The 72,089-nt window shown below is 43.3% G+C and overlaps 1 protein-coding gene across 1 annotated transcript; it reads left to right on the top strand.

Moving 5' to 3' along the window:
- The first annotated feature begins 35,508 nt into the window (after positions 1–35,508).
- LOC137456982 (spermatogenesis-associated protein 16-like) lies at positions 35,509–68,324 on the top strand. Its single transcript, XM_068168676.1, has 9 exons — positions 35,509–35,552; positions 36,985–37,074; positions 44,041–44,125; positions 46,322–46,469; positions 50,434–50,447; positions 52,188–52,229; positions 61,791–61,955; positions 64,993–65,073; positions 67,521–68,324. The coding sequence occupies exons 1-9, from the start codon at positions 35,509–35,511 to the stop codon at positions 67,641–67,643; spliced, it is 792 nt and encodes a 263-aa protein (XP_068024777.1). The 3' UTR covers positions 67,644–68,324.
- Positions 68,325–72,089: the final 3,765 nt, after the last annotated feature.

The raw sequence follows: 72,089 nt of genomic DNA, 5'->3' as shown, positions 1-72,089 counted from the left end.
TCTGGTTTCCAGAGGTATTGACCACTAACACCTATATTTAACTTCAGGTAGATTTGTGTTCAGCATGTCTGAAAATTGGGCTCTAAATTAGAGAAGTCTTTTAGCCTGGGTATCATCCCCTTAAGTACCACCCACAAATTACATAGTGATAGTTCTTCCCATAGGAAAATCTGCCTTTGGAATATTTGAAGATAGAAGCACAGGCCAATGTCAGCCCTCTTACAAGCTGCATACTAATGCAAGGAGGGGAAGGAAGGATTTCTTTGGAATCTTCTAATTGACCTCAGTGGAATTTGGCCTGGACCCCTTGAAACAGCTATGAAAAGTAGTTATGAAGCATGAATAGTACCCAATCTAAAACATTAATGTCTAGGTAATATTAAAAGTAACTTGTTTAAAAACAGCAGGAAGGGGAGGAGCAGGAGCCCAGCTGCAGTAAAGACTAAATTACTCCAAGTTTCTGTTGGTCTTTTTTGTCATTAGTCTTTAAACAGTTGCAGAAACAGAAACTGCTGTTTTTCATCAGACTTCTTCTTCCCCAGCACTGAGCTAAGCATTAGCAATACACTTAATTTTCATCTCAGTACCACACTACCCTCATTTTTAGACTAATGTGCCAGCATATCACAGCTTCATCCTTTCTCAGGAGTGACACAGGTAAGTAAAGACATTGCAAAAGTTAAAAAGAAAGCGTCTCAAATGAATGCATTTTGCAGGAAGCAAGCAGGAAGGTATCCAAAGCCAGAGGATGTGTTCAAAAGAAGGATTCAATCCCAAGATGTCACAAAATGTTCTCCATCAACACAGCATGGCAGAAACCTCTCCTTAATGCTACAACAGATGCTCTAAATACACCACTTAAGAGCTGGATCTGGGAACGTGCAAATCTACCCATAGTGCGAGAGCCCACACTGTGTGAAGGGCACAGCTGCCAGAGAAGTTAACAGCTTCTAAAAATCCTGTTTAATTTGTTACCAGTCAAATCCAAGGAAGATAATAAGAAGCTCAACCAAGTCTTAAAAACGCCTTCCTTCCACCCTTCCCAGACTTACCTTTACTCCAAACTTTTGTCTGCCTGCACCATTCCAACAGCACAACAGGACAGGGAATGGGGGGCTGCAGTCAGTTATCATTACAAGTTGCCTCTGCTGCTCCTGCCTCCTCAGGAGAAGAGCTCCTCAGACTCTCCCCCTGCTCAAACATAGCATCTCTTCCACAGCAGCCAGTCCTCCACAAACTGCTCCAGCCCCACCAGTATACCTGCTCCAGCACAACTCCTCTCTCTGAGTCCACAAGTCTCGCCAGGAGTCTGCTTCAGTGCAGACTTCCCTCAGAATCATGGCCTCCTGGTGTTCAGGCACCTGCTCCAACATTGCATTCCCCACAGGTGCTGCTGATTTTCCCACTCTTAAATAGATGGTGCTACCACCATCACTGATTGGCTCAGCCATGGTTAGAGGAGTTCAGACACGTGCTCCAACATTAAATTACTCACAGGTGCTCCTGGTTTTCTCCCTCTTAAATAGATGGTGCTACCACACACCCCCCACACCCCCCCCCCCCAAGTTTCTAGCAACTTCTCCCAGGGTCCACCTCTGCAGCCTTCTGCCTGCTACCAAAACCCCACCACACAAACTCAACACACACCTTTGAACAGGTGAATGTTGTATTAGATCCTTTCAAAGGTGGAGGAGTCATCTCAGAACTAGAAAAGCCACCTTTTCAATAGGTAATGTTGCAGCTCAGCTTTTGACCAGAAAAGATCCTGCAAGAGTACATGATGCCAATGCTGCCTTCCCTGACTTCGGCTACCTGCAGTTTTTCATGGATGCATTTAAGACAAGCCCTTTGGGAAGATGAAAAGCAAAGCATTTTGATCTGAGAATTTTGTTTCAGTGTCTCATGAAAGCTATACTCTCAATAGCTTGTGTCCTTGTATTGAATCTGCACTCCTTGCTTGGGTTATATCATACAGAGACCACTGCAACCTGTTGCTCACTCACATCAAGTGTTAATCAAACAGAACTGCTTTGCTTTCTTGTTTATTTTTCAGCAAAAGAAAGATTGTTTGGTTCCTTTTTTTGCAGGGGGAGATATTTGTCAGGAAAACACTAAGCCTCCACTAAAACATACCTCACAAACTTTTGTCAAGTAGACTGCTTTTTATTTTTTAAGGTTTGTGCCTAGTCAAGAATCTTTGATGTAGTCAGCAAGACTTATCTTCTGCTTAGAAGACCTACTGCTACATAGCCAAACACAGAGCAGAGGAAAAAAATCCTCTTCTGTCTGGCACTGGACTCTTAATCTATTTTATGAGCCTTAAACACTACAACTCTTTGCACAGTAGAAATTTCAGAAGATCTAGAAACTCCTTTTTTCCCTGCCTTAGGTGGCATTTCTAAACCTCATGCTTTGCCCTTCATGAATTATTTTTAACCAGCACAAACCTTTTTAGGCTTTTGCTTACATCTCTCCTTTGTCAAGGAAGAAGCAAACCTGTGAATCAGATCCCATGTGCATAATCACACACCTATACGAACTAATCACATCCATACAAAGCATTCAGTTCAAACATTGCTGTATAGGGAATGCTCAGCCTTAAACACTATGCCATTTGGACTAGCAACTTTGAATACATCTCATGAGCAATCCAGCTGCACCAGTACCATTTTGTTTACTTCTTTTTAACTCAAATCAGGGGACATGAACAACCTAACAGTGTCTGTAATAAGCCTGCTGTTTACTTCACCTTTTGTAACTACTTCTCATTTGGTTTCACATTTTTGTTCTAAGAAGATGTGTATTTTTTAAAGGTGTTTTTAAGAAATGGATCAAATCTTGGAAGTTTAGAGTAGTAGCCTCTCCCAAATTCGTTAGCCTGGACAGAGCCATCACCCATCCTAAATAATGACAGTTGGGTGGGCTGGACTTGCCACTGAGCCTGGAAGGCCCCATTTACAGCACAAATTGGCCACCTTTGATTTTAGCCGGAGTCATGGCCAAACCCGGGGGCTCACCATGGAAGTGGAAGGCTGGTGGCGAGGGGTGAGGGGTGACGGAGGTGCTAGGGACATGAGGGACACTGGGGTGTGGGGCTACACAGGGTGGGGAAGCTGCAGGGAGTGGCCGGCCAGCCGTTATGACCGATGCCCCGCGGGGCTGCCTAAGCGGCCGCGTTACTGTGGACACATCCAAACACTTGTGCCGACCACGGCAAGGGCCGCCGTCAGAGGGCGTCCGGATCGGTAAGGATGGAGCCGCCGCTCCGCTTCTCTCGGCACAGCTCTCCCCCTTGCGGGCTAACCAGGGTAATCTGCGTCTCCCGAGCTAGCGCTAGCCTCTGTCCTTCCAGGGGAGGTGGCCCTGGGAAGGAACGGAGGGCTCCTGCCCAATCCGTCTACCTCCATGTTTAACGGCTTGGGGAGTAACGACCGAGCAGCTTTTGCTTATCTTCACCCAAATTCACATCCCAGACACAGCACATTCTAGGGAAACCAATACATTTAGTCCAATCATCTCCTCTGCCACCTAGCCCAAATCCCCTCTTCCTGTCACCAAAATTCAACCTCTTTAGATGTCAGCCATACACTCAGCTGTCTCGTCTCCAACTGCAGATTCCCAGGTTCACAGATTGGCTTGGAAGGGACCCTCAAAGATCACCTTGTCCAGCCCACTGCAGCAAGCAGGGACACCTCCAAATAGCTCAGGCTGTCCCCTCCCTGCAGCTTCCCCACCCCATGGAACTGCACATCCCAGTACCCCCATGTCCCCAGCATCTTCCCCACCGTTTGTCCCTAGCAACCACTGCCTGCCACCGCCCCTCCACTTGCAATGTGCTCAGCGATTTAGTCTCGTGACAAATGAGTAAGGACCTTACCTAAAACCCTTTGCTAAACCTATTTTACAATTTTTATTTTATTTTTAAATCATGTGCATCAGGTTGTGTTTGGGTCCTGCTGAACAGCAGGGGTCCAAGGTGGGCAGAAATTACTCCTTGCAGAAATTACTCAGTGGTCTTAGATGCAAGTGGTAGAAGAAGGGTTATTAGGAATATGGACTTCCCTTCTGGTATTACATACAAGTAAGACACCTTCCAGCAGGTTCAGTTTCTTCTGTTTTGGAAATATTGAACTAAAAGTATTCTCAGGGAGGTGAGTAAGATCTGAGCTGGAATTACTAAGATGCTGTGAAACTCTGGAAGGGAGAAGCTGATCTGCCGTGGGCATCCTTTATGTCTCTGAGCGGGATGCATTTCTCTGTGCCTCATTTCCTCATCCACATTTTCATGCAAAGGATACTTCTGTCCTCTGCTTGGCCTATTTCAAAATGTCTTTGACAATGAACATGTAGAAGTATAATAGCAACCTGGTCTCAGACTGCATCATTTCATTCTATTGTAATAACAGTAATAAATGTGCTAAGCACAAACAATGTGCTCACTGTAGAAATAGATTTAATCTTCATTTACTAGCAAGTGAGCCTCAGAAGCAGATCAGGGAAAGTTTAAAGGTAGCCAACGTGATAGGATAGAATAGAATAAACCAGGTTGGAAGAGACCTTCAAGATCATCGCGTCCAACCTATCACCCAACACCACCCAATCAACTAACCCATGTAACCAAGCACCCTGTCAAGTCTCCTCCTGAACACCTCCAGTGACGGCGACTCCACCACCTCCCCAGGCAGCCCATTCCAATGGGCAATCACTCTCTCCATGTAAAACTTCCTCCTGACCTCCAGCCTGAACTTCCCCTGGCGCAGCCTGAGACTGTGCCCTCTTGTTCTGGTGCTGGCTGCCTGGGAGAAGAGACCAACCTCTGCCTGTTTACAACCCCCCTTCAGGTAGTTGTAGAGAGCAATAAGGTCACCCCTGAGTCTCCTCCTCTCCAGGCTAAGCAGCCCCAGCTCCCTCAGTCTCTCCTCATAGGGCTTGTGTTCCAAGCCCCTCACTAACTTCGTTGCCCTTCTCTGGACTCGTTCCAGCAAGACAACATCCTTCCTAAACTGAGAGGCCCAGAACTGGACACTGGGTTTTGAAATTGGTTCTCCATGGATGGACACCCATTCTTGTTTAGACCAGAAGTGGCAGCTCAGATGGTACTTTGGAAGATGATAGAATACCTGTCATCCTCCTACTAGGATAAAGTGGAGAAGGAACATTAGATTCCCACTCCAGGCCTGTGAAAAGAATATTCTTTGGTTTTTTTCAGGTACTTGAATTTTATTTCATTGTTTCCTTCTCTTAATTTAATTTAATAATACCTTCCAAATCTATTTATCCAAATGTGTCTGTTTTGTGCTCGGGGAAATACAATCTGAAAAGAAAATGTAACTTTGTTTTTTTCCTCCAGTAAAGTTAGAAGAATGAAAGGCAACTGATTGTAAAAAACTGCCACTCAATGTCATCTTGTTTCCTGATAAAATACCTGCTAAAGCATTCCCAGTAATCATTCCTTGAAACAAAGCAGAGCTTTCCTGGCTAATGAATAGAGATACATTTATTCATATATAGGATGTTCATCATTCTGATTCCTTTGTGGTTCACAAATATTAGTAAGCTGATCCGTGTGGCACTGAAAAGAAGTGAAGTCATATTAGCCCCAAGAGGCACAGAAATCGCATGATCTGCCCATTTTTACCAGACAGATCCATGTCAAGTGTCATTAGAATGAAAACAGTTCAGAAGTTGTTCTTATCACAGTACCTCACCGATAAAAACCTGCCTGTGTCACCCAATATTACTAACCTTAGACATGAAACATCCTCAGGCAGGCAACAGGAATATCTAACTAGATGAAAATGGTATCCTGTTCATTTACAAACACATTCTTTGACTTCTTTCCCTTTTATTTCCTGAGCCTTTATATGATACTTGAGTTATATTTCCAAGCACTTGCCTGCAGCCATGTTATTTTAAACTAACACTGAGGTTGTCATCTAATTGCATACCTTCAAGAACCTGAATTGTAAGCAGCCTGCTAAACAAGATGAGGGCTGCTGCATTTCAGGGTGGCCACACTGCTCATTTTGTCCCTGCACTGGTTTCAGGAACTAGAATACTGTAATACATTACATTAGAATCAATAAATGAAGTCATGACATTAGAATCAATACATGAAGTCTTTTATCAGGTATGTTCTCTTTATGGTGCCTAGGCCTTAAAAGGTCATTAGTGACATCTGTGCAAATTGGTGGCATTGCCAGGATATCCAAGCTTAAGCTTGCAAAACTATTTAGGAATCACAGATTAAATCCTGGGGTGACCGTATTCAGATGTGACCCCTGACAAACTTTGAGAGGCATTCTCTGGACACCAGTAAAAGTGAGGCCTTTAAAGTGTTTTGCATCAGCTTTTCTCTAACAAATTCATTAGGGCTTTTGCCAGCTGACTGAAATGCTAAGCATGGCCAACAATATGGAAACTCCCAATTTTTTTTGCTGTTTTGAAAGAATATGCAGAAAATTGAATGTAAAATATATGCTGCATTTGCATTTCCTCATCCTAACTCTAAGCTCCAGCTCTGTAACTGCTTGTTTGCATGGCTAATGTGACTCGGATACTACTCACTCCTATAAAATGCAGAGGCTGCATGTGTGTGTTTGCAGGACTGTGACCACGAGGAATACTCGCTCAATGTAGTAACTACCAGCTGAAAAACCAAATAAAAATCCACTCTAATTGTGCCCATTTAGAGTCAAAGATTGAAAAATAGCTTAAATATGGTATTTTGGAATGGAAATGTTATACAAAGTCTGCAGACTGTGGAATTCTGTTAGCTCTTCAGTCCCTCTGTAACGAGGCTATTACACAGCATCACACAGAATGAGGTTGAAAATAATGCAGCTGCTCTTGCAGCTGCAGCAAGAATTCAGAGAAGCCAGGATGCAAAGCAGGCCTTGCTCAAAGTCCCTGCCTTTGGCCTTCTCTTGTGGGCTTTTTCTTCCCCTTATTTATTAGCTTCATTCCAGCATCCTCTGAGATGATATCTTGCTGGAAATAACTGAGGGGTAAAGCTTTAATGGCTTTACTTAGCCTCACCAATGAAACACCTGAAATCTACTGCTTTCTGCAAACTCTGACAGCAGCAAGTGCTGGGTTTGTTGGTTTTTTTTTCCCAAATGAACTCATCAGGGTTGGTTCACAATAAGACAGTAATGGTCAAAACTAAAATACAGCCATAAAAAAGGCAGCAAGGTATTTGACAGTTAGGTATACAGGTATGCAAGAGCACCTTCCTGCTCCTGGGATTTAAAAAGACATTTATGCCCTTGGGCAGGAACTGATGAACTGTTGGGCTTCCACCTCAAAATGTTTGTCTGTCAGGTGGCTTGCAGGCAGGTTTGCAGAAAGGTACAAGTGCAGCACTCAGCCTTAGGCTTCCTTTTCCACAACATATGGAGGGTGACAGGAATGAATTGCAGCAGCAGATGGCTGAGCCCTGGCTAAACCCACTTTGGGATTTTGGTAACCCCAGAGAGATTTGCAACCATCCTCACCCCGTTCCTTAACTCTCAAGTTTGGGGTGAATAACTGACACCTTGGTTCTTGTTGGTTCTTTCATGGACAGGTTGATACTGGGTAAAACCAGTTTTAAATCATTTTGAAACAAAGCTTTGCACATAACTGAAAACCAAGGTGAATAAATGACGTCACCCAGCCTTTCACAGACACCTTGCAAGGCCTTCAGAAGCATAGCTCCCAGGGCAATTGACAACAGCAGATGATACAAAGAAGTAAAGCACCATCATTCACCTCCCAAATCTGGACGTACCATAGCCTGTTAATTCAATAGATCTGGTTAGTGGCCCAAAGTGACACATCCTCAGGATACAAAAGCAATGGTAAACCTTTCCTCCTGTTCAAATCTAAATTTCAGAGCTAAGAGAACACCTTGGAAGGTCTCTTCTAATGGCAAGGTTCCTAACGTGATGTTTGCATCCCAGATGGACCATACCAAACAATTCCCAAGTTTCTCCTGCCAAAATCAACTGGATCAAAGGAATTTGAGACAGTTTTCTTTCGAGTGATGTAACGTCTTCACCACCTTAATCCACATCAATATTCAGGTTGCAATACCTTGCATCCACTGGAGCTTTGCAGAATTTTCTCAGGGAGGTCATAAAAGCAAACATGAGAGTAGTGTAACTGAAAGGTTACAAAAGCATGGGCTACAGAATCAGCGTTGGTCTGTGGCAGCATTGGCTCCTGCCCCAATGCAGTTTACAGGAAATAAAGGTGAGAAGCAACCACACATTTCATCAAATGAACAAAAACATCTCAGAAGCAGCTGCTGGATCAGACTTTTTGTGGTTGTTTTTCCAGTGGCTCCAAACTGCCACTGGGTTTCCCTTAGCTGTCACTGCCCTTACAGATGTCTGCTGTCACATGTCAGCATGTCAAAGCCCACATTTGCTCACATGTCCTGAATGGGAGATTTGTACCCACAGCAATGGTGCTATGGACCTTTCTATTCATCAAGGGAAGGAAAAAATTTCCTTACTGTTCCTGTAGCACTCCAAGGTTAAATTTCATATAGACAAAAATAATGCAGCAGAGGTAAGAAACATTGCCAGAGATTACAATCATTGCACAAAGGGCAATTTCTTCACTGTAAAATGAAGACACCAAGCTGAAAGAAGAAATTAAAACCAGAAGCCATACTAAAAAACCAAAAGCTGCCAAAGAACTGCCTTGAATGTTCATCTTGAGCTATTTCAGCCAGTCCTTTTTCACAACCTTTTCTTTCCTGCTAACTTTTATGCTACAGCTCTACTGCCTGCACAAAGTTGCTGAATTGAAGCTCTGCCTGTCAGGAGCTCTCATCTGTGCGTGCTTTAGCTCTCAGTTGTTAGTGGATCTGCTTCAGCTTCCACTATTAAACCATTGCATGTCAAATTACAAAGCCATTAGGGTGAAATGCACAGTTGTAATACACAGCTTAAAAAAAACCCATCAGAAACCTCTCTCTACATTTTCTAGGTTTGGAATGATGACTTTGGAAAGGAGTAAAATATCTTTCCAATGAATATAACCCTCCAATTACTGACATGTGCTTCACCTGGTGTCACAAGTGTTTTATCTTCCCTCCTTTCTTTTTTCCCCCCTTCTCAGGCTGTTTTAGCCTAGGAATATTTAAAGTTCATCATTCTACATGGTGAGAAATGGAATAAGCTTGAGTATTTGCTAAAGCAGCTAGTGAAATAAGGAGGTGGAGAGATTAACTATCCAAATGACTTAGCATTTATTCTGAGCCCAAAGTTTGCCTCATTCTGTCTAGCAGTATGGCAGAAACACTGTATCTAAACTAAGCTCTTATTATGCCATTAATAGAAGGCAATCATAGTGGTGGTATGAAGAAGAGGAATGTAGCGGACAGGTCAATGAGAGCTGCCACCACTGTGCTCTGAGTCAGGAGCCAAAGAGGGACTGATGGACAGCCATGACTAACTCCTTTAATATCTCTGCTTAATATCTCTGTGTCCCAGTGGGACTCATAACATTTAATTACATATCTCATGGGAAATTCACCCTCACCCTGTGAGGTATTGTGCCTCCTCAATTTCTCTCACATTGTAGAAGCACAGCACTTCACAGAACTAGTCCCTGCCATGAAAATTAATTAGTTAATGCCTAAATAGGGCTTTCAACATACAGATCATTCTGTATGACAGAGTAGTATTAGATAACAAACCAAGTTATTCAACTGAATTATGGAGCCATAAGAAAATTATTGTCTCTTATTTTCAATCGAGCAGACTCCATGCCAGATGAGTCTCTGATGATGATGCTTAGGCGGTTTCAACAGGCTTTACTGCCACCAGAGAAGTTGATTTCTCTTTTTGCTCCTCTGCACTCTGCAGAGTTTTCACTGCTGTGCATGGATCTGCTCAATAAAGCCAGTTCCAGGTTTCAGGTTAGCCCTTACCTTTAGTGCACAGCAACTATTAAGACAGCTTACTGAAGGCAAATAGACAGCCTTGTTGGGTTTTGCACAAACATCTGCTTTAACCATCACTCACTGCAGAGATACCCAAGTCTAGAAACAGCTCTGAAAGTTTGAGAGAACTAAGCAGCAGCAGTTCTCCACTTTTTTCCCCTGGCATCAGAAAAATCTCAGGTTACAGATGTGTGTATGATTTCACAGACTGTGCATGATTTCACATGCCTGACTGCTTCAGTGCCCTCCCACCAGCTATCAGATTCTTTATTAGGCTCCATAACCCAAGCAGAAGAATTTCAATACTGTTTTTAAGGGTCACTTCAGCAGAAACTTCAAGACAAGTTGTTGGCATCACAGACATTCTGTAGCTAACTTGGCAAAAGAGAACTTGGTTTTGTTTCCTGAGGTATAGAGGTATATTGTTTGTGTGGTTTTCTTTGCAAAGATTAATTTCTGATCATAGGAACCTGTTTGTAGTCAAAAGCTTAGAAGAGAATCATTGAATGATTAAGGTTGGAAAATACCTAAGATCAACAGTGATCAGTTTCCACCTTTGCAGACTTGCTAAAATCTTGGGGACAGTGTAAATTTATATCAGTGGAAGATCTGGACTAGGCCTTCAAGATTCCTCAGTACTCATTTAGCTGTGGTCTCCACGGACCCCTGCTGCAAGAGCATCCTTATGACAAGAAGAGTGGGAGGTATTTGCCAGAAGCCGCTGTCTGCTCACTTGTTCTCTGCTCACTTGTTCCCTGCATTGTACTCTACCATTTCTACACTTCTTCTGCCATTTAGTGCTCTTACATTGGAAATCAGATACACCAATCAGAAAGAACAGCAACACCAAAGAAATAAAAGCCACAACAATAAAAGCCAAGAAAAAAGGATAGTTAATGGCATCTATCTAGGGTGCTTTCCCCTACAGGGAAGCAGAGCAATATGGAAGGACATTCTGAAGGAAGAGAGCCCCTTAGTCCACTACAATTCACTTTGCAGCTTGATATGATGGCCTCTTAAAACCTTTTCTTATCTCAGAGCCCTACTTGCTGACTTCTTTTTCTTCTTTCCATTCTCATGCCTTCCTTTTCTTGCTGTTACTGCTTTTGGTTGACTTTGATTTGTTTTCTCTGTCGTCACCAGAGCAAAGAATTAGTTAAATGAAGAAAGATGTTAGATTTTTTTTTATCAACTAAAATTAGTGACTTAGAAAGCTTGAGAACTGATTGGCCACATTTATGTACCACACACCTTCATTCTAGTTACACAGCTAGTGTAAATGAAAGGAAGGATTGCTACCAACGTTGTATTTGTTCAGCTGGAGTGGTCCTAATTAGGAGCTTGGAAGTGGCAGCTGATATTTTACTATAAAATTTTTACTGTTTACTATTTAATATATAAAACATCACAAGAGGTAGCAGTGGAATATTGCACAAGGGAAGCAGAAACATCAACAGCTACAATGGTAGCTCTCATCTAACACATCTCTTCTCGACTAACCTCAGCTAATGAGCAGAGCTTCAGGGACAGTAAGGTGACACCCACCACAGGTGGTGACCAGCAACTAGGGCTGGGTTAGATTGTGCTAACTGGTTTGTCTGATACAGCTAGAGCAAGAAGAGCATCTGTATCTTCAGACACATCTTCTTATGTGTTTCATCTACGTGCTGTGCAAGGTGTCAGGCACCTGCTTTGCTGTGGATCTGATGGCTGATCTATTTTGTGTACTGCATAAGAGGTAATAGAAGCCATGACAGCTCTGCTGATGCCTCCTTTAGGTTTGGGCTTTCCTACATTCTGGTCCCATAGGAGTGTGATTACTTTGTGAAGCGAAAGAGTGCTCTCTTCTGTACTGCAAGTTCTCATTCAATTCCTGCCTCATCCTGGAAGCAGGACTGCCCAGAGCTGTTCTGAGATGCAGACCTCTTCATAGCACATTGGCAGATCTAATCAAGCCCACAGCAGTCTGAGGTAACCCTCCTAAACCAAACTTTGCCCCTCTGCACTCCTCCTTCACAAGTACTTAGCTCCTACCATTTCAAAGCAATCTTTTCAGAAAATCAAGAGTTCTTCATCTCCTTCAGAACGAGAGCAAGTAGGGCACTTGGACATTTGCTTTGGAATCTCTTCCAAAATTGCCTTCTTGTCTTCCCAACAGCATTAGGAAATATTGCAGTTTCCCCCTAAAGAATCTCTCAAGCCTTTGCAGCACACCTCGGCTGCAGGACCGACCTCTGCACTCCTTGTCATTTAGGGATGACCCTAAACTCACTGCTCTGTTTCTGCCTTAGGCACACACACGCACCCTTGTTCCTCACACGGAGGAATTATTTGTTCCCACAACTCCAAGTTTCAGGAGCCTTCTGTAGCAACCTTTGCCATTTAAAAATCTCCAGGTTAGCTCCCTCTCTCCTCTCAGCGGCCCTTCCGCGATGAAAACGAGCTGCTCTGCTCCCGCCGTGCTGCTGAGCTGCTGAAGGCAGGGGAGGAAGGCTGGCCAGGCTTCACATCCCCGACAGACTCGGCGCTGACCTTTTTTTCCTCACTGACAATGCGGGGCTTTGTGCTAATGGCACGACATCATCACGCAGAGCTGAAATGCCTTCCCTGCTGTCTCTTTTGCCTCTCAGTAATTTTCTCCCACACTTCTGGAGGAAGTATTTCACTGGGAGGGAGTGCAAGGAAGACAGCTGCACAGTGCCTAAAACAACATATGCAGAAAACAACCTCAATTTCTCTCCATTTTTTCCTTAGTCACTCTAGTTACCAACCACATACTCTGAGCCCTCACTATGTACTGCATTCTCCTTTTCTATCTTCCAAGCCGAGACCACTGATGACTCTTCTGTATTTGCTTTGCCTCACTGTCCTGAGATAGGCTGCTGAGAAGATTCTGTCTCCTTGAGTTTGAATTCTAATTCTAGTTGTTAACCTACTCTCCTTTTAAGGCTCTAATGTGTTGGGTTTTTTTCCCAAAGAACTTGTTAGTAAGATCCTTGTGCATCTCCACAGCAATAAATATCTACCTGAGGTGCTTAATTTGGTGTTAAATTGCTTGCAGTTAACTATATTATTATCATCATAGCAAAAAAGTTTTGAAATAATACTTTAAAGAACACATGGAGGGGAAGAACCTCCAAAGAAATGGGGGGTTAGCTCTCTTGTGAGATTGGCTCAGCTGTTTCAGTGAGTACTAAAACCTTTTAAGATGCTGCCTTAAAGCTTCAAACAACTGCCTTCATGCTGGTTATAGATTGGCAGCCATGTGCCAAAGCCCAGTCTTGACTAAATCAATGTCTATGATGGGATTTCTCCAGAGAAGTCAGAAAGAGCAAAATTTTCCATGTTCTGCCCATCTTTGTCTCCTTTCCTGTGCCTGACATATTGTGTACTCCTGGCTCATGGTACCTATTTCCAGCCCGCTTCAGTGCCTAATGAAATGGATTAGCTCAGACCCCAGGCATTTCTGGGAAACTGCTTACCCTAAGCTGGTTTAGTTCACAGAGAAATGCAGTAGGAGCTGGAGAAGTAGAGGAGAAGGGTGGCATGGACCAGCTGGGGGAAGCAGCCTCTAAAATCACTCAAGCTGCATCTATAGGTCCAGGGCTGTCTATATCCTTACTTCAAGAAAGGCAAGCAAGAAGAGTAAGACAGACAAAACATGGAGTGAAGAATGGGAAAAGATTCAGCAAAGCAAGGAAGCAGAGCTCATTACTGTTCAAGACTACCCAAAATTGGCAGATACAGGCATTTATCTATTTTCTTCCCCCTCTCCCCCAAATCAATGCCCAACTATTTCATGGAAGACCTCCTGGACAGAGCAGTGATCTTCATGCTGGTCTTTCTTTCCTGCATGTAAGCAGTGTTCAAGAAGGAAATAACGACCACTTCATTAATGTCTTGTGAAAACTTCTCTTGATTATTTTAATTGCATTTCCTATTTCTTTTTGCACATTATCCCTACAGACATTGTGTCTTTCAACCAAGATTTGTTTCTTACATTGTGTTTCTGTCATATTTGTCCTTCATTCCACTTAACTTCCATAAGCTATAGAATAATAGAAAACAAAGAGTGTTGTGTTACTCTGAACAACAGCAAGCCAAAGCTTACTGTCTCTGTGTAAGTGCCCAGGGAACTGCTTACCTGATAGCTGTGAACAGTAATTAATAATACAGTTTAAGATTTCTCTTATGCCTATAGCCTAATGAGATTAGTGCTCTGTTGCACTCAGCACCACATAAACAACTAAAATGTTGAGTTTCAGCCTCCAAGAGCAATTAGGACTATATGGTTAAATCCCTGCAAAGTGCTATGAATAAACTGCAATTACCCTTGCCAAATTTCAGCCCAGAGCCCAACTGATTATGATTGTTTTTATAAACAAGTTACATATAGTGAGGGGAAACTAGTGTTTAGAGAGGAAGTGCTGACAAAACCTTTACTGCAGCAATGTGGACAATGCAGCTGTAATAATGGCAAGTGTGCCCTTATCACAGCAAGAGAAATGGAAGGAGTTCAGATCTTGCACTGAATGAGCCATTACAGTCAGCATGGCTTTGCCAAGGGCAAATCCTGCCTGACCAACCTGGTGGCCTTCTATGAGCAGGTGACAAAATTAATAGATGAGGGGTGAGCAACTGATGTCATTTACCTGGACCTGAGCACAGCCTTCAACACTGTCCCACACCACATCCTGGGCTCCAGGCTGGTGACACATGGGTGTGAGGGGTGACCACTAGATGGATAAGGAACTGGCTTGATGGCCACACCCAAAGAGTGGCTGTCAATGGCTCCATGTCCCAGTGGAGGCCAGGGACAAGCAGAGTCCCTCAGGGATCAGTCCTGGGACCTGTCTTGTTCAACATCTTTGTGGGGGACATGGACAGTGGCACTGAGTGCACCCTCAGCAAGTTTGCTGATGACACCAAGCTGTGTGGTGCAGCAGACAGGCTGGAGGGAAGGGAGGCCATCCAGAGGGACCTTGACAGGCTGGAGAGGTGGGCACAAGCCAACCTCATGAAGTTCAATAAGAGCAAGTGCAGGGTCCTGCATCTGGGTCGAGGCAATCCCAGGCACAAATACAGGCTGGGCAGGCACTGGCTGGAAAGCAGCCCTGAGGAGAGAGACTTGAGGGTACTGGTGGACAAAAAGCTCAACAGGAGCTCTCAGTGTGCACTTGCAGCCCACAAAGCCAATCAGATCCTGGGCTGCATCAGGAGAAGTGCGGCCAGCAGGTCAAGGGAGGTGATTCTCCCCCTCTGCTCAGCTCTGCTGAGACCCCACCTGAAGGTTGTCTTAGATATCTAAGGAAGTCAACAGACAAAGGCAGATTTCAAAATACAAATGAATGATCTCACGTCCCTTTGGCATCTATATTCGCTGTCAGGCAAGCCTCTCCATTGGAAGAGATGTGGTTTCCTTACTGACAGCCCCAACAAAATACTGAGCTATTGCCATATTGCCATATACTGAGCAGTGCCATGGACAGACATCTCTTAGCACAGATTAACCCTCAAATATGCAGAAAGCTGAATCTGCTTAGGACTGATCAGGAAGATCATTCCTGAGAGCTCACAAATTCAGAGCCCCTGACCACAGTGCTGAATTGCCTACCTAGATCCTCCAGCACAGCCATTCATTAGAAGCATTTGACAGGAAATGCTTCCAAAAGAAAACCTAGACATTTGAACCAAAGCCTCAGGAAAATACTTAACTGACAAAGAGAATGATTCTCTAAAAGCTTTTCCCTGCAGGTTTTTTTATTGAGGCAGTGATCAGAGTGAGCCTGCCTGAGTTATAACAGTGCTTCCCTTGCACAGCCCAAAGTCACCTTAATCAGTTTGAATACCCAAAAATACAATAGCAGCAGTATGAATCTAGTTGATAGAGCAAAGTTCATTTCAGGTGTTGGTCCAGCAGAGAGAGTCCATAAGTGATTAAAGAATTATTGGTCTGTATTTTACAGTTGGTTCTCTGCTACTTTTTACTCCATGGTGGATTATTTTAAAGTTCTTCAGACAGCCTCACAGCAAAACTCTTTGCTCCAGAAAATTTCCCATTCACACTGATATCAAACACACACACATCAGGCATAGGCCTTTGCCTTTGTCAGCCTTCTGGTAAGGAGAAGAGACCACTTCTCTCCTTCAGGGCTCCTCAGTACTATACCACTGCTCAGAGGAAAACTCCTGCAACTTCTGCCTGATGTAGACACACAAATCTCATTGTTCTATAGGGCATTCAGTCAACAGCCCATCCAAGGGGCTGTGAAAATCTCCTCTTCCTCCTCCAGAACACAGTCTAGCTATATACTGCAGGACCACATGGAGGGCCATCACAGATCCCCTATGTGACAGCTATGCTGGCATGACATGGCACCAAAATCATCATGCTCACTCCCTCAGCTGGTGCTGGGGCTAGCTGGACTATGGCTGTTGCACTGCACAGTGAAGAGAAATCATCATTTCCTCAATTACCTAGTGCTGAAGCCAGCACTGAAAAATGCAGCTTCCAATCTTTAGGCCATGCTATGGTTTGTTTTAACAAGGGATTGAATGTCTTACAAACAGGTAAAATTGCTGCCAGATGCAAGGACATTAGCCTTTCCCAGCTGCTTTAGTGCTGCCATTCAAAAGAGTTTGCTATCAATAGGATTCCTTTGAGCTCTATTCTGACAAGTGCTGAGCACTATCTGGGAAGGGCCAGTGGTTTTCCATCCTCATTGAACTCAGTAGGAGTTTTGATTGCTCAGCACATTGCTGCAAAAATTCTGCTGAAATTCCCTTCAATCACACAATTATCCCCTCACCTCTTGCTCCTTCTTTTACAGTTGTAGAAGGAGGAATAAGTTACTGTAGCAGAACTGCCTGTGGAGAAAAGTTTTCAGCCTGAGGATTGTGAACAAACATCAAAATCAACAAGTTCCCTGAGTCAGGGCTGGAGACAGTCCTGGCTTAGCCAGGTAAGGGGACAAAGCATGACAAAGATTTGAAAGATTTACACTAAAATTCAGTAGTGATGTGGCCTAAAATGCCTTTGCCTCCTCCCTTTACCCCTTTGTATACATTTCTGCCCACTGCCTAATGTCCCTTGCTGTAACCAGTAAAGGTTCACTGCAAGAAACATTCCATCAGCATCTAGGACACCTTCTGGCAGCTTTTACCAGCACAGTAACACATACTGTAGGCTCCTCAATAAAACTCAACAAGTTGCTTATCGTTTCAAACCTGTTTCTGGCTGAACAGAAATGCATTCCTCATGTATCTTTCCTCTGTACAGTCTGTACCTGTAGCCAAGGACATTAAACTGGTGCCAAATGGAGGTCTACTGAACAATACCACAAGGTTAAAGGCCAAGCACTTATGCTTAACAAACCATTCTGAAAGATGACCATCATTAAACTCCTTACAATTAAACTTTTTAGAAGTGATGGAAACACTGAGAATTACCTGTGCCTTCCACCTTTTCACTCTGGAGTCAGCAGAGGCAGATGAAAGTCAACATTTGCTTTGACTCTCAGCACAATTAGGAGTTTAAAATGCAGGTCATGTCACCTTCCCTATTGTACTGGAACTGATGTTGAGAAGAGGTTTATGGACCTAATTCTGCACCTTGTTATGCCAGTCTGGATCTGCTACAGGTTCCCCAAACTGAAAACTAGGCTGTTCATTACTAGGGGAGGGGTGGCTTGCTTCTGAGTAGCAGCACTTCAGTATACTTTGCAGACAGTTTAGGAAGAAATGGCTTTGAACCCAAATTCCCAGCTGAAGCTGGGACTCCACTTGGAGCTCTTCCTACTCTGTAATAAAAATCTGCCTGTCTTTTTAATACCCACCCCCCTCCTCTGATGGCAGCTCCTGTGCTTACCAGCTCTCAAAACTCAGGCCATAATGGCTTTTCTACACCCTGCAACAACACACAATGCAAGTCAAAGAGTCACAGAGGTGTGGTTGGGTTTTTCCTTTTTTATTGAAAGCCAGCTTTTTCCTCTCTTGTTGCAGGTGTAAGAGACTGGTACACTGGCACTGCTTAACACAAACAAACAGCCATTACCAAGAGCTACCAAAAATATTTAAGGGGCTTTAACATTTACACAGGAAAGAGTAATTACAGCAAGTCTGATAATTACTAACTATTGAAGAGCTTTCTCTCAGCATGGTGTCCACAATCTGCATGCTTATCCTGGGCATTGCACAGTAGGAGCATTCTTAATTTTCTCTGTTTTCTCCTAGGGCGCTTTCTTTGTTCAAGTGATGGCAGCAATAAGGAAATATAAACTCAGAGCTGCTAGAGTAGACATAGATGAAAAAACACTTGAGAATAGAGAAAACACAGCATCAGAGACGGGCAATGAGTCCATCCCAACACATCTGCCTCATACTTCCATACTGCACCCACAGACTGGAGCAGCAGAAAATAAGGAGAGCATGGAAGTGGCAGAGAAGAGGACAAATGAAAGAGGTGACAATGACAGAGGACAAATGAGGACAAAGCAGAGTGATGACACAGTCCAAGCGAGTCGTAAACGGAAATTAGACGACAATGAAACTCCAACTGAGCAAAAGGTACAAAAGTTAAACACTGGCAATGAGTCCATCCCAATACCTGGATCTCATGCTCCAATACTTCATCCTGGGGGTGAAGCACCAGAAAACAAGGAGAGAATAAAAATGGCAGAGAAAAGGAGGACAAATCAGAGTGACAATGCAGTCAAAGGGAGTCCTAAACAGAAATTAGACAACAATGAAAAAACAGCTGAGAAAAAAGAAAACACTGCATCAGAGACTGGCAATGAGTCCATCCCAACACTTCTGTCTCATACTCTCATACTTAACCCTAGAGGTGACACATCAGACAATGAGGAGACAATAAAAACGTCAGAGACAAAAAGGACAAATGAAAGAGATGACAATGATGTAAACACATTAGGTCATAGTTTAGAATTAGACAACAATGAAAAAACAGACGAGAAGAGTAGCAATGAGTCCATCCCAAACCCTCCATCTAACACACTCATATTCAGAAAAGAGGAACCTGAGTTAAGAGAAATGTCAGAGGAAAAGGCAACAAGCGAAAGCAGTGACGATGACAACATGACCAGAGCAAATCTTCCATGTGAATTAGTAAACGATAAAACTATGGCTGAACAGGAAGAAATCACTACAGCAGAGAGTGACAATGAGTCCATCCCAACATCTCTTTCTCATACTCTCATACCTTCTCCTGGAAGTGGAGCAGCAGAAAACAAGGAGGTAGCAGAGAAAACGAGCAGCAGTGAAAGTGATGAGGATGTAATCTTAGTAAGGGTTACGTGGGACTTACAAAACTATAAAAATCCAGCTAAGGAAAAAGAAATCACTACAGCAGAGAGTGATACTGAGTCCATCCCAACATCTCCTTCTCATACTCCCATACTTTCCCCTGGATGTGGAGCAGCAGAAAACAAAGAGGTAGCAGAGAAAACGAGCAGCAGTGAAAGTGATGAGGATGTTGGCACAGTAAGTCATAGAAGGGAAATACTAAACTATAAGAAAACAGCCAAGGAAAAGGAAAACACTACAACAGAGAGTGATAATGAGTCCATCCCAACATCTCTTTCTCATTCTCCCATACCTTTCCCTGGAAGTGGAGCAGCAGAAAACAAGGAGGTAGCAGAGAAAACGAGCAGCAGTGAAAGTGATGAGGATGTAATCTTAGTAAGGGTTACATGGGACTTACTAAACTATAAAAATCCAGATAAGGAAAGAGAAAACACTACAGCAGAGAGTGATAATGAGTCCACCCCAACATCTCCTTCTCATACTCCCACACTTTCCCCTGGATTTGGAGCAGCAGAAAACAAGGAGGTAGCAGAGACAACGAGCCCCAGTGAAAGTGATGAAGATGTAGGCATAGTAAGTCATAGATGGGAATTACCGAAAACCAAAACAACAGCTAAGGAAAAGGAAATCACTACATCAGAGAGTGATAATGAGTCCATCCCAACATCTCTTTCTCACACTCCCATACTTTCCTCTGGATGTGGAGCAGCAGAAAACAAGGCAATAGCAGAGAAAATGAACCCCAGTGAAAGTGATGATGATGTAATCTTAGTAAGTGTTACATGGGGCTTACAAAACTATGAAAATCCAGCTAAGGAAAAAGAAAACACTACAGCAGAGAGGGATAATGAGTCCATCCCAACATCTCTCTCTCATATTCCCATACTTCCCCCTGGAAGTGGAGCAGCAGAAAACAAGGAGGTAGCAGAGAAAACAAGCCCCACTGGAAGTGATGATGATGTAATCATAGGAAGTCATAGATGGGGATTACAAAACTATGAAAATCCATCCAAGGAAAAAGAAAACACTACAGCAGAGAGGGATGATGAGTCCATCCCAACACCTCTGTCTCATAATATCACCTTCCCCCTTGGGGGTGGAGCACCAGTACCTAAGGAGAGTACACAAATGGCAGAGAAAAAGAGGTCAAATCACAGTGGCGATGCGGACAAAGCAAGTCGTAAACGGAAATCAGAAAACAATGAAACACCACCGAAGAAAAAAGACCTTTGGCATTTTAGAAAGCCTTGAGTTTTATCAGTATCCTGCAAGAAAAGAGTAAAAGAGAGATGCTAAAAAGATGCTTCCTGCAAAGATTTTAAAAGCCAGCATCTGCTGCTCAAATAAAGGACAAGGAGATAACCTCTTCCTACTCCTTTTTCCCTCTACAATATTGAGGGGATTTTATTTGAAAACAATAAATATTCTAGCACTGAGTGAGTAAGATTAGAAAGTGCCATTCTCTTTCGGCTTTGTTTCTCCCCCTACATTCAGGAATGAGGCTTGATGGGGACAAAAACACTTGACACCTGAAAGGAAAAGAGTACTTGTCTCCTAACAGGAAATGGAAAAGCTAGCTAATAGGCATCCTAGTGAAAGAATAAATAGATATTAAATAACTCCTTTTCGGGTTTGTGGGCAGAGTGCTTGGGAAATCACAGAATTGTAGAGCTGGGGCTCCTCAGCAGAAGCAAAGACCAGAATATCCCTGAAAGACACTTCTGTACTCATGACTAAAAATCTGCAGGAAGTAGGACTTCTCACCTATATTAGCAAGCTGACACAAAGTTTTTCCACATCTTCTATGCTGCAAAATAGCCCATACATTTGTTTTGGTATCCTTATTTGACACAAAGAGCCACTAACCACCCTGTGCTCTCTGTACTTGCAACCTCTTAGCTTGCCTCTTTTCAGTCTCCTCTAAATGAAATTAATTCAATCCTCTCAGGATTTTCTCCTGGGTCATGTTTTCTAAACCTCTCTATTCTTTTTGTTGCTTTTCTTTGGATCATTTCCAATTTCTCTCTGCTCAGATATAGGCAAATTTGAGATGGTGCAGAGGAAAGCAGAAAACTTAAGCTGCTGAGATTGGAACCCTGGCTGTTTTGCCCACAGCTTTTTGAAAGCTCAAAGATCAGGAAACTCAAAGTCATGGTTTCTAGTGTAAAATGTTTACAGGTATTTTTTTCAGATGTAAGGAAATCAAACCTTTAGTCTGATATTGCACCGCTTTGAGTTAGACACTCTGATGCAGAAAAGTGTGTGCATAGCACTGGATGTGAACAGTACCACTAAAGTTAGTGCTACCTTACCCGTTGTAAATATCATACACTGCTTGGCTCTACTCTAAGCAAAAAATGTCTGTTCTAGATCCATCCACATATTCAGGTTGTATTCTTTAGATCATGTTTTTCAGATATGCAAATAACAGGCAATTATGAAAGCCTAGCACCAAAGTGATCGAACTTGATAACAACCATGAAAAAAGGGAGCTAATGCAGGCAAGTGGTGGTCAGAGAAGGTGTGCTGTTAAATATTTTCTATCTGAAATGTCTTTAAATCATGCTGCAGCATACCAACATAGACTGCAGAGGAAAGAGAGGAAGAAGCAGGCTGAAGTGGGCACCAAATTGGAAACTGTTCATGGACTGATTTGAAAGTAACTTTATCCATGAGGACAGCTTAGAGAAAATGTGTTATTAAAGTACTTTATTTCCATTGAGAGATTCACACAGGCATACACAGACAGTAGGTGGTGACAGCTGCTACCAGAACCATTTGTTATCTTACTCCTATTCAGCTTTGGACAGTGTAAAATGAATATAAATGCTGAAAAGCTTTACAGAGGTGAACCAAACAATAACAAGTAGGGGAGAATGAATTCTGGTTAGGTTACTTTAGGGAAGAGCTCTACTTCTGTTTATTCCTGAGGCATAGATATAGGCTGTGTTTCTAATGCTGACAATCGTGTTGAGAGGATTCTTGGTAGAGTTTGCCACCTCCACACCATCCTGAGGTGGGAAGAGAGGGGAGAGCTGGCCTTGCAGCTAACTTTAATGCCATCTACAGAAATGGCATGTAAATAAGGCTTCAGCAAATTATTGCTTTTCCCTAATAATCCTGTCCATCAAAATGGGAGTGAACCTTTCCCACAGTTTGCCTTAATAAAAGTGCTGGTGAGATAGCTCGTATTTGGACTTAGCAGTAGCCAATCTCTTGGCATCAAAAGGATTATATTAGTTGGCTTGAAATTAAATTGCTTTTCCCAAGCAATCATGACAGCTCTCAAAATCTTGCTCCAATATAGTCACATCACACCAGCTGACAGTTGCCTCTAAAAACCCATTCATTTTGGCCAGCTCCTCCTGCAAACACTATCAACATACTGAGGCTCCTGCTTCCAAGTGCAATAGGCATTTCAAACTACAATCCTATGAGGAGGAGGTACTGGTATCAGTTTGGGCTTTTGTCTGATTGTTTGGTTATCACATGGAATATTTACACCATTCTCAGTTTGGTTTGATTTTGGAGGGACTCAAGAGCGGAGGACTGACAAATTTTGTATTACAAAGGCAATCTATGAAGGAGATTTCAGTACACTGTCCAGAATATAGAGTTCCTGGCAAACTATTGCAGTATATTGATTCCACAATAGATGTTTCATTAGAAAGCTTTGGGGCTGGCTGGGTGGGTTTTTTTTCTTTTGGCTGCTGTGACAACTCCTCTCACCCTGGCAGTACTGATAATGGGGACACTCCATAAAGCAGGGTTGGTAATGAGAGGCACAGATTTCTAGTGCAGCACACAGATGTAGCTGAAGTCAGACAGCTGATACTTTCCGAAAACCTTTCTTCCCCATTTAATGTTTTCTAAGCAAATTATTTGCAAGGAGAAAGACCCCTGAGTTTGCACTGGAGGGAGGTAAAGCCTTTAGCTGAAGTTGGGCCAACAAACAGGAATGACTTAGGTTTAGGAGTGCTGCAGGAAACATCCTTAGCTTCTGTGGGAGGGAAAGAGTCACGTCAAGTTTGTTTTTATAAAGCAGCATCCACCTAGAAATCAGCACAAACTAAAATGCTATCTCCTCTGAATTTGGTGGGCCACTTGTAATCTCACTTTTGCAGAGAGATCCAATCTCCAAAAAAGGCCAGAACAGTGATAGATGTAAAACCTGTCAGCCTCCAGGGAGCATAAAACTTGGGTTTGAACCTCTCTAATCTTCTGCCCTACCAGGAACCAAATCCTTTCCACATACCTATGGTTCCTGCAAAAAGGCTCATTGTAGGCAAAGAAGGAATTTCAGCCTAGACATAGACAGATTTGAAGATAAACTCACTGAGAAATGTGGGGAGAGCAAGCTCAATCCCACCCCACGCTAAGGGCATGCAGCCTGGTAAGTTCATCTGGTAACAAGTCAATACTCCCCAGATTCAATGTGTTCTGGCAAGCACTGGCTTTCAGAATAGAAATAAGGATCATTTCTTGTAAGTTAGCATATCTGAGGGATATCTGGCTCTCAGTCAGTACTCTATAACCAGTAATATGCCCAAGATAGCAAATATGCCCTGCATACACATTCCTGTTACAGAACCCAGTGCTAACACTGCAGAGAGAAGCTGACATGCCAAAAATATCCTACGTACAGATTATTTGACTTAGCCACTGCAGAGCACACTGCAGGAAGCCTAGTAAAATTTAGTTCTTACCTGACATCTGCCTTCATATTTAGCAGGGAATTATGTATCTTCAATATGTTTTCTAGCAAGTTATTGACACAAATCTCATGAGCAATACAGACAGGGGGTTTATATACAATTCCTGCACTGCTGACTGAAACTGCCTACCAGGATGTCAGTATGACTTTGAATAGAAGCTGGAAAGTTATGCTGCAGGAAATCAGATCGAGAGAAAATCTTCTTTTATGCTCCATACTGACTTTTTTTCCCCTCTTCACTGAGACAAACCCACCATTAAATGGCTCTTTGTTGCACTGCTCTCCTGCAGTATTTTTGACAGTGCCTAATAGCTGCAAGGACTGGATTACAGTGCAAGATACAAAGAGCAGTTTGCTTTCAGCCCTGTGTGAGGCTTGCTACCAAGTTTGAAAGTTATTTTCAGTAGTAGCCTTCCTTAGCAGACATTTTCTGGGATGCAGTTAGTATGCAACTTGTCAGGCACCTGATGTGCAATGCAGTGACACTGTGAGGCTGATTACTTGGATGGCTTGGTTAGGACTGTTGACTAGTTGTATGAAAAGGTGCTGCTAAATATCTCTTGCCTTTTCAGGTCTGTCCCTCTGATTAGCCACTTTAAAAGAACTAAATAAATAACTCCAGCTTAAAACCACAAAGTTGTCTTCAAACCAGAGAGGTAGGATTCAGTATCGCTCTGCTGACAAACACCACAACAAATAATAAAAGAGGAAACAAAGCAATCATCTCCAGCAAGGCCAGCAGGTGCTCTAGTCAAACTAACTCTTTAACCCCTTCAGCCAGGCAGAGAATAGCATGTGTGATCTTATGGAACTTGCCAAAGAATCTCATTGCCACACACTATCTGACCAAATTTACTTATTCTGCCCAAGAGAAATTTGCTATCTCTGTCCACACATGTAGAAAGATACCTCTTGAGCATCTTCTTCGAGGCAAACCATATTCCTGAATTTAATGCACACCAAGCCTCTGCCAGTGATCAGCAAACCCTCACCATGGCCAGTTTCTCACACCTGAACCTTGTTTTCAGTGAAAACAGTGACAACATACAGATCACCAGAGCTCAGATTTGATTCTTCCAGCTTACACACATACTAACCAGGAGCTACCTTAAGGATCAGCATTTCCACTGGTCTTTTACCAAAGCCAGGAAGGGTTTGGGAAGCATCTTCCCTTCCCTTTTTTATTAGCTACTGCCTAGGAGGTCTTTACTCATAAAATGTCCTTGCTTGCTACTGCCAAAATTTAAGCCCTAGTACTGCAACAAGATCTATGCTGAGTTCACAGTGTCACAGACTTGTTCTGTGACCTTTGACAGAGTACTTTATCACAAGCATTTACACAACTGGGGTTTCAGCAGCATATTTATAAGGTCCTATATGTTTAATTCCTGAGATTTCATTTCTATACATGCTAACTCTTTGACTGGGATAACTCAGCAGTCCACAAAAGGATGCATGGATACATCCTGCATGATGGCCTCCAGTTCTAACAAAAGCCCCTGGGAAAAAAGAAATATCCTTTGGCAAGGTTTTTTTTTCAAATGAAATATTACTTCTGGGAAAATTCTCCTTTCTGCTGACAGGAGTATTCCCAGCTAGACTAGCTCTGACAGTAAAACAAGAAAATAAACAAACACATTAGATTTGCTAGCTATGGTAAAGGACATAAAATGGTATACTGCAGGTTTTTAAGCTCAGATTGGCTGTAAACTTCAGATGTTTAAGTTGTTTGCTTCAATCTTGCCTCTAACACATTGGCAAGATTTCAGCATATCAAAAGCTCAGTCTCAAGACATACCCCCAGATATCCCAGTTTGGAATTCAAATAACATTCTGTAAGATAGCTCTGGGAAAAGAAACCCTCAGTGGTACAAAATGCAACTGTCTCTCCAAGCCCACATTTCTATTTGAATGTCCTTGTGACAGGACCTTAAGGTACTGAGAGAAGTCAGATGGAGGTGCTTTTACCTTTTGCTTCAAGCACTCCAAAACCACCAACAGCCTTTTGATCTTCAAAGGCTGTGTTATCGGACTGCAGAAAGCTTGGTTCTCCTATGGGAAACATGAAAATTGCAAACAATTCTCCTCCCTGCTCATTATGCCTGTGCATGGCACAGCCTTTCTTCCTTCCCTTACTCTCAGGCCAGCAGGGTTTCCCAAACTTACTACGATCTGTAGCTACAGAGGCTTCTTTGGATCCCTAGGAAATGTTCCTTTTTCTCATCACCTTTGAAACTCAGACGTGAGACTTTCTACAACTCTTCTCCACATCCTCACCTGTGCTGCAAAATCTCAGCTCACTGTCTCCTTCCTGCCTAATTCCTCCCCTAGGATCTTCCCCAAATCAGCTTGCTCAGGTGCTTTCTGGCACTGTCTTTGCCTCACCCTCGAAAGCCACTGTCAGACTCAATATTCAGTGGCAGACAGGACAACACAAGGAAACAGTCCTTTTCCCGCCGCACGGCCAAGTTCTTTGAGAAGAAAGGCCAGCAAAATACAGTTAAGGGGGATGAAATGGACACAGAAGGGATCAAATCCATCAGAGCTGCCAAGGCAGTTCGCCCAACAGAGATTTGTTTGTGGCAGTGACCACACTGCTGCCAGAAAAATCCCTTTGACCAGTGACTACAATTAACTCCACATCTCACTAATGCCAGACACCAGGGCTATTTGGAACGGTCCTAACTTCTTTGCTCTGTACAGAAGGAGTTGTTTCTGTACAATTCAATTGACTCTTGCTTTTGGTGCACCATGCTGTTGTTTGTACAGAGTTAGTGGAGAAGTGTTTAGTCTCAAACAAACAAAATCTTAATCCACTGCAGAAATGCTACACAAAAATCAGGAGAGAGGTTGGGATGCACTAAACACAGAACCTAGATGGCACAGGCACATCCTTTTACACTACTGCTCTGGTTTTGCCAGATTAAAGATCGAGTTATTTTTCGTTGCTTTGAACTCTTACGCTGCGATATCTAAGACCTGGCAGAATCCAATCTTCACTGTACTTAAACATCTTTTCTGAATCCTTATCTGGTCAGGTATGGTTTACAGAGGCTCACATCTTGGTTTTTGTCAGAGATAACAGCGGGGTTACGCAGGTCCAAACATAACTCTTCCTATCAGTAGTAAGTCTCAAGGAAACTCTGACTTGCAGCACTTTATAGTGAAGGGATCCCTAAATGATTCTTCTCTTCTCACAATCATTCAAGACCTTGAAAGTCCAAGGAGTAGCCTCAAATCTCTCATTCCCATAAATTTAACAGAGGTCACAGCATGGCCAATTCAGCTGAAAAGTGTTATTACAGAAAAACTTGATGACACATTTATGTTCACTGATGTCAACATCATTCTCTGGGTCTTTTAGCCGCACAGAGCATGCCTTATCCACAGAGACACTTCAGCAGACATATACAGTACCATGAGCAAAGTTAGAAGTGATGAATTCTCTGATTTATAACTTCTACTGAGAACAAGATGATAGAACATCTTAAATGTATGGGTGTTATTATATACACTGTGTAACTTTACTCAGCAGAGAAGGGTTGGGAAAGGGAAAAAAAGTATTTCTCATGCCTGAACTGGGGGGACACTTCTTTGAATGACCCTTGTTGCCTGTAAAGAATTGAGCTGACCTCTAACCAGTGCACAAAAACATTGAAGGTAGGGCTAGCTTTGGAGGTGCTAAGTGTGGATGTGGGTCTGTAATCCTTCTTGCTTTTAAGGATCACACATGGGAAGAAAGAGAGAGAGAGAGAGAGAGGGAAGAGCTTTTTTTCTTGACAGATTTAATCTTCTAAAGGCATCTCAAAATGCTGAGTTGACAGTGCACCTCCTAGAGAAAAAACACTTAGGTAGGCACAAGAAGCTGCTATAACTAAACTCATTAGTGATGAGGAGCTGGACAAACAAGCCAGATCCTCCTCCTTCCATTTTCTTTGGTGGCCAGCAACACTGGACACAGTAAGAGTCACTTGGTTATAACCCATTTAAAACAGAGGCTGCGTTAATCCACAACAGGCTGCAGGTGTGTGTCAGTGCTGTAACAGCCCTCAGCACTGATCTCAGTGTGAATCAGGAGCTTAAGCACACAGCCTAGATAAATATTAATTTCTTAATCTTCATTAGAAATCTGCCTTTCTAGCTGATTCACAGTGAAGTCACTGAGTCAGATGAAATCACTGCACACTAAACATCCTGTAAGGGATGTTTAGCCAAGGAAAAGACATTCAATTGCATTGTCATTAGTAGCAGTATATGGTTATTGTCCTTAAAGACAAGGCTCTTAGACTTAATCTATTTGTTTACAGTTGTATCTAATTGCTTACAGTTGAGTTTTCCTAAGAACTGGAAGCTCTTTTTCACTACACTTTGGTAGCACAAGATCAGGTTGCCTGCAGATGAATCAAAAGATTTGAGGATTGAAGGTGGTCCTGCCCAGTACTGGAGCTCTGTCAATACCAAGGACTCTCCTAAACTTCAAGGAGTTGTGGGTTATCTAATTCTAATGATGCACATTAGGAGACAGAATGTTATTTAATGAGAAAGTCACTGGCTGTGAAGATCAGCAGGCAATTTATCTATCAGGAAGAAAGTATTTTTTTAGATAGAAAACATGATGTTTCTCTATGTTAAATTCTATACAGCTCAAGGAAATGGGAAAGCTTGGTGATCTTATCCTTTTGATTTCCTCTACCAGTCTTCTGGAAGGACAAGTCCCATTAAATGAGGAGAAGAGTTTCTGGTTTCCTTGCCTTGTGTCACTCTCTGCTGTCCTACCTGTGGGACAAGGGCAGCAGAGCCTGCAGCAGAATTCACCACTGGCTCACTAAAATAAGTAAATAGCTGTCTGAGACTCCTCCTTCAACCATGCTCTCAGCCAGCCACAGATTTGGGGAGCCTGAAGTTGAGCCTTTACCTTTGAAAGTGGGGAAAAAGAGTTCCATTCCTAACAGTGGTTTTTACATTTTAGCTTATTATCTGCTCTCTTGGCTACCCCTTCTGGGGAGGTGACACTGCCCTTTATCTCATGATCACATGCATCTGTGGTGCTAGTTAAAGGCAGGGAATATTTTACTTAGAAGTCAGTTTTCTCCATTCATCAGTTACAAAACACATTTCTATCTAACAAAAGGTGTAATGTAACAGTAGTAAATCACATTTTTGTTTCTTGTACAGCTTTGCAGTAATGGTGCTTCTGTAGAAAATCCCTTGGAGACATCTGCAGATGATATTTCCAGCATTGCCAGTTTTATTGAGACAAAGCTCGCCATGTGCTGCTTAAAAATGAAGAGGCCTAGTGATGCTCTGACTCATGCACACAGGTAAGAATAAATATTGATTAGATACCCTTCTGAGACTGAGATAACAAAAATTAAACAAAACTATGAAAAATCTTGTGCAGGAAGGATCAGTCTAACATTGAGTTACAATAGCCACCTATGCATTTACTGCTTGCATAACTCAGTAGGTAAGGATGTGCAGGGAAGTCACAGACATAGTTCAGAGCACCCTTAAGATTGAAGCCAGACAAATATAAACATGCTCAGCCTTATACAACAGTAATGATATCAGAAGCTCTTGATCTTTTTCAAGCCAGATTAGGTCAGGGATGGCTTCAAATTAGTTTCATTATAGAATTCCTCATGGGCTCACTTCAGATACACATCAAAGACCAGCACCACCAGCAATGCATAAAGAAGCCAGAAACAAACCTTGGGCATGGTGGAGGTGAAATTCCCATTAGTTTCAGATGAGTTAGGATTTGGCTGGGTTTGTGCTGCCTTTAATTACCACTCAGGCATAACGATAGTTTGTTAAGGGCATGCATGTCCTGCCAGCAACACTTCATGAACTGAGGGCTCCGTTAACTTTTTTCCCTTGTATGAGATGTATTAGGATGGACATTGCAATTAGCACAGGGTAAGAAGTTTTTCATACCATCATCTCAAATAGAACTACAAAAGAGGAGTTACAACAGAAGGAGGCGGCACACGCCTCTGCCTAATGCACAGCAGGCAGTGGTGAAGAATAACATGTGGGTAAAGAAATGTGATGCCATCATGGCAGCAGGTTCATTCACCTACATGCAAAGTCATGAGAAGTCTGACTTAATGACAAGCTCTTCAGCTCCTGTCCCCATTCATCCACACCCCTTTCCCTTGTTTTCCCACACCCCTTGTTTGCAGAGCTATGCCTACCTTGAGTCCACGTCGTGGGGGGGTCCATCCTTCAGATGAGTTCCAAGCACCATCTGGGTTGGGGGTCTGAATGCCCATGAGTGCTTAGAGAACAGCATCTGCTTTCCCAGAGCACATCCAGTAGGCACACACTCCTTTCAGCTTGAGGATTCTGTTAGCTGAGCCTAAGCAAACCAAGTAGGGAAGACTATGAGATGCTTCTATAAAAAAATAAATCACCACCACCAACAAACCTGCACATCTCATCCAAACCCTAACCCAACCACATTTGTTCAGGGCTTCTCAAAGAACCTGTTAATGTAAGAAACAAAAAAGAACTATGTCAAGTTTGACTGTACTCTCAACTGTCAGAGAGATGGTAATGATCACTCTCTTTCGAACTGGGATTTCCAAGAACACTAAAATAAGGAAGCTGTTTGGACAGTATAAATATAACCAGAACAGGAAAGACTTTTCTTTACCTCCTTTAAATTATCTCACTTTCAAAATGCTAAGATGTGTTGACTCCAGGGCTACAGAAACGAAAGCTTATTCAGACATGCTTTGGATTCAATTGTCTTCAAACAGGAACAATGACCTACAGAGAAATAAATGGAGTTAGACTGAAATCACTGAAGTCCAAGTGCCGAGTGCTGCACTTTGGCTACGGCAATCCCATGCAGAGCTACAGGCTGGGGTCGGAGTGGCTGGAGAGCTCCCAAACAGAGAGACACCTGGGGGTGCTGATTGACAGCCACCTGAATATGAGCCAGCAGTGTGCCCAGGTGGCCAGGAGGGCCAATGGCATCCTGGCCTGCATTAGGAATAGTGTAGCCAGCAGGAGCAGGGAAGTCATTCTGCCCCTGTACTCTGCTTTTGTTAGGCCGCACTTTGAGTCCTGTGTCCAGTTCTGGGCCCCTCAGTTTAAGAAGGACATTGAAACACTTGAAGGTGTCCAGAGAAGGGCAACAAGGCTGGGGAGAGGCCTTGAACACAAGGCCTATGAGGAGAGGCTGAGGGAGCTGGAATTGCTTAGCCTGGAGAAGAGGAGGCTCAGGGGTGACCTCATTGCCCTCTACAACTACCTGAGGGGTGGTTGTAGCCAGGAAGGGGTTGGCCTCTTCTCCCAGGCAACCAGCACCAGAACAAGGGGACACAGTCTCAAGCTGCGCCTGGGGAGGTTTAGACTTGAGGTGAGGAGGAAGTTCTTCACCGAGCGAGTCATTCGGCATTGGAACGGGTTGCCCAGGGAGGTGGAGGAGTCATCGACCCTGGAGGCGTTCAAGGGGAGATTGGACGTGGCACTTGGTGCCATGGTCTAGGCATGGGGTCTGTGTTGATAGGTTGGACTCGATGATCCTCGAGGTCCTTTCCAACCTAAGTGATACTGTCATACTGTGAAAATCTTCACTCCTCTTTCCTAGCACAAAGCAAAATGGCAATCAGTAATGTCAATTTTCAATACAATTCATTCCATGACTTGCAGAATGGGAATACATCTACTGACCATGGTTGTCACGTTGTAAGATGCAAGAACTGATACAACAGCACACCAGTTAAAAGGAAAACAACTTTCTGAGGCATAATTAAGACAGACAAACCTTGAAATAGTCATTGTTCAAAAAGAACAAAGACATTGTGCTGACCTCCCCTACTACAATTAGCTCACTGGCAGCAGTTAGCTAGTGCCTATGGAATTTTTATTCTCATTGAGTTTTTATGTCATCACCACATTTGAATGGTTTGCTGGTAATCCTTTGGCATGAATCATGAATCCAAATTAAAATATCCATTTCTGCATTTATTTGCATTTACTGAACTATTCTTTCTTTAATGTCATGTAAATTTCACAGCTCCTGCATTCATTTCTGAAACTTTATTAGCCAAAAATCAGCTTTAATATTCTCACCCACAGCTGTATCAAATCTATGGAAGTGGGGTTTGCTAGAAAGGAATCTTTCCAAGATGTCACAACTAGAGAAAGAGAGAAAACAGAGAACAAGGCCAGCAGCTCATTTTAAAGAGCAGGCATCTTTAGAGGAATAGCTGTGCCATCCTTAAGAAAGAAAAGGGAGTACAATTTAGATCATCAACTTCAGATCGTGGACGAGAAGCCAAGTCTGGGTCGTTCTGAAGAGGAGTAATTGTATTCTCTGGCTTCCTAATATCAACATTTGAGGCTGCCTTTAGCATCCCTGGCACAACTGAGGACACTGGCTGGGTTCTGATCATTTGTCAGACCAATACAAAACATTTCCCCTTTGCAATCAAACACTATTAAAACCACTTCTCATCTGTCACAGCTCTGAACAAACGTGCCATGGATTGGCCTCACCAAGCAACATCTGCAGTAACCTACTTGACCACCACTTTTCATCATAAGATAGCCAGCAAAATAATTCCTAGGTTGAAGTCTGAAGCTATAAAATGAATCACACAATATTTACATGCCCTGGGGTCCTTTGGGCCCAGGCATTATGGCATACCAGGGTGTAAGGATCTTAATAACCCCATATGGCTTGCTGAGCAATTAGATTTTTCCCTTTGGTTGCAGAAGGCAATTTTCAATTCTAGCAGATGGCAAAACAGTGAAGGTCTGAGCAGTCAAGAACTGACTAAGAAACCTCAGATTAGTAGTTAGGCCTTATGTTGCTCAGCCTAATATTGTCAGGAGTTGAATGTTTGCCCCAAATGAAAATAATCTTGCTTCAGAGCACAGAATTTCAGCAAAGCAGCCCCTCAATTATGCCTGTTATTCAGAGGGCCAGGCCCAACAGAGAAATCCATAAAGCTGCTGCAGCTGCATGTGGAAAAGCAACCCCCAGTGCATCACACACTCAGCTCACCAACTGTTAAGTTTCATTTGGTTTGAAATTGGAGGGAGCAAAGCTGAACTCCATGACAACTGAAAATGGAGGATCCTTCAAAGCATGATATACACAACTTTCTCAATGAGACACTATATCCCCTTACAGTTTCTTTATCTTCCTTTTTCCCCCTCCAAGCAAGCTAAAATGAATCTGTATTGACACCATGAGCCTTGCTGGTTGCCCATGGGGAAATAACACAGAACCTTTCTGTTAGAAATGTGTTTTTTGGTGCTGCACTTACACTTCCTCAGCTGTTTTGCTCCTTGTGGCACACAAGGTCTGATCCAGGGATATGGCTTGATCCAGTTGCCTGAAGAGACTGCTGCTCATGCAGATCCTGCACATGGGTCAAGCACTAGAAAGTGTGATATGAGGTTAACACCACCTACCTGGCAGCAAGTGACAAGAAAGTATCTTGTTTTTTGTTTCTGACTGCTTTTGATCATTCCTGCCCAGCTGTCATTTGGCTGCTGGTGCCGTGGGAATCCTCTGCCAATAACTTTCTAAGCATGGGAACAGAGCTGCCCATCACAGGTGGAAAGTGACACCTCTTCCCAATGGGATTACCATCATGATACAGGAAGTCCACAGCTGGTCCTAGGATGTGCACTCTTAGCCTAGAAGAGGCTCAGGGGAGACCTTCTTGCTCTCTACAACTACCTGAAGGGAGGTTGTAGACAGGTGGGGGTTGGTCTCTTCTCCCAGGCAACCACCAACAGAACAAGAGGACACAATCTCAAGCTGTGCCAGGGGAGGTTTAGGCTGGATGTTAGGAAGTTCTTCACAGAAAGAGAGATTGGCCATTGGAATGGGCTGCCCAGGGAGGTGGTGCAGTCACCATCACTGGAGGTGCTTAAAAAGAGACTGGATGAGGCAGTTAGTGCCATGGGTTAGTTGATTAGATGGTGTTGGCTGATAGGTTGGACTTGATGATCTCTAAGATCTTTTCCAACATGGTTAATTCTGTATAAGTACCATCTTGAGGATGCCTGTGACCTGCCTCCTTCTCCCTGCTCTTCTTCCCTAGATCTGGAAATGGTGGTGTAAGGGCCAGGACAAAGAGAAAGTGGATATTGTGGCATGTTTCTTTAACTTCCTATCCCTATGTGATGCCTGAAAAATACTCATGATAATGAGCACTGCTGTATGGAGCTATTCAAAATCTTTGAGGGTTAGCAAAAGGTTTTTCTGTGTCCTTGCAGACTCTGCTCTGCAACATGACCTGACACCAGTTCCCTCCCTCCCTCCCTCCCAGAAAGGCAATGCATAGAGAATGGAGTAAATCTGTAAAGCTTTCTCTGCTACGCCTCTTTATGTGTTTGGTGGAAGGCAGGGCTCTCAAATACCTCTTGCAGAATTCCTAGGCAGACACATGAAGTAGAAAACAGCACCTCTGTTAAGTAGTATACGATTGCTTTAGTGATGACTTAACAGAGAGAATCTCGTAGGGAGGCACAGGGGGGGAAAACATCTAAACCAGCTGAAATCTTAGAGATTTAATTCTAAATCCTCTGCATCTTTTCCAGCAACTTTTCAAATACTTACAAAAGGTTTAAAATAATTGTTAATGACCAAGCTTTATGCAGTATCTGTCAGGAAAGGGCATATCAAAACTTGATCAGTGTTTTATAGTCAGGATAAGTCAGGATTCTTTATCTCGAGATCAATTCAGAGCTTTCCAAACAAAAATTCAATATTCAGCTATTTCTTCATTCCCCAGCTTCCTTATTTTGCACCTTTAAAACAGGACTATATTAAAGTAAGCTGATGAATGGAATTCCAGTGAAATATTAAATAATCAGGAATAAAGAATGCAATGATGCTATGACACCGTGCAGCCAGTCAGCATTACAATGGAGACAGTCTAGAAGAAGAGCTTAAGAAAAGCACAGAATTGTTTTAGGCAGAAGTGGGGAAAAAAATGAGAAACATAATGGCTGATGCTGCTAATCTGTGGGAAGCCTGTAGTGCAATGCATACTTTGCTCTAAACTCCTCTCCTCATCTCTTTACCTCCTCATAAAAAGGAAGAAAAAGAATTAGCAGCACCTAATTACTTTAGCAATTGTGCTAGGCATATTGCAATCTACATAACAGATGAGATATTATTAATACAAAGCTATTCCCTTGAGATTCTCTGGATAATAGAAACCAGAAGTACTCTTACAAAATAATTCCTTCTCATGCAGCATTTCAAACACTTCTACATACTTCAACTTTTTATTACTTTGTAAATGAGAAGCATTTTCTTTGGACTCTTGATTCTCAGTTTGGAATCACATGTTATTTCCAAGTTGGGGTATCAGTGACAGTTCCTATTTTGTGGTCCAAGACTTCCTCCCCTGAGGGCAAAGACCACATTCCCCTTGACTTTGATCATGCAATATTGCAAAAACATTTATCTATTTTAGCACTTACAAACTAGACACATTTCAGAGAAAACTACCTGCATCTTCTGCTTGATCTCTGCACAAAACACAAGCAGCACCTAATGAAGACACTGTGGTCGACCTTCAAGATAGCTTTGAGCAAGATGTACAGGGACATTTTCTTTGAGGAAAGAAATTAAATCCAGTGTGAAATAAAAGCTCCAACCACCTACAACACAGATGTAGGGGCCTCAGCATTAGCTTTTCTGGTCTACTGATGCTCTGCTTCTATATCTAATCACTTGCAAATGTAGATGTAACCATTTAAAGCTTTAGGCCTCCTCTGTGAGCCTGGGAGAGAGTGCCTGCAGAGTTAATTTAATTCACAAGTCTACAGCATCTCAGAGAGACTTTGAGCTTTACACTTGTTTTGAAAGCTCCTTCTGAAGGCCACAGACAGACAGTCACTGGGTGCTGATGCATACAGCAAAGGGAGTCACTGGGCTGCTGAAATACACTGGGGGGTTCCACAAATGTGCATTTAGAGCTGAATGTCTCTATAAATATGTCATAGACTCAAGGTTATCAATAAGCTAATGATTTGGTTATGAAATCAGTTTCGTGGTGATTAGTGGACTGAAATCACAAGGGCAGGAGTTTTAAAGTGAACATGATATTCAAAACTTTCAATGAGGAAACACAAGCCAGTTTGCAAGTTTTCTCTGTAACAGAATGTAGTGTTAACCTCTCTGCTAAGCTTGGAACTAGCTTTAAATACTCTATGAAACATGCCATGATAAATGTTTATATAGCATAAAATGATAAACATTAAACTCTGCATCCTAGAAGACACTAGATGTAACTTTTCTCCAGACAATGGAAGAAGTGCTGACCAGAGATGCCTGTCACTGGCTGCAGATCTCACAAGTGGAACTAACTAGATGCAGAAGGAGCTCTCACTCTTCCCCTCCCTCCGCTCTCATCAGAAGGCTGCCCTACCCTGACTGGCACTCTAACTACTTAGCTTATGCTAGTTTTAGCCTTCCATCTTTTTCTGATATTGACTTGGAGCCTGTAATTTGTTACAGCTGGAATTGCATCTGCTGAAGTTAAGGGGCTAAGAAACATGCCAAGGTCCACCCAAGTAGAACCTATCATTTCTACAGAAAGCATTTCAAAGTCTCCCAAGTTAATGTTAGAACACATTCTAGATGCACAGTTTGTCCAGGGAGATGAGTCGGACAACTCTCACTCACGTGTGTGGAGCTAGGGGTTAAGAAGAAGTTGTACTGCAGCATTCTTCCTTAGGTTATCTACAACATAGAATATTACCACAGGAACTATTTTCTAGAACAACACACAAATCCCTAATGAAACTGCATTTATGACATAACCTCAATAAAACAATTTACTAATGCTTGTTCACATATCACAGCTGTCAAAAGAGAGAGAGTTCATATTACATTTGAGACATGCAGTGCTGAGTTGTACAGAAGTAGTGTACACAGCATGTGCCAAACCACAGCTTGATTATTAGCAGCTTTTAACAATGCAAGAGAGAGAAATCTCAACTTCTCCATCTCTCTTCTCTTTTAAAGGAGCATTAGCAAGAACCCGACTCACTTCCGGAACCACATGCGCCAAGCTGCTGCATTTTGGCGCTTAGGGAGATACTCCGAAGCTGCAAGGTATGGTGGTGCTTGTGGATTTCCAATGGTTTCTCTACATCCCTTTCATTCCAGCTCTCAGTAGTAAAGACAGCATCTTATATCCAGGCTTGTCCAAAATCAGTGGGAGCTCTGCATTGGCTTTGTGTATACGATCTCACATGCAGCAGAGCTCCAATCCTCCCAGTTGGTGTAACAGGAATCATTCCAATGATGTCCCTAGCTGCAGTTTAGGCTAATGCCTGTAGGAGCATTTACTTGTTCTTGGGCATAGGACAGAGCCCTGATCAGATTCCAGGGGTGCTCTGGGGTTAAAAGCTACATGCACACAAGCATCTGCCACTCCCTGATTTCCCCATAACCCTGGGCAGAAGCTCAGGTGTGCTCCAAGGGTGGGGGGAGAGGGAGGAATAACAGTTTAAAACAACCAAAGCAAGCCCCACCAAGCCCCACAATCTCAGGGTACACTGTGGTATGCTGCAAAATATAGCCTGTGTGCAGCTGATGAGATTGCTGGTGTGAGCGGGAACTGCTGGCAGAAGAAAGTCTGCAAGCTCTGCTTGTATGCCTGCATTAATGCTGCCACAATCTTTAAGGTTCATCATGCAGCAGAAGTTTGTAACTACTTAAAATGCTTAAATGAAAGAAATGCAGGAGGAAATGCAACTGTGACTTATCACCACCACTACTACACTAACATTAGACACTCACAAAGGACTGTTCAGCTGAAGACCACAAGGTACATCGCAAAGTATTTCACAACTCATTAGCTAACTAATGGCAGAACAGTCAGTGTGAATTAGGCAAGAGACTGAGAGGGTCACTTTGCTCATCATTTAAGATGGATGCTAGTGGTAGAGCTCTGGAGCTATTAAAATAGCAGCAAAACAGTTTGCACAGGGAGAGGAAGACAACTGTATCCAAGCAGAGTTGTAGAGAGGATTTGGGAAGATGAACTTCCATTTTCTGTGCTGGACTTCAGCCAAAAACTTCAGGACAAGCTCTTCTTCTGCAGGACATACATTGAGATTATGTCAAAGGAATTCCCACTAGTTTACAGACATCAGGTCAGGGAGAAGAAATCGGTTCCTCGAGGCACAGAATCAGCTTTTCTGTATTTCTTCAGAAATATGATTTCAGATAAACCTGAAATATTCCACTTGACCATAACCCCACCCACTTTCCAAAAGAACAACTGGTCTGAATTAAGAAAATGAAACATTTTATTGAAGAACAGGGAAGTGGTGTGGTATTTCCCAGATCTCCTTTTACATCTCACTGATAACAGTCTCTCATTTATCCTGCTGGTGTGTTGATTGAAATAGAAATTGTCACCTGCTGAATAATCATCAACAGTTGAGGTGCACTGATCAGACAGACAGTTTAGAGCTGTGGTAAGAGAATGTGTGACAGGGAGGGAATTCTGCCTAGGATTTCAAACCCCAAAATCCACCACTTTCCCCAACAGCTGAAGTGATCTGAGTGGCATGGAGTCACTGTCCCTGGAGGTGTTCAAGGAGGGGACTGGATGTGGGACTTGGTGCCATGGTCTAGTAGTCATGAAGTCGTGGGTGACAGGTTGGAGTTGATGACCTTTGAGGTCTTTTCCAACCTTGTTGATTCTATCAATTGGTTTGGGTGCTGGGGTGGGCAGGATGGGTAAGGAAGACTTTCTTCTTGAAGCCAGGCTGAAGATATTTTTTTAAATAATCTCAATAATAGAGGGTTTGTTTTTTTACAATACATTGATATTTCCTAAGAAGCAATACATATAAATGCCTATACTTGAGAAGACAGTATGGAGCAAGGGGATGTTCATAAATATGAATCCCCCCCAAAAAAACCCAAAACACCAGTGGTTGGTGTTACTGCAGATCAGCAATCAGTGCATTTACTCCAGCAGCAGGCAAGAGGGAACTGCCTCAGCCTTTTTTTCCCCACACTGAGTAGCTTTCAGGAAACCAGATGATTTTAAATGAGATTATGTATTTTGTAGAGCAGAGGAACATTCTGACAGACTGAATCCAGAGTGGTTTCAAAAGCAGTGACTCTAGCAGTATTCAGAGTTCAGCCTAGTTTAACATAGTGTTATAGCAACTGTGCAGAGCTGCTTCTGCAGAGTGTGTTAAACTGAGCTTAGCGCTACTTCTGTCATCTCACTGGAGTCACTGGTCTTAGTCAAAGCCCACTGATGGTGCAGAATGTACTCTGCTCAGTGCAGACAGACCATGGCACACAGATGTTCAGCTGCAGTTTATGGAAATACAAACTTGTCATTTGTTTACATTTTGTTAAAATGACTTCAAGCCATCATTTATTTCTGCTTGCTTTTTGCCCAAGAACAAGGTCACTCAACTCTCTTTTTCTGCTTTCAAGTATCCTGTGCCTTTCCACTCCCTAGTCCATTCAATACATCCAGAACCCTGTACTGGATACATGAACAGGAGGGGCATGAGCAGCATGGATAATCACATTTCACTCAGCCTACTTATCAAGCTGAGATTCCCCTCAGATTTTGTCTCTGAGGGCACACCAGACTGAAGTCTTCATTCAGAGAAAGTCACAGGTTAGAGTAGGGGCAGTTGGCATTTAGGTTCCCCTCTGTGTAATTTTCACTAGTACAGCCCAGTTTCAGGAGAAGCAGCATATGAAACAGTCTGACTACAAGGACATCTGAATTAATTGAAGGAGTCTGACATGCCCATATCTACATGACTTCTGAATTTTGTCAGCTGCATAGTGATTCCTTTGGGATAGCACTGTGATAGGATGCCACTATGCAGAGTGCAGCCTAAGGCCATGTGGCATTGTAAAGCAATCCCAGAAACACCACTGTGGGGGTCACAGCATCTGCAAATGGGGAATTCCAAAGTGCTGCAACCACTGTCACTACAATGTCAGCTAGTAAATATTTTTCTCTCCAGCTGGTATCTCTGATGTCAGAAGATTGCTCTTGACAAATGAATATTTAAACCTCAGGAGGGAGAAAACCTATTTCAGTTGAGAGACCATCTTGCCCCTTCAACAAATGGACATAAATGCATTATATGTAAATTCAGTCAGGAAGTTATCAGGATGTATTAGAAGGTATTTAGGCTTAGGATCAGCCTCCAATAGCAGGTACTGGAAATACCCTCCAAGGGACACATGGTCACAGATGATTAAAAGATCATTTAATAATCAGAATGGAAAACTGAGGAAGGGGCCTTCAGCTCCCATCTGTCCCAAAACCAAGAAAATGCCTTTGGAGAAGGCCAAGAAAAACCTCAATCTTCCTGGCAGTATAAGGACTGCTACCTTAGGGAAAGAGGAAAGAAGAGATAGGGATGTGCAAGGGTAACCACAAGCTGCAGAAGCAGCTCAGAGGACCATACTAACTCTAGGGACAGAGCAGAAAACCCACCAGCTCTTTACTTTCAAGGACACAAGTGCTATGAAGGGAACATGCACCCAAGAGTGAGCCTCAAGGTTCCTAAAAGAAGAGTTAGCAGAGCCAATGTGTCCTTGAAGTCACCAAGCCCATGGGCTGTGACCCCACAGCTGCCTGTTACACGTCTGCAGGAGAAGGTCTAACCAGATAAGCAATAAGGCATGAAAGCAATTTTTCTTCGTTCCTCATGTAGTGCAGGCTCTTGTGGACACTGAACAGCCCTGAGTCAGTAAGAAGGTGACAATTTTATGTAACTTACAAAAAAATAAGGCTGGCTACCCATTTGTTTGAAAACTAGAGTTTGAAGTACAGAGGGGATTTGGCTTCTTTTACTCATTAAGCTGTATAGCTCTCATCTTCCTGCTAATCAAAATGCTGTGCTGATTTAACAGTGTCACTGTGTTCTGTGAAAAGCTTACGATAGCTCTTTTATCACCACTTAGAACACTAGTGACTTGAAATTAGTTGTATACATGTAAGGGAAAACAGACTGTCTGTCCCTCTGCCAGAACAAACAACTCCTACTCATCTGACTGCACAGAGGAAGGGTAAGCAATCCTCACAGAGAAAGAAGTTTAAGAATCTTAATAGCTGTGGTACAGCCGACTCAGCTTTTTTACATTCTTATTTATATAGATATAAAATAATCTAAATATTCCCATCAGCTGAGAGGCAAACTAAATCTGCCAGTAAACCTTAGCCCTGTACTTGGCACGGATCAGGCCACGTCTTGAACATTAGGTTCAGTTTGGGGCCCTTCACTGCAGGAAGGACACTGAGGTGCTGGATCATGTTCAGGGATGGTGAAGGGTTCACAGAACAAGGCTTATGAGGAGCAGCTGAGGGAACTGGGGTTGTTCAGGCTGGAGGAGGCTGAGGGGAGACCACCTACTCTCTAGAACTACATGAAAGGAGATTGCAGTGAGGTAGGGGTTGGTCTCTTCTCCCAAGTTAAGTAGCAACAGAAAGAGAAGAAATGGCCTCAGGTTGTGCCAGCAGAGGTTTAGACCAGACAGAAGAAAAAACTTCTTGACTGAAAGAGTGGCCAGGCATTGGAACAGGCTGTCCAGGGAGGTGGCTGAATCCCCATGCCTGGCAATATTCCACAGCACATGTAGCCATGGCTTTTCAGGACACGGTTTATCAGGCATGTGAGTGTTGGGCTGATGGTCGGCCTCAATGATCTTAGAGGTTCTTCCCAATCTCAGTGAGTCTGTGATTCTGAGAGGTCAGCTCTGTGTTCCCTTCAAGTCACACTTGAAAATGTAGGGAGAGCTAGGCTATTGATTTGTGTTAGCACGTGTGTCCAGTTTTGTTCTACAAAGCACACAGCTGTACCAAGGTAAGAGTTATGCAGAACTGGGGTGGGAAATACAAGCTCAGGGAGCCTGCCTCTTGCACCCATCGTCATGTCTGCCACCTGCCCTGGCACCTGCAAGATCTTCTCTAGGGAAACAGAGAGAGAGAGAGAGAGAGAGAGAGAGAGAGAGAGAGAGAGAGAGAGAGAGAGAGAGAGAGAGAGAGAGAGAGAGAGAGAGAGAGAGAGAGAACATTAGTCTTTAGAGTCAAGACTGCCCCAGTGTCAAACAGGAGCTGGCTCAGACAGGGCCATGGCAGAGGCAAAAGAAAGCCTTCAGGAATGTTTTCTTCCACAGCCCCTACCAGAATTAAATCCAAACATCGACACTAGGAGGTTATCTCCCAGACTTGGGAGCGTGAGGTCCAAAGAGCACAACAGGCACCAGCTAGAGCCCAGATGAAGCACAGAGCACATACCTCTGGAAGCTGCATGGCACCACTGTTGTGAGCAGTTCATTCCAGCATCCCATCTCTTGCCAGTCAGCTCAGCTGGGAAGCTAACACAGGCACTGGGGCCTCCCACACCTCCTGGGTTTTCTTATCACAGGCTTGTGTGGCTGCAGCGAATGATTTCGTTGTCCCCAGGCTGTTAGTGTCAGCAGCTGTCAGGCAGCAAAAGCTGCCTTGGACTCATTTCTTACAAGTCCTAAGCATGCCTGGAGATAGGCTGAGAGAGACGGTGGTGTGCTCCTGGCCTCCACGTATAGAAATCTGTCTTACTGTTCTGCACCACCAAGTGGCCAGATGGAGCAGGTATAGCAAGACATCTTTGGATCCAGGCTGACTACGTTACCCCAGATGGGTTTGGCTATCTTGTGGAAGTTTGTACTGGCCCTGACTAGCAACTAGGAAAAATAGTCTTTGAATATTAAGCCTCATGTTTTGAAAGAAGGAAGTCGAATGTTCTCTGGCATCTGCTAAAGGTGTGTCCGAAGGTTATCAGAAGTACTTCATCTCTCCTGTCTGATAGAGCTCTTTGATGGGCTGCACACCTGAAACCTGGGCATGTTTTAAGTACTTTGAATTAATAACTCAGAACTGGTGGATAGCTCTGTAAATGTGAGGCCAGTAGGTTTGAATATCAGTGAAGTGGTTGTGTCAGAGTAGGAACAGACTGCACATATCTAAGGGAAGATTTAGTTCCTGTTCGTAACAATATGTTACCCCCTGATACTGGGCCTGCTTTGGAATGTTTATTGTTAAATCCATGTATTTTTGGTTATATCTCATTAAGAGAATAATACAGCCTTGGAAAGTACATTCTGAAAGGGTATTACAACAGGATTGGGATTACTGTTTGTGAGACACTTTTAACTAGGGGGAAATTTCAAATTCAATTTACAGTAATGTCAAAGCACAATTAATATATAGGCAATGATCAGGGGAACATGCAGAAGTACACAGTGATAGCACTACATCAACAAATAAACTTTTGGTGCTAGTAATTAGGTACACAAGATTATTATATGTTTAATTGACTAAAGTGACAATTTGGAATTACATCTAGTCACATTTAATTGGATTTGGAACCTCTAGAGGAAAGGAAACGGAGAGCAGTGTGGAGAGGCAGCCATAAAAGCAAACTGATGTTCTAAAGTCTGTTAAAACTCTGCATTAATGTCCATTGCACAACAGTTTTTTAGTATCTCTCAGTCTAGAAAGAGTAATGCAATGATTGTCACAGACAGTGGGAGTGCTAAAGCACACTCCATTATGTAGCAAGACAGCTGATTGCTTTCAGTTTGGGGACTTTTTTTTTAGGAGATATAGTTTAATCAAAGGTGAACTGTGTCTGAGTTTGCCACAGACAAGTGATGTTCTCAGACTGCACGCTACAGGGTGTTTACATGTTGCTGCTGTGGTAGCAGAAATGTATATAAGACACTTCACTCACAAATACTGTAAAGCATAAAAAAACAAGAAAAGCTAAAGTATTCTGTTACAGTGATTAAATATTTGCTGAGAGTGAAAGGTGATAAAGCTGTTGAAAGAAAATATAGGGCTGTGTGTTCACAGATAGTTTTGCTAACTAAAAAATGTTTACTAATGCTTGCCTTAAAGTTGGACAAAGACTGAGAGTCATGTGTAGTCTTTTGACACAAACCTCCTGTTACACTCTTTTACTGTTACCTGCTTTGCATTTTGCTGTATCCATTCTTCTCTCCCCACACACTCATTCATTCTGCTTTTGTCACCAGGAGCGCCATGATTGCCGACTACATGTACTGGCTGATGGGAGGCACCAGGAAGCGCACAAGCAAGTACATCAGATACTATTGGCAGGTAAAAAATTGCTAGCTCAATGAGGAAGGAGGTGCCTATCTCATTATTAAGACCAAAATGAAGGATTACTGCTTAAAAGAGTGCCGACAAAGGTAGCTCTTGGGCATATCACTCAACAGGACACTAGACAGCACGACCGTATTTATCATGAAGGAGATTTTCTTGGACTAATTTTAAGGGCAAAATTCAAGGTTGTTAACCCTTGGCTCATACTTCAATTTTATGGACTGCTATAAAATTTAATTCTGGATACTGTAGAGTCCCCTAAGCTATTTTTTTGTGAAGTCTTCCTACCTCAGTGACACTTTCCTTTTGCAATTTTCATGGTACTAATCCTCTGGCACCTTTCCAAGCTCTTCAGCTGGAAGGGGAGGACAAAAATGACTGTAACAAATGGTCTCAGAGGAACCTAAAGTGTTCTGTGAAGGATGGCTAGGCAAGACCACATTGTACAAAGACTACTTAGGAGGGGACTAGACCATTGACTTCAATGAGACAGGTCTCTTGAGTGATACTTACGTGAGCTGGCTGTTCAGCCACATCAGCACAAATGTAAGTTTAAGGGTACCCCCTTCTGCTGAGGAGAGCTCTTAGAAACTTGGAGGTGAATAGATGCTTGATCTTTTGCTGGGAGATGCTTATTGCTGCAGGAACTTATGGCTGCCAGTGGTGTCCCAGCCTTAACCTCCCAGTTTCAATGAGAGCAAAGTCCATTTCAGAGAGAGTGCAACATTTGGGACAGAGGCCCAGTGGAAGACCCTTCTGCCTTCCAGCATGGACCTTACTACCAGGTGCTCCTTGTCCAGATGAGGAATTAATGATACTAAGAACAGTATATGTCCCTTGTGATAAAATTTCACAGGGTGCATGCATGGCAGTCTATCCCAGTATCTGCTCAAAACAATTACAGTGTTTCAATGCTATTTCTGCACACCCCATACCAATAATCAGGATGGAAATCAACTGCTGTAAGACCCTGTCAGAGGACCTGTTGTCTAAAGCCATGAAAGAGAAGGACACAGATACATAACAAATTGGCACACTCAACCCTCCCTTCCAGGTTGGTGGGAGCAGATGTCAGCTCAACAAGCAACCCACAGAGGCACAGTGTGTCTTGGATAATTTTGCATAAGTGGAGGCTAGACTGGAGAACCAAAGTGAGGACTTGTCAATAAAACACCAAGCTAGTCCCATAATGATACCTCCTGTGAATCACTTCAGTGTATAAGGCCATCTGGAAGGTTGATACACCCTGGTAAAAACTAGTATCTTTTCCTCCCATGCTTTTCTGACCATCTCTGGTAACTTTGTGTTGGCATTGCCACTATTAACCACGTCTACACATTTGCCAACATACAGCAATGAAGCCTTAGAGTTCCCCCAAAAGGACAGCCCTTGTCAAGGAGACAAGGCTTTGTTAGCAACAGCTCTAGCTAAAGCAGTGCTGAACGTAGTCTTACCCAGAGCCCAACACAGGAGAAAATGAGCTCCACCTCACTTACTCTGACTGATAAGAGTACCTAGCAAGACTGTTTCCAGGCTGGTAGCTCATCCTGGCAGTTCCAGCACCGGTTCATTGGGGTCCACTGAGTGTGAACTCCACCTCTCCACATAAAAGCAGCACAATGCATCATTTGAGTCATGTTTAAGGGATGACAAGGTTCATAAGCTTCGTGTTGCCCTCTGCACAGGAGTGAATTTTACTCTTAATGCAAATAGGGTTTAAATGCAATATTTTAAGACTAATATTCTGTATAGGCATAGTGTCTGATTCATGCCAACCCAAGGGGTAGTAGGAATGCTTAGCATTGTTTAACAAGCTCCCAAGGACTGAATAAAATCCTCCTATGAAAGATGTGACCTTCAGAGAACGTGGAATCACTTTTTCCTTTTCATCTAAAAGATAATGTATCTAATACTTTGCTCCTCATTGAAGACATAGGCTTGCTGCACTGAAGACTGTTTACAAATGTGCTTTCTCCATTAAATGAATTTTCTGAGTATAGATAGGCAGTGCTTTCTGGAAATAATTTAAATTCCCCTCTAATTAATATTCAAGACCAAAATATGTTATCTCTACATGACTGTGCAATTATAACAGGGAAAATATCATCTGTGAAAGTAAGTATTCTTTTCTTAAAAACACCCTGGCCAGTAAGTGACATGAAATGTATGATCCCTTTGCCTTTTTCTTAGGCTATGCTTGAAGAAGCCATCACTGCAGAGACGTCCTTTACCGTTATGTACACACCACTGGAGACAGAAGAAAAGCATCAAGACATAAACAAGATCCAGCGCGCTTTTGCTAAAAGGAGCCCTGAGTACTTGCAGCACCAGTATACAGGTAACAGGTTCACCTGTTCAGAAGCACTGGGGAGGTTTAGGCTGGATGTTAGGAAGAAGTTCCTCATAGAAAGGGTGATTGGCCATTGGAATGGGCTGCCCAGGGCGGTGGTGGAGTCACCATCTCTGGAGGTGTTTAGGAAGAGACTGGATGGGGTGCTTGGTGCCATGGTTTAGTTGATTAAATAGTGTTGGATGATAGGTTGGACTCGATGATCTCAAAGGTCTTTTCCAACCTGGTTAATTGTATTCTATTCTGTATGCCCTGTGTGTCTGTGGCTGACTTACAAAGAGTTGGAGAGAGTCTGGAGCTTGAAATCCAGGCATTTCTAACCTTCTGGAGGACGGGTAGTTCCCTTCTGGGATTTGCTCTCTAAGCGTACATGGTTTAGGTAATCAATTCAGTCCTTAGGAGAAGTACAGACTTCACACTATAAAGATGATTTTTTATCCAGGGAACCTCATGTTCCCATTGTTGGATTTCATTGTTGCAACTAATCTTTTGTTCAAAGGTAGATTTGCATTGTATTGTGGTGACAGTGAGATCCAAGTTGATGCCAATCTCTGTCGACTTCCATCAGTTACCAATGGTCATCCCTGCATCACAGCCTTACTTCACAAAAATATCCTCTTTTCTACAAACATAAGGGACTGAGCACCAGCTTTGAGAGCATCTCAGCTGCAAGGATGGAAATAGATAGCCAGGTTCCCTTTAGCCCATTAAAGACAGTATCACAGTATCACAGTATCACTTAGGTTGGAAAGGACCTCGAGGATCATCGAGTCCAACCTATCAACACAGACCCCATGACTAGACCATGGCACCAAGTGCCACGTCCAATCTCCCCTTGAACGCCTCCAGGTTCGATGACTCAACCACCTCCCTGGGCAACCGGTTCCAATGCCGAATGACTCGCTCGGTGAAGAATTTCCTCCTCACCTCGAGTCTGAACCTCCCCTGGCGCAGCTTGAGACTGTGTCCCCTTGTTCTGGTGCTGGTTGCCTGGGAGAAGAGGCCAACCCCCTCCTGGCTACAACCACCTTTCAGGTAGTTGTAGAGGGCAATGTGGTCACCCCTGAGCCTCCTCTTCTCCAGGCTAAACAATCCCAGCTCCCTCAGCCTCTCCTCATAGGGCTTGTGTTCAAGGCCTCTCACCAGCCTTGTTGCCCTTCTCTGGACACGCTCAAGTGTTTCAATGTCCTTCTTAAACTGAGGAGCCCAGAACTGGACACAGTACTCAAGGTGCGGCCTAACCAGAGCAGAGTACAGGGGCACTATGACCTCCCTGCTCCTGCTGGCCACACTATTCCTAATGCAGGCCAGTATGCTATTGGCCCTCCTGGCCACGTGGGCACACTGCTGGCTCATATTCAGGTGGCTGTCGATCAGCACACCCAGGTCCCTCTCTGTCTGGGAGCTCTCCAGCCACTCCGACCCCAGCCTATAGCTCTGCATGGGATTGCCGTAGCCAAAGTGCAGCACTCGGCACTTGGACTTGTTGAATGCCATCCCATTGGACTCTGCCCATCTGTCCAGTCGGTCGAGGTCCCTCTGCAGAGCCTTTCTACCCTCTAACTGACTAACATCTGCCCCTAACTTTGTGTCATCTGCAAATGTGCTGATGACTGACTCTACCCCTTCATCCAGATCATCAACGAATATGTTGAAGAGGACAGGGCCCAGCACTGATCCCTGGGGGACACCACTGGTGACTGGCCTCCAGCTGGATGTGGCACCGTTCACGACCACTCTCTGGGCCCGGCCCTCCAGCCAGTTCCTAACCCAGCACAGAGTGTAATGGTCCAATCCATGGGCTGACAGCTTAGTCAGCAGTTTGCTGTGGGGGACGGTGTCAAAGGCCTTGCTGAAGTCTAGGTAGACCACATCCACAGCCTCCCCACATCCACCAGGCGGGTCACCTGATCATAGAAAGAGATCAGGTTGGAGAGGCAGGATCTGCCCTTCCTGAATCCATGTTGGCTGGACCTGAGCCCTTGGCCATCCTTCAGGTGCGCAGTTATTGCCGCCAGGATAATCTGCTCCATCACTTTCCCTGGCACTGAGGTCAGGCTGACTGGCCTGTAGTTTCCAGGTTCCTCCATCCGACCCTTCTTGTGGATGGGGACCACGTTGGCCAGTTTCCAGTCATCTGGGACCTCACCGGTGAGCCAGGACTGGAGGAAAATGATGGAGAGTGGCCTAGCTAGCACATCTGCCAGCTCTCTCAGCACCCTAGGATGGATCCCATCTGGTCCCATGGACTTGTGGATATCCAAGTGGCTCAGCAGGTCCCGAACTAACTCCTCATGGATTTCCAGGGTATTACTCTGCTCCCCGACCCCAACGCCCAGCTCCGGAGACCACTCGTCCTGAACTCCTGCCTTGCTGTTAAACATTGAGGCAAAGAAGGTGTTCAGGACCTCAGCTTTATCCTCATCCTCAGTAACTGTGTTCCCCTCCAGGTCCACTAGGGAGTTCAGGTTCTTCCTGCCCTTCTTCTTATTGTTAATATATTTATAAAAAAATATATAAAAATCCTAGGATCCAGAGCAAACAAGGGTGTTGCAGAGCCTGTTGTCATCCGGTAGCATGAACTCAAACAGCATCTCCTGGAGCAGACACTGAAATTCTGGTGCCTACAGCCATGTTTCAAGAGAAATGGAAATGATATTTTGGCGAAAGAGAGGCAGGGGGATAAAAGGCATTGCTTACTACCATTAACTTGGAACATAGTTGACCCTGGTACCACCTGACTTTGAGTTGGTGATTGAGAAACATAAAGGGAAAAATGCATTTCTCAGGTCAAATTCTGGCAAGCCTCTGTCTTCATCACATAAACTAGATGTGCATCTCACCCTGCCAGCAGGGTGGTCTAAAGGGTTGAGGTGCCACCCACTTCTTGCCAAGAGTTACATACTCAGGTCAGAGATGGTGGCTTAGTTGTTGCCCCTCTACTGAGCTCATTCTACAGATCCATAAGACTTCCAAAAGTACACACATTGCATCCTTGGGAAGGAGAAGAAAAACTGTTTGAAAACCACAAATAGGCATTGGGGAAGCAAACATTATAAACAAATACTAAACACAAGTGAACTTGTTTGGTTCATTTTGCTGTAGGAAACTGTCATGATTTTCAAGTTGCAGATCACCCATGTATTTAGTTTCTGGCAGCAGCTTTGGGGTTGTTTGAAGAGGGAAAATGGGGACTTGTTTGACACAGAGGTTGTAAAATCCCACTCTCCCATTTACTTGCTTAGGTGACTGTGGAGAATTTCCTGGGACAAAAGTATTGGCCTTAAAAGGAGCATAAAATAAAGCTCCCCAAACCTGATTTTTAGAAAGATAAATCCATATTTCACATACAACTCTGAATTTACAAGGGTGAGACTTTGAGGAGCACATAAGCAGCAAAAGGGGCATGGTGTGCACTGAAACCCAGTTTGTCTCCATAAATTACTGAGTGACTCTGAAAGCATCGCCAGTCACTTTCTTACTCCTCCCAATAAGGGAAAGGAAGAAGGGGGAGAAGGAGTGAGAGATAAACCAACCCAGTCCTATATTCCATTACTCAATTACAAAACAGACTAAATAGAGCAGGTTGAGGGATCACTGAATTTTCTAGGAATGAAATGGGATAGAAAGCCAAGAAAAAACACTCTGTCTATCAGGGGGTTGAGAGTACAGTGCTGTGGAGAGCCTTATGCAGTTGGGACTGCTTCCAGATGACCTCCTTTCTGTCCTGGAAACTCTCAGAGCAGATGTGGCTCTTTGTCTTAGACTTGATGCTGAGATAACTGTTGTCAGTGTTAGGTGAAGTCAACCAAAGCAGTAGGGGTTACTGATCTATTCAGATAGGACCTTAAAATCACACTGCCCCTGAACAAGCAATCCCACGTCAGGAGTTTAGCACATGGTTGGTGGGGTACCGCTGAACTTTCAACCTGCAGGTCTGCATCTCACCTAGGTGAAATTAAAAATGTAAGATAAGCCCCATTTTAGCAGTGGCTGTGAGACACCAGGCATCTCACAACCAGGTGGTTTGAAATAACCTTCCTGTTCTGTAACAATCATCTGCCCAATTCTAGCCCAAGCTCTGCTAGAGTGTAAGGACTGAATCCATTTCAGAGTTTCCCTTATTGCCGAGGAAAAGGAGGAGCAGATACGCATTTAAATCCAAGTGTACAATGCAGTTTGTTGCAAAATTGAGAATCCATCAGAGGCAGAATATGCTGCAAGGGAAATATCAGGTCCACTCTCTTTGATTTGTATAGGGGTAAGTCCAGAGAGCTCTGAGCAGGGTTCTCCATTTGTCACTGGGATCACACAGCCTGGCATCTTAAAAGCAGAGCACACTGAAAACAGAGCACTCCTTTGTGAGAAGTGACACTGACATTCAATCTAGGTTTACTTTTTTTGTGTGGGAGGGAGGAAAGGACTGGTCTGGTTCCCTAAAGGTGAAGTAGACAATTGTTCTGAGCATCTGTCCTCACTGAGGTCAGGGCGGTCCGACTCAGCTGATCCACAGGTTTTTTGGCAACAGCAGTCACAGACTCTGGACAGCACAGGCTGTCAGATGCCAGCTGAGTGGGTCAGAAAAGACACCCAGGAAGCCTAGGGGGCTGTGGTGGTGATGGTAAAAGCACAAATCTGTAGGAAGTCAAACTTCACAAATTCAGGGGACAATGAACCAGCAGTTAAAAGACCAGAATGTTGTATTACTGAAGTGGTTTTAATGCTTTGGATGATCAGCATTGAAAAATTCATAAAGAGAAGAAACTCATTTTTTGTTATGGATCTGTGAAATTTAAGGCATTGATCTAAAAGGTTGCAAAGTCTGGAATTTCCAAACCCAGTTCTAGCTGGATGGGTTGGTTTAGGCATCTTTCTTGTGGCAAGCTTTCTGGATTACATCTCACTCCTCCTTAGAGTTCCTTTTTCCCTTCCAATTAAGTAACTTCTCTTACAACTGAAAAGAAATAGAACAGTGGAAATTATTGTCATTTCCCTCTTCCAGATCCTGAGGCATTTCACATCTTGCCACAGTCAGCTAAGTGGCCATCTGAACCTCCTGGGCTGCACTTACTGACACTGGGTTTCAAAAGCAAAGGCATTGGCAGACGTGTGGAAAAGTGGACACGCAGAAGACTGTCACTGCTCTCAGGTACTCCAACTTGCTTAAGAGCTGGCATAGCTCAGAGGTGTCCTCCATGAGCCTTGCTAAATGAGGGGGCTAGGGGGGTCCTCGTGTCCCATGTCTCTGTGCCAGCAGCCTTGACTATCCAGACAGCTCTCCCCATCATCCTCTCTCCCCCTCCAGTTTACCCATCACCTTGCTAGATCCATCATGGCAAACATATCTGAATGAACACAGTTTATGGGCTTGTGATTCTTGCCATCCTGAAGAAACTTCTGGAAAAGCTCTTTCAAGTGTAGGAAATAATAGCTGGCACTAATGCCTGACATTATGAGCTGCCCAGGGAGGTGGTGGAGTCACCATCCCTGGAAGTGGTTTTAAAAAAGACTGGATGGGACACTTGATGCCATGGTTTAGCTGAGTAGATGGTGTTAGGTAATAGATTGGACTTGATGATCTCAAAGGTCTTTTCCAACCTAGTTAATGATGTGATTCTGTGATTTCATTTCCTAGACCAGAAAGCACTTTTCAATACTCTCAAGGACAAAGAGGCAGAGAGATATTGGAAACTGGTTGGGCAAAAGGTCATGTCATCAATGGATTTTATAAGAAGCACCAAGTTAATTGTGAGTATAAACCTCAGTTTCTGGGGTGCAGTGTGTGTGGTGGCAGAAGCCAGTGCATGTGTGAGCGATGTGTACTTTTGGGTGGGTAATTCATTCTGCACGTGTTCCTTCTCTGTCCAGAAGTGCTCAGTGAATTCATTAGGTAGAGTTCCAGTGGATTTTAGATCCTTTTTAAAGTAGCTCTAATTATTTAACCGTGTACCCAGTGTGTTTGAGATCACTTTGCAAGCAATTTTCTCAAGTCTTTATGGCCTCTGATATTAAATCCCTACTTCACGTAACCACCAAAGCTACTCACTAGATACAATACCTGAAGTACACTACACACACCACCAGAATCTCCTTCAAGAGTTAATAATTGCTGTTTGAAGCATTTCTAGTTATTTAGATTCTGATCCCTGTGTAGTGAAGTATGTGAAATAACCTTCAAATCTGTTACAGCCATATTGAAGGTCTATTAGTTAATTCTGCTCCATACTTCCTGCAATAATGTACACAGCTTTTTAGCACCATGGCTTTTGATTAGCACAAAAGGTCAAAACTCAAATTTGCATGTAGACTAGACTGTTTGAATGCAATTCTTGAATGATTCTCTTGAAAATAAGTGGAAGAAGCCTCTCCTCCCCAGATTGTGAATGCTAATGCTAACATTCTTTCCCTAGCAATAACAGTTCTTTGGTTTTCTGTATGTTGAAGGAATCAGCCATTTCCTCCTCAGAGGTGTCTTAGCAAATCACAGGATTTATATTCTTAGGCTTTGATAGCAGACAGGAGGTTGACAAAAACTGCTACTTAGCAACCCCTAGCAAGGGAGAAACATTAGCTAGATATTTGGGGAAGCTCTGTCTCCTTTCCTCTCAGAGAGCAGCTGCTGAAACAACAGGAAGTGCTTGTACTCACATCCTTAGTGGGAGGTAAAGGTGCTTGGAGTGTCACTACAGTGGACTCTCCTCAAGCATCTGCATCAAAGTGAGGCAGGTGAAGCTGGCTGAGGGCAGACAACCCCGAGGGAACAGCAGCTCCTTCTTTCCAGTTCTTTCCTTAAAACATGTGCTGTTGGCTTTGGATGACCAAAAGCCCATTCTTGATGTTCAGGCTAATAGCAGTGGCATCTTTGGGAAGGTGAAGTATCTGGTATTGCTGTGTGCACTTGGAACATTTAAGAAGCTAGAAGTATGACCTGACCATGGGTTGGGTACAGAATAAAACCCTGGTCTTTCTAAAAGCTCTGGCAAAACTCATTTCTGGAAAAAACAAAACAAAACCAAACAACAACAAAATTTGGACCTTACTCTCTTTGGATGTAACAGAGTATCAAGAAGAGAAAAAGCTTTGAGATCAGGTATCTTTTGGATTCCCCATAACTACCCTATTGTGTAAATGGATATAGAGGGATAGGACCCCAGGATTCAATCTGATACATAGTGTATCTGTCATCCCCAAAGAGAGAAGAGCAAACAAACTCACCATAGAAGAGATGAGAGCAGAGTAGTGTGCTAGGACCACTCAAGCCAGTCCCCACTAGTTGTATGGATTTGCACTGCTCCTACACAGTCATATTTGCTACCAGCTCTAGACCTCACCTCATACATTGAAATATTCTTGCTGAAACAGAAGAGAGCTCTCAAAGATACAGGGTGAAATCCCAGCACCCCTGAAGACAGCAGCAAACTCGACTCATGCTTCAGGCAAGGTTTACCCCAGTGCCACCTCCGGCAGCAGCAAGAATGGGTAAACAGGTCTTAACCACAGTCCTGTAGATGAAAAAGCAGTCACCAGAGGGTCAGTATGGGAGCTTTAATGAAGAGGAGGAAAGCCCCAAGACAGAAGAAATGATCACTGGGTTAGATCAAACAGCTGCTAATTCCTCATCCATTATGTGGGGAAACATTTTCACTTTCCTGACAGTTTTCATAGCGTCAAATGATCTGGGCAAGACAGAACCTCTGACCCAAAGAGCAAATGACAAAGCCAATTCTACCTGATAATACAGATAGGCACAGAGCCAGAACTGCACTGCTACTGGTGATTAAAAGCTCTTTATGGACCTAGCAGAGATTTGGCCACTTGTGCCTCCTTGAAAGTATTCCCAAATTTTCCTCAGGCTAGAAATATTCCACCATATTGCCCTCAGACACACACTGAATGAAAAACTCCTGCTGAGACAAACCTCAGACACAAACTCTAGCTTTACAGCTTGAAGATGATAATAGACTATGTTTGGGATTTAACAGGACAAACATTCCTTTCTGCCCTTTTCTTCATTTGCAGATGCAAACACACAATCAAAAGTGCTTCTCCTAAGCAGATTTCTTTTTCCTTTACAAACCAACACAAACAAATCTCAGTGCTAAAGCAGAGTTTGTTAAGCCATAGCAACTCTTGGTAGTAGTCAATTCTGCCACCTCAGGTTTGCAGCTACACAGCCTAGTGTTAATAATATGATTTATACCACTGTGGGTAAGATGTGAAGCTAAAGATTAAAAAGGCAGATGAAAAAAGCATTTTCTGTTGCCCCCCACCCCTTGGTAAGATGTGAAGTGAAAGATTAAAAAAGCAGCTTAAAAAAGCATTTTCTGTTGCCCCCCACCCCTTGGTAAGATGTGAAGCTAAAGATTAAAAAAGCAGCTTAAAAAAGCATTTTCTGTTGCCCCCCACCCCCTTCTTTGTGAAGAACAGCCAGTCCCATTTGAATCAAGGGGACACTTGTGTATTGGGACACAGGAAGCATTTGAGGGAGAATGTCACAGTCTGGTCCCTGCAGAGTATCATCTGCTCTGAGTGGGGAAATGCCATAGACCTCATCTACCCAGAAACACTAACCAGAAATACAGATATACATGACACAAAGATTATTTGCCTTATATATATACATAACTATTATACATCTATATAATCTCAGGCAAACCTTCAGCTACTCATATTCCAGTGAAGCTTACCCACACTAATAAGTGATTATTCTATCAAGACATTTCCCTGGGGTCATTTCTACTGCTTTGTACACACCAAGCTTGCTGTTCTCCTGCTGCAGTCCCATATCAAGGGCACATGATGCTACATAACAGGAGAAACAGTGGCCAGAAGGCTGTATTAGACTGCTCAGATTGTAAAGGTGAACAAACCCCACCATATGATTCACAGCATGATGTGCACATTTACAGACCTCAGTGGTTTGCTGTCTGTTTTTTAAGTAGAGGGAAAGTGTTTACTGCACACAGATTTCAGCATACAGGCTTTCTGAAAGATACCAAGGGCATTAAAGAAACATTATGATGGATTTTTTTCTGCTTGTTATTGCAATACATCACAGTGCTGCTTGCAAGGCAGAACTTCATTCAGACTTAGAGCTAAAACATAGTCGTAAAGCCTCGACAACAGAAAAGCAGAACTACTGGGGGGCATTCCAGACATGCAAAGTGGTGCTCTTAAAGCTGAGAGTTAAACTTACCACACACATTGGGTATGGCAGACTCTGCTTTGAATTCAGGCTGACCAGCCACTTTGCTTTACTTTTTCTTTAGTACTGTGCCAGGTTACACCCATCCCTGGAGGGGGCTGAAAAAAATCCCAGCCCCCAGGCAGACAGAAGAACCTGAGCCAGGTGGGCAGAGAGAGAGAGCTTTAGTTTTCCCCCTCCCAGGAGGAGGGGTCCCCTGAGTCAAAGGTCTATTCCACTCCTCCTTCGTGTCCAGCAAGCCTATTTAAAGGGGGCCATTGCCTTACTTCCCCCTGCTTTTCCTGCACGTTGCCTGCTGGACAGGCTATCTTTGCTGCCTTCCTGCAGCCACCCCGTGGTGAGGGCTATCCCCATGTTGCTTCCAGACCACTTCTAAGGACTGCATCCAAACAATCCATTTGCATCCAGGGAATCCAGTGCCAGCTGAGCCTGGGTTTATTTATTTTTGTATCTACCCTTTTCCTTACACCCTTGTAACTTTCCCTCTCACTCAGATGCTAAATATATTTTGTTTAAACTTCCCTTTTTACTTCCAAGCCAATTCCAGACCATTTCTTTTGTGATTTTTACTTCACCTTTCTCCTGCTTTTACCCTACCAGGATAAAGGGGGAAGGGGAGGAAATCTAAATCTTTACTCTGGGTAAAGTTTAAACTATAAGAAGTACTCATCAGTTAAACTTCATTTATAAATAGAAGTGGCATAAGGGATAACTGCTTTCTTGAGTACAGAGCAAAGCAAAAAGTGGGGGTATCACCCCAAAATTCTTGAGGAAAGGACACATGAGTCACTCCTCTCACATGCTCTCCAGCTCCTTTTTGCAGTGAAAGCCCATCCTATCTTTGCTCTGATTGTTAGTGCTAGGTATTTAGCAGTAGCAGGTGAGCTTCATCCACAACAGGCTGACCTGCTTTTTGTAGCTGCTTTTTCATCCCAAGGTCAGAGGAGGGACAAGGTCACAGGGCTGAACCTTGGACATCAGGACCTTATTTCTCTCCTAGAAGGAAGGTCTTCAAAGATGCCTGAGGATAAGCATTCCCTTTATTTTTTAGTTTAAAGATAATTCATGTAGCAAATAGTTTTCTGGTGAAAGCTCTTTCTTAGGAGGACCTCCACTTCAGGTGAGACTCCCCAGTATGTATCTAGGCCTCAAGAGAACACCCAATTACTCACTTTTTAACAAAAATTCTCTTTGCAATACCAGACCACAGGAGTGAAGCCTGTCCAGAAAGTGACAGTATCAAAATGTAGTCATTTATTGTCTTAAGAAGCAATCAGAAGAGCCAGAGTAGACAAGTAGACAGAGATCAGGTCAAGAAAGCTAAAGCCCAGCTCGATTTAAATCTGGGTATGAACATCAATGGCAACAAGAAAAGCATGTCGATGATAAAAGAAAGACTAGGGAAGATGTGAGCCCACTCCAGAAGGAAACAGGGGACCTGTTCCCCGGGGGTAAGGAGAATGCTGAGGTACTCAACAACTCTTGCTGTAGTTTGCACCAAAAAAGGCTCTAACCACAGTTACAAAAGGTAAAAGCAGGAAGTGAGGAAATTCAAAACCACCCACTGTAAGTGAAGATCAGGTTTGAGACCACCCTAAGAATCTGAAGGTGTGTAAGACCTGACAAGATCTCTATGCAGTTCCTGAGGGAACTGGCAGATGAAGTTGCTAAGCCACTTTCCATCGTATTTGAAAAGTCAGTGAAGTACCCAGGGACTGAAAAAGGAAAAAACATAACCCCCATTTTCAAAAAGGTTAAAAGAAAAGACCAGGCAGGGAGCCACAGGCCAGTCAGTCTCACCTCTGTGCCTGGCCAGGTCATGGAGCAAATCCTCCTGGATACTCTGCTAGTCATATGAAAAATGAGGAGGTGATTTGTGTTAACCCATGTGGCTCCACCATGGGCAAATGATGACTGACAAATTTGGTGGTCTTCTCTGATGGAGTAGCAGTGTTGACAGATAAGGGAAGAGCAATTGACATCATCTGCCTGGACTGGTGCAAAGCTGCGCAGAGTGGCGAGGCACTGGAACAGGTTGTCTGGAGCAGTTGTGGAGGCTCCAACCTGGGTCAAAGCCAGGTTGAAGGGGCCTTGAGCAACCTAGTCTAGTAGGAGCTATCTGTGCTCATGGCATAGGGTTGGAACTAGATGATCTTTAGGGTCTCTTCCAGCCCAAACCATTCTATGATTCTATGGTTAATATGTTACTACATATCTAACCAGGATGCAGCTATGCCTCCATATCCTGAATTTGTTGATTCCTTTGCTACCAACTCATTGACAATGAAGTCTCCATTTAAATTTGCTCTTTACTTAACCTTCACTCTGCCTACACAAGTTTGTTTCATCTTCATATGATTGCTTGGCCCCTTTATTATGGTTTGGTTTGTTGACTGCAGCTTAGTAGCCTCTTGAATTCAGCTGTAGTTCATGTAATTCTCACCATGTGGTTCAGCTCCCTGCAGAATTTTTCCTCCTGCCAGCAGCAGTTCTTTACTTTCTCTTTCTGCATTTTCCATTGTCACTGAAACGCCACCTCTGACAATGTTCAGCCTCCTCTAATCCCTTCCAAAAAAGTCTGCTGTGGGTTATTGATTTATTGACTTTCACCCTACTATAAACTTAACTAGCATTGCTCTGTCCACAGAGTGCACGTTGGCACAGATGCCCAATTTGCTTCCCATAGCTACGTAGCATGCCCTCATATTTTTCTGGACAGTCAAGCAGAGAAACAATTGTTTTCTTTTGGCCTTTACTTTCTTCATGGTTGGAGAAGCCCCCAACAGACACAGGGTGATGAGAGAGGATTTTTCCCTGCTTTCTTAGCTGATAACTCAATATACTCATTTCTTAGTGCTTGCACTGAAAGGTTTGGGGCTGATTTCAAGAACAGCGAAGAAAAACCTTTTGCTGCATCTAAAATGTTGTGAGCCTATTTCATGTTGATAAGAGCTCTCTTTCTCTTTCAGTAACTGATTGCTTCTTCTTTTAATGCACACAGCTCTACCTGGGGACACAGCTCTCTGGCTTTCAAACACTGATGATCAGGTGGAGATGGGGCTCCATTTTGTTCCTTGCTTTAGTGCCATGCTAACTAGACTGTGTCACACATACAATTTCACGTGTCAGAGATCACAGAAATCCTTTTTTCTTGCTGATGTCTCCTACTAATACTAAGTCAGTTCCTCAGAAAAGGACTCTTCAAGTGATAAAACTAGTTTGTAAGAAGGTTGTCCCAGTCTCCCTTCTTAGAGGTGGCTCAACAGTAATTCATGAGAAGGGAGGCTTGGCAGGCCTCTCCTGGCTCCTCAAGTCAAGTAACATGTTATTATCCACCTTTGTGTCACCCAATATCCTAGTCATAAATGGAGTAAAATCCATCTAAGAACTAGTTGGGCTTTCTGCCTGCTCTCAGTTTGGTGAAACACACTGTAGACCTTCAGCCTGAGTTGTAAGAAGCTTAATTGCCAGCCTACTCTTATTCCTACCTATCTATACACAATGACCCTTCTGTTAGCATTGTCTTTTATCTCTTTTTCCCTTTTCAGTTGCTTGCTCTCTTTGGACTTGAGCCCTGCATTATGTTTATTGAGAAGAGTAATATGCTCTTGGCATTTTCATTAATAGACTAATCAAACAACACTTCTCTCCAAAGAGGTATCTCCTACCGTGCTGGCTTCTCTGCTCCATGATGCTTGGGTTGAAATTAACCTCTCCAAACACAGCTGACTGGAGCTATCAGCAATACTCCAGAGAACTGCTGACCAGAGGTCTTTTTCCTGTGCAGTGCCTGATTCTCTCCTTTAGCTGATGGAAACACCAGTTCATTGGCTCAGCTCTTTCTCTTTTGGTTATTTTCATGTCTGGAACTCCCAGATTCTAGCTTCATTTCTGCCATCAGTCTCTAGTGCATGGTCTTTCCTTTCACACTATTTTACAATTCTAGTAGATATTATATTCATTAACTGTACCATGAGTATTTGTAGTTTCTCTAGAGTTTAGTTTTCTTCTATTATATATATATAAAAGAGGAACAGCATTGTTATTGAATCCTTAGACTTGATACAAGAGCTATGTTGATAGTCATTTTGGTAACACTTGATCCTTGCCTAGTACAAATTTCTGCACAATCAAGTGCCAGTGGCATCCTGGCCTGCATCAGAAATAGTGTGGCCAGCAGGAGCAGGGAAGTCAATCTGCCCCTGTACTCAGCACGGGTTAGGCCACACCTTGAGTCCTGTGTCCAGTTCTGGCCTCCTCAATTTAAGAAGGACACTGAGACACTTGAAGGTGTCCAGAGAAGGGCAACGAGGCTGGGAAGAGGCCTTGAACACAAGCCCTGTGAGGAGAGGCTGAGGGAGCTGGGGTTGTTTAGCCTGGAGAAGAGGAGGCTCAGGGGTGACCTTCTTGTTCTCTACAACTACCTGAAGGGAGGTTGTAGCCAGCAGGGGGTTGATCTCTTCTCCCAGGCAGTCAGCACCAGAATTAAGAGGACACAGTCTCAAGCTGTGCCAGGGGAAGTTTAAGCTCGAGGTGAGGAGAAAGTTCTTGACAAAAAGAGTAATTGGCCATGGGAATGTGCCTGCATAAAATGGAATGGAATGGAATGGAATGGAATGGAATGGAATGGAATGGAATGGAATGGAATGGAATGGAATGGAATGGAATGGAATGGAATAGAATTAACCAGGTTGGAAGAGACCTTTGAGATCATCAAGTCCAACCTACCATCCAACACCATCTAATCAACTAAACCATGGCACCAAGCACCACATCAAGTCTCTTCCTAAACACCTCCAGTGATGCTGACTCCACCACCTAAAGCAAATAAAAGGTAAGGATTTAACAAAAGAGATGGAGCAGAGCAGCCTTTTTCAAAGCCTGACATTTTGCTCAGCTGTTCTGTTCAAGTAACAACTGGAAAAAAATCCCATGGCTTCCCTCCCACCCTTTCCCCCTTTTAGATCAACCTTAGTTAACAATTAATTCAATATAATAGTAAAGAGTTCAATAGGAAAACCAAATTAGCAGCTTCCCAAAAGTAATTGCTGATTTGGCTGCGGTCCTATTCCTTTTATGGCTGTTCTTCAGTAGATCACTGATTAAAGATAAATAAGTATCAGTGAAAATAATAGTTATCTGCCTGAACACAGTTTACATCTGCAGAGAGGCAAATCTAGCAGGTTCCTGATCTGTTAACTTCCTAGACATAACCACAATTTCTATGTCTAGATCACTACAGCAATAGTATGTAAATGGATTCAAATGCTCTCATGCTTATCTATGCTCATAGTGAAGGCATGGCTTTGCATATATATTTTAGTATGATGTATCAAATAATCAATTGGCTGAAGACAAGAGAAACTGGGACAGTAGTAAAGAGGTCCAGCAAAGCAAGGTAGCCAAATGCTGTCAGTGTGAGTGTTGGCACCGCAGTGGTAGGTAGATGAAGAGGAGAAATATTCTAGAAGAAAGGAGAGGCAGGGGGAAGGGGAGGTACACTCTGGCAGTTAGAAGATGCACAGAGAAGCAAGTTGCTTCTACAGTCATGTCTGCAGGCACTTGGCTGAGTCTCTCTGTTCACATGCTTCAAATTTGCCATGTGCCTAGCTGCCTGGAGGATCAGAGACCACCTCTGCAGATTTTAGTCCCCTGAGGTTATGTATTGAAAACTATGGATTTGCCTAGTCTGCAAACAAACCATGAGCTGACACACTGCACTGTCTCCTCAGCCTCTTGGCTGAAACTTTCAAAGCAATCCATAAAAGTCAGGTAATATTGAACAGAGGGGATTATGGAAAAGCCATCTCCAAATGAAACAATTGCATTCATGTTTGTTCTCTCCTGTCTCCCCTTCACATCTATTATGACTATGTATTTATTTTTCTGGTGCCACTAGAGAGATTGTGTCGAGAAAGTATTTTTGTTTTCCCCCTCTAAAAATTGTCAGCAGATTTATCTTACAGGTCCTGAATGCCATATTGTGTGTAGTATTACCAGCAAAAATATATGTGTGATGATAAGCCTCAAGGCATTAGGGACTCCAGGGATGATTGTGTTTTCCATGACTCTCTTCTAACTGACTTGCGTTTGTGACCAAACAGGACAAGCGCTGCCCATGCTCACGAGCAGTAGAGAAGCTGCAGCAGGCCAGCCTCTTTGGCCGCATGCAGCACCTCGAGGAACAGGCCCAGCTGCTTGAGCAAGTGATGGCTGAGGCAGCCACCATCCCCTACCTGCAGGACCTCAGTCAGGAGGATACCCAACTGGTAAGTATTGATTTCTTCACCCTGGTTTTGGCTTTCGGAGGCAGGGAGCCAGGGAAGGGATGGGGCAGAACACTGTGCTGCAGTTTGCTCTGGAAGTCATTTTTCCAATGTGCAGACCTGAAGTAGTTTTAAAATCCTACTGCAGTGCCTTGTCAGAGGAGGTGCTAATCACCTGCAAGGATGATTTGTATAGAACCAGCATGAATCATCTGTAGGCACATTTTTAAAACCTCTTCTTTCCCCCCAAACGTCCCCAAGTCAGTCTGTAAGAATGATTGCAATTATTCAGATCATGCTACTTTAGGATAGCTAACATCAGAAGCCACCTGCAGCAAACAGGCCAAATCTAGACAAAGCTGAGGAGAGGAGGGGAAGGAGAGGAAAGCTTTTCTTTCCTGGCTCTGTCTACAACATACTCCCTGTCTCTGAATAAACCCATCTACCTGCTATGCCTTTGTTTTCCCTTTGTTAAACAAAGGCAATGATACTAGCAGGGCTGTTGCAAGACTAAAGTCATTAATAGCTTGCCAGTATATCAATAAGCTGCAATCAGAGAGTCCTGTATGGCTCTTCTTCCACCAGGCTGCTGGGTTTTCAGCTGGGGCAGGGAGGGAGGAAGCTCACGTACATGCAAATTCGAAGCATTGCAGACAGAAAAAAAAGTCCCTCGGCAGTCCCTGCATTTAAATGCAGTCCAATTGGTATGATCCAACTTCAGCTCACCGAAGACTCTTGGTTTTCCTCAAGCTGGTCCCTTGACATTTGTTTGCAGTCCTGCAAAGCTCCTAAGCTCTGCAGAATGAAAGCTTCACAGCAGCTTGCTTTAGGGAAGGCGAGCAGCGGCCTGCAACTGCAGGAGGTGGTTGCCTGACTTTGAAGCCTGGGCTCTTGTAGCGTTCACGTTTTGGCTGCCAACAGAGCTGGTGAAAAAATGTGGGTGATTCAAATTAAACCCAGAGCACAGGTTGGGCACTTTTCACTGGCATGTATCCATATCAGTGAAACTTCAAAATGGAAAGGTCTTTTTATTCTTTAGCTTCTTGGCCAAAGCTGTGAAACCTCCAGCCTGAATGGGCTGTGGGAGCAGCCCCTTTGGGGGTGACATATTCATGTCCTGCTCCCTGCTCCGGCGGGTGTTGTGCCACCAGATCTTCAGACAGAATCACTCCACGGAAAGCAATGGAGAAATCCTCTCCTTCCCCTGACCAGTTCCTCCTCTGCCTGGTTTGACACAGAATCTGTGCTTTGCCTGTTCTGCCCTTAATACCCTTAATCTCTGGGCTGTGTCTGTTCTGGATTCATAGATGGAGATTATCTGTCAGAAAAGTGTTGTGATGGAAAATTTCTGACAAATCTGTCTTGACTCCTTTTGCACTAAAGTCAGAGGCAGAAATCTGCAGGTTTGGTTTTTTATGAATACTGATTCATGACTTTAAAAAAACAAAGGTTTTTATCGATTAGGAATAGAATAGAATAGAATAGAATAGAATAGAATAGAATAGAATAGAATAGAATAGAATAGAATAGACCAGACCAGACCAGACCAGACCAGACCAGACCAGGTTGGAATAGATCTTTGAGACCATCGAGTCCGACCTATCATCCAACACTATCTAATCAACTAAACCATGGCAACAAGCACCCCATCCAGCCTCTTCCTAAACACCTCCAGTGCTGGTGACTCCACCACCTCCCTGGGCAGCCCATTCCAATGGCAAATCACTCTTTCTATGAAGAACTTCTTCCTAACATCCAGCCAATAAGATTCAGTTTACTGGCTGCACAAGCACAGAAAGCAGGCTGGCACCAACCACAGCAGATTGATTTAGAGATTCCAAAGAAGACTCCTGCATCCTTTATCTAGTGCTGGGACACATAGAATTTGAGCTTCAAAAACCTAAATGCAAAGGTAAACTCAAGGAAATACAGATCTGCTCCGTGAAGCTCAAGGCAGTGGTTTTGCATCTTGCACAGATGAGTGCATTTGTCACTTCAGGGACTCATCTTAGACTGCTGCCCATCTAGGGACAGCAAGAAGAGACAATTTCTCTATGAATGCTTTTGCTTATACTGTCCAATTACTTGTAATAAGTAACAAATTTGGGGAGAGATTCCAAAACTATCATCTGGGTTCACTGTAACCAGCTAAATGTTTTGGAATAGACCTTACAGAGCACAGCTACAGGGATTAAAGACAAGTTTCTCCTAGTTAGTTCTTAAAGCACTGAGACTGATGGCTGCTTGCAGGAGGATATGCTGGACCTGACCCTTGGCTTTCTGATAGTGAATTAAGAGCAAGTGAAACATTTTCAAGTGTTTGGGAAGGGTGCAGGGTGAGGCAATGCTATGCCTGACCTGGAAGGGTACTGGAGTGAGGAAATGGTACAGATGACCTGAATTTTAGTCTTCCTTCTAACACTGAGGACTGATTAGCAAGGATTTTCCTACAGCTTCTTTTTGCAGTTTACACTAGAAACAGGCAGCCTTGGTTTTATGCTCTGTTATGCTGCATTATGGGGAAAAGAGATGGTTTGCCAAAGAAAAGGGATAGTAAAAACAGGCAAAATGAGCTAGATACTTCCAGCTACAGCCAAAGCATCTCAGCTTTAGTGTTGTCCTCTTGTGAGGTTTTACATGCTGCTTTAAATTATGATACATTAGCCTTGGGAGAAAATACTGAAAAGCATTCCTGTACAACACAGAATATCCCAGACAGCTAAAGAATGAAATATGGACCCTTTGTTCTTTACAACCCAAGCCTTCCTTTCCAAAGTATAAACATTTACTGCATTAAAAACATATAGGCTTCAATACAGAATTTCCAGAGGATTTCTTCCCCCCATTGTTAAGTATTTTCTATCCACAATAACAGAGTCATGGCTGAAGCAAAGATGAGGTGGCAGTGCTCATTGTGTAAAAGATGAGTAATAAAATCATCAGTGTACAAATTATTTTTTAATGAGGTTTTAATCTGTGTATTTAGAGAAGTTATTTGGGTGTGAATTCCACAGTGATCATTTTTATCTTGGTACCGCAGCTGGAGTTGCTAATGGCAGAGGCCACGGACACCCTCAGAGGAAACACTGATACCCAACGTGTGTGGAAGGAAATTCAGAAGGTAACAACTTGCAGCAAAGGGTAGAAGAGTATATTGTTCCTTGGGGAGTAAATGTCCCCCTGAGTCATACCTGTTCAAAAGGTAGAAAAGAAAGCAGGTGCCATTTGAAAGCTGACTGTGTGCCTCCAACTCTGTTAGAGCTCAGGCACCAGCCACAGATAGACACTTAGTATTTGCTTTAGCATCTAGGGTTGATCTTTGTTCATATTAATAGTCTCCTGTGGTTATCTAATACAACAAATATCCCCAGCCTCAAAGGCTGAATTTGTGGTTGATAATCATATTTCTCTTCCATCTTTATCATAGGGGGTAGTGTGCTAATTGCAGGGAGAGGGGGAGTTGTTAGGGAATAAAATTCAATCCAACAAGTGAAGTCTCTTAGTAGAGCTCAGCTGAGGCTTTGGTGCTGAGAGAGGTAAAAGACATGCAAATGCCTTTCTGGAGTCTCTGCACAGCAGCTGGGCAATTGACTTCTTAAAGGATTTGTGAAGCATAGGTCATCTTGTTTTGGTTCTTTCTGCTGATGAATCTGGCTCGACCTAATGAAGAGTGGGGCAGGCTGGGATGCAATAGCAGTGTTAGGTTTGGACAAAGTCTTCCAAACCAGAATGAATCACAGCTCTGGGCATTGACACCACCGACATTCAGCTACTGGAGAGAAAAGGGGTAGCAACGCATCCCCAGGAAGGGATAATGGTACTAATGGTCCAAAGCCTTGGCCTTACCCTGTGTCTTATGGCTCCATCAGATCCAGAATGACACACACTCACTCTGAGTTGTGGCTGCAGTGGGAGGCTGGAGAATAGAAAGGGCTTGAGTTCTTGCACTGGTGGGACTTGAAATTGTCCCTCTTTGGGATTTCAGTTTGACAGAGAGATACTGAAAACCCAAATCCCAGCTGCACTAAGTCAGTGTAACTAGGATGGGTATGTCTGAAAGAAGTCACAGAGGTTGAGGGTCAAGGTGCTTTCAGAGTCCCTGTTTCCAAGTTATTTGAAGTAAACTTCCAGAAGGCATCTCCTCTGAGAGAAAGTCTGAGCAGGTGTATTGCCTCAGCTAGCTGTGAGATCAGTGGCTCTTAATAAAGTTTGCCAAGTACAGGATGTACAGAAAGTAACCAAAACCTAAGTGCACAAAATTATAGACAAAAGAGCATTTCAGCTCTTTCAAATGCTCATGAGGGAAGGGCAGGATAAATATTCACACCTCTTTTACATTGCCCAGGATAGTCTCTAAATCTCTCACACCTGCCTACAGATCGTATGAGAATCTTTTGCAACACAAACACTACATATGATATGAATGATAGATATTTATACAATTACCTAAATATTTCCTGCCAGATAGAGCAAACATTGATAACCAGATACATGCAAAAAGCTCCCCCCAGTTTCAACAGTGGCTAATATTTCATTGTAATTTCAGTAGAACAAAGTATTTTCTTTTGGTGCATTTGCATGGATTCATTTCTCTAGATGCTTTCAATGTAGTCTTGATAGATATCAAGACTAATAGCATTTAAAAATGGACAGAATCTCTTCATAATTAAATAGTTGGGACTAAAAGTTACTGAAATGCATTGAAATCTACACTCTTCTGTTGCACAATTTGGGGCTTCAAAATTTGTTGGCATTCTGAACATAGTTTTGCCTTTCAGACAACCATTTGAGCTGAGGCATCCTGTTCCCAACAGCACTCCCTTTTGTTTCACAATAGAATTGTAGTCTTATTATTATTGTATTAGAACAAAGAAATGGAAACCATCATCAAATATTTCTGTTGTACTTTACTTTTTTCCCCAACATTTAATTTCAGCACAGTCAGCATGTTCTTAGGAACAAAGGCTTTTTAAATAGAGAAGACAGGAAAACACTCAGGGAGTTCTGGGGTTTCTCTGTTGGATTTCTTGTTGGTTTGGATTGTGGGTTTTGGTGGTTTTTAATCAGCTGTAATTAAGAATGTCACACTGGGTTCAAGAGCTCTAACACAGTACTAAAGAAGATTAAATCTGATGATTCAAAACTGATGTGGTGTGGATTACCACATGTCCCTTGTGCTAGAACCACTGGTTCCTAATTTGTTCTCTTTCTGGGGCTGCGATGCAGATACGTGCTTCATGAATGCCTGGAGCCGTTGTGAAAAAGGAAAGCAAAGAATGGGAAAGGAACAGGAATTTGCTGGATCAGGGGTGGAAGTCTCATGTGTAACATCTAACGTGTAATGAAGTCAGAAAAGTGCAGGTGCAAAAGGAAAATAGTATTAGTGGCTCTGATTCAGGCAGACTGAGAGTGAAGGAAACAAGAGCAACCAGATGGAAATGCAATTGTCCATCCAGGACAGCTTATTTTTAGTCCCAGTTAGTTTGGAAAGAAATTAATTGCCAAAATGTTTGAAGCTTCACTAGAGAGAAGGGATGAGCTTCTGACACCACTTCTTTCTAACTGCAGATTGGAGTCATTGAAGGCTACTTACATGAAGTGGAAGAAAATTACATCAAGAACAAAGCCAGGACAGAAAGAAGAAAGAAGATTCAAAGTTTACACAAACTCAGAGACCTGGAAATGTTATGAAAAACCCCCTTCCCACTTTAGGTTCCCCTGCCCCCCCATAGGATATAGTTAGGAAGTTAGTATAGAGTTATTAAGAGGATTTCCACCATAGGTATTAGGTAGATAGGTTAAGAAAAAAACCCCTTCCCACTTTAGGTTCCTCTCCCCTCCCCCCCTTAGGATATAGTTAGGAAGTTACTTTGCTTGTCATTAGTTTGAACTGGTTGGAATAAATGTTTTGGTAAGGTTTATTTGTCTTGTTTCTTTAACTAGGAACACCCTGGCAGGAAGGGTCTTTATTTTCTGCTCTGAGAATATTCTGCATCCAAACTCTACAAAATCCCCTTGGCTTGATTATTGCCCAAGAACAGGGATCCATCCATCCTCTGTAAGGAGGAATTCAGCCTCATTGTGCCTTCTGTCCAGCTTCATGCCTTACACTTCGGCTACTGGTGCAACCTAGAGGTACAAAGTGGCATCCTGCACCTTATGGCTGTGGTAACGACAAGTCTGAGAAACATGATGCTATGACAAAAGAGAGAGAAAGGAGAAAGGAGCCCAACTGTTGCTCCATGGTTAAGATTTTGAAGTCCTTCACTCTCATCTGCTCCCTATGATTTTTTCCCTCTACTAGCTAGTCATGGGTTGTTTTTTTCTAAAGATGCACAAACACTGCAGGGAGGAAAGGATTTGCCCCTGCCTTCTCCTGGGCAGATCTGGAAGCCCACCACAAAGCACACCAGGAAGAGCACCAGGAAGCACACCACAAAGCACATCAGGAGACCCACCTGTTAAGGATGAACAACTCATCTTCCACTCCCACAGCAGCAGCCTGTCATCTAGGCACATCTTACACTGCTTTGGTCTTCCAGGAAGCACAGGTGCTCAGATCCCCTGAGACCCTTCATCAATGAGCAAAGCAGCACCAACTTTTCAACAGAGATCACCTCAGCAGAGGCAGGCATCCCCAGCTGATACCCATGGTCTCTTCCAAGACTGCCATTTCCTTTTTGCACTGGGTTTATGTGGTGGTTTAGGCTGGGTGCTGGCCCGGATGCCACTGCATAGACCACACCTGGGAGGTCCCAAGGGGTGGGCCCAGCCCAGGGGGTGGTCACAGGAGACCAGGTATTCCATTTCCCATAATGCCCTGCTCCACTATAAAATGTCCATGCAGGGTCTTCACTTCCTCTTTCGTCTCCAGCTGCAGCCTAGGTAAAATGACATGAGCCGCCACCCTTGGGCCTGCCCAGGCCCGAGGCTGGGTTGGGGGTGGGGGAGGAAAGAGCCCTAGGGGGGTTTGGGTGTACCCCCAGGTGGGGATGGGATGTTCTTGGGCATGTTCTGGGATTTCTCTCTTTGTCATGGTGCTTGTGGTTCTCTGTAAAGCTTTCATTGGTGTTTGTTTTTAAATTGTTTTTCTATTTAAACTTTTGCAATCTCTTTGTCTGAGTCGTTGTTTCTGTCCTGTGGTGGGGAGGGGGTTTGCCCCAACCCATTACAGTTTACTTTGCAGGAAGATAACTTCACCCCATAAAACCAGCATTTAGCTCATTACCTTTCCTCACTCAAGGGTGACTTTAAAACAAAAAAGGGAAAGGAAAAATTCATCCCCCAGACCTAAGATTTCATTCAACAAATCCAAGACCCCAAAGGTATTTAGCCCCTTAATTCCCATTATTGATCATAGATAGGAGTCTAAATCCTACAGATTTTATGCAGTTAGAGACCATTTTCCTAGGCTCTCACAAAAGACTTTTGACAACTAAGAGAGAGCTGGCAAAAGCTTTGATGGTCCTTTGTTCATTGTTAACAGAAGAAGTATAAAGAAATCTTTCCCAGAATATCTGAGCTGCTCTGAGCTCCTGAAACATATGGGACAGGAAAGCAAAGAATTATTGCCCTTTGGAGACAGCATTATTTTGCTAGGGAGTTGGTTTTGTCAGATGAAGTTTCATGACACATAGTGGCAATCATCCATCTTTGATGAGCAGACACACACTCAATCAGACAGACTGCTCCCCACGGATCATCAAGTCACAGTCAGCACACAGCTTGGTAAATCATCAAGCTCTTAAGCAAATACACTGAATTTTATGCAAGCTGGCTTACAATTCTGCAACATTGAATGCAAACCAAAGTATTTTTGACCTAGAATGATGAAAAAAGAATGAAGTGCACTGGGAAGAGGTGATGTTTAGGAACATCAGCTGCCCCCTCCCTGGAAGCATTCAAGGCCAGGTTGAACAGGGTCTTGAGCAACCTGCTCTAGTGGAAGGTGTCCATGCCCATGGCAGGGGGGATGGAACTAGATAATCTTCAAGGTCCCTTCCAATCCAAACCATTCTATGAATCTGTGAACAGAAAAGCAGCACTGCCATTGAAAACCTCTTGGCTGTGTAACATGAACAAGCTGATCCAAGCACACCGAGGAAGATGAACTGTTCTTGTTGTGGAGCTTGGCGAGAGCCCCAGATCTGAGACAAGATGTGACATTTCACTTTGCAGATAACAGGGAGGGCAGGAAACCTGCCTTATGCTGCAGATCAATACATCACTGAAAGAGAGAGAGGCCAGAGCCCAAATCCATCTGCAAGGTGCTGGAAACATCTAGGCCAGCACCTGGCTACAGTGTCCTTTAGCCTCCAGAAAGCCACAGACTAAAGCAGGTGTCAGGAGATGAAATCAGCTGCAGAACACAAAGCAAACATGAAAGGAGCCTCTGCCATGGGAAGGGGTGTTGCTGTTTTACAAACATACCCTTCTGGAATGCATAGATTGCCAGGCCCATGGAGCAGATTCAGTCCTGCATTCAGGTCTCTCTGAGAGTCAGCTTTAATCCCTGAATAATTTGGCTGGCTAAACATGGAAGAGATGGGAGGAGGATTGGGATTTCTGATGCTTCCTCCATGCAGCAGTTTCTAAACCACAAGCTTTACAGAAATTATCCCACCACCTGCCTTTGGAAGGAATTTCTGACTAATGAATGTCTGGCCCCTCAGCCAGCCTTTTTCTTGGTGATGACATACACCATGGGCTCCCTTATTTAGGGAACATTACTAGAAGTTGTACTTCACTCCTCATCCTCTTACTTGTTAAGGGCACATTAAAAACAGTCTGGCTCTTGGGGGCTGTGTCTGTTTTAGACCCACACACAAGGACGTATCTGAGACCACTCCCCAGGAGTACCACTGCTAGGTCATTTCTCTTTTAAAGACTAGTTTCCAAATGGCTGATGGGGGATTGTTTCTCTCCAGCAAAGATTTATTTTGTTAGGGGTTTTTGGTCACAGAAATGATTTATCTGTTGTTATAGATGACTCCAGGTAAAAGTTTTTGGTAACAGATTTATTGGCACTAAAAGATCGTAAAAAGGCAATAAAAGCAATAAAAGCAAGCAAAGCAACTGGTTGGGCATGTGAGGGTACAAAACTTCACCCAAAAAGCAACCTTACAATAGTTTTCTTCATCTTATATAGTTCCATCATCTACATAAGCAAACTTATGCTAAATAGAAGGCAGGCATATGGTAATGAGTCTTAGAATAGGTGGTCAAATCCCTTCTCCCTACATTCAGTGTGGTAAGGGTCAGAGCATCCACTTTCACACATGCTCAATTGTGCAGGCTTCTTATCTGAAGAAAACAAATTCCTAGTTCTGAATGTTTATCTTTAAGACAGCTCCTTCTCAGCCATGATGTCTCCAATTAACCAGACAGTATCCTTGCAAGTCTGCAAGATAGGTTTCTTTCCCTTTACCCTCTAAACAGGCCTCACAAGATCCTGACCCTTAATCCCAGTGCACTCTAAGTCTTATAATTTTAACACAAATCACCAGTATATTCATCCCAATCCCCCATTTTCTTTTTGTCACCATTGATTTGTGTTAAAATTTCCAGATATTTCAGAACCTTCTTAATTGGATCATAATTAAGTTCCTCTATTTTGATCACCTTCAGATCATAACCATCTGCTTGTAACTTATTGGCATAAACAATTTTACCTAAAGGTCTTACCATTTTAAAGCAACAATTACAATGAATTACACAGATCAGTATTACAATTATTCCAACAGGTATTACAAACAATTGTTTAAAGCAACTCATATTCGATATGCAAGAGTTAACTTATCCCATATTTCTTTAAATCCACAAGAAGTATCATCCAAAGAAATTGGATGTAATATTTGATTGTGATCTACAATCACTTAACAGAACTACAGATTAACATAACTACAACAGCTTACATTTATGACTACACATACAACGTGTAAGAAATCCAAAACCAACCTATTTTCAGTAGATACTTTTGAGAGACTATTGACTTCAAGCTGTTGAGCTTTTGTTGCGTCTCTGCTTGCATTCATCACAATTTCAGCTGTAGCAGAAAAATTTACCATCGCTTCTTCAAGTTCACTAACCCCAAGCCAAGGTAGAAACCTCCTAGCAAAACTATGACACTTGCTATGT

The sequence above is a fragment of the Melanerpes formicivorus genome, unplaced genomic scaffold (assembly GCF_026170545.1).
Source record: "Melanerpes formicivorus ecotype bairdi unplaced genomic scaffold, bMelFor1.0.p_v2 SCAF_152, whole genome shotgun sequence".
Taxonomy (NCBI): Eukaryota; Metazoa; Chordata; class Aves; order Piciformes; family Picidae; genus Melanerpes; species Melanerpes formicivorus.
This window is presented reverse-complemented; position numbering and strand designations above follow the sequence as displayed.

Coding starts and splice junctions, on each gene's coding strand:
- LOC137456982 (XM_068168676.1), top strand. CDS start 35,509: ATGAAGACACTGTGGTCGACCTTCAAGATAGCTTTGAGCAAGAT. Junction 35,553..36,984: donor AAGATAGCTTTGAGCAAGAT/GTACAGGGACAT, acceptor TCTCTTTTAAAG/GAGCATTAGCAAGAACCCGA. Junction 37,075..44,040: donor AGATACTCCGAAGCTGCAAG/GTATGGTGGTGC, acceptor TTTTGTCACCAG/GAGCGCCATGATTGCCGACT.